The following is a 72,089-nucleotide window of genomic DNA, read 5'->3' as shown; positions in this document are numbered from 1 at the left end:
TAAAGAGACTTGATCAAATCATGCAAAACTATAGTTCAATTGTTCTTAGATTTGTTCACGATGCCAACTGTTCAGGGGTGAATCCATTTTATAACCCATCAGATGAAGACGAGCCGATGCAAATCTCTAAGGATAATAATTTGATTTTACCAGAAGAAGAGCAAGTTGCTACTCACCTTATTGAACTGGGAAATGTGCCTGTTGAAGAAAAACGCCTTATGGCTCAGCCTAGTATTGATCAGACTCAGGATTTCGTTCAACCTGACTTAATCATGGAAGAAGAGGAGAATAATATTGTATTAATTCAACCGCCTGTTCTAAAGGAATCAGAAGCATTAGAAACCCATGGTTTAAAGGCAGAAAAATCTCTAGAGAAAGAGATAGAGGCTGATCAGCCTATTGAAGAATAATCTAAGGGGAACCCTCGAAAGAATACGAATCTGATAAGAGTTTTTCAGTTGAAAGGGAACAAGAAAACAATGATAATTTGTCACAAGGTCTTTCATTATCATAATGCTTCATTCTCGGCTCACCATCTCCTCGATCCTCTCCTGAAATAACAGTTGCGAATATTTTCGAGAAAGTTGTTGATCTACATCTTCACTCCGAAGGACCTTCTAAATAGATTAGCAAGGTTTGTGAAGACATTCTCATAGATCAAGAGAAGTCCGGGGATGAATCTAAGATAGATGAACTAGAGCACTCTATGTAGGCTCATAGTCATGTCGGTCCTATTAGAACTACTCCAGCTAACTCTCTAGAGATGTCATCTGTTGAAGAAACTCCTCGTGAAAGTGGAAAGTTGTTAGTATCTATGGCGGAAATGATGTATTCACTTCAAAAGAATATGTTGGACGTGCAGTCTAACGGATACGTAGTTAGACGTGCCGTCTAACTCCATTAGACTTGGTGGTCTAATGGATCTCTCTATTAGACGTGGGCGTCTAACTTCCTTAGACTTGCAGTCTAATGGAGCACGTCTAATGCCTCGCTTCAGCAGCTACTTGAAGTTATTATCCGTCTATCCACGATCAAATAGTTGTTCGCTACTCCTGCTCCACTCATCCGTGTAGTCCAGTACGCCAGCTATCTGTACCCAATGAATGAACGCCACGTACGCGAATATTCTCCACTACTTGTTCAGTAAAGGACATATACAAAAGAATATCCGACGCACTACTAGTTCGGTACGGCCACGATCCTTGTGCATAAAGCCTGTTGTACTCTTGTACTATGGAGGCTCTTCAATGGGTGCTTGCCACGTGTCCATCTAGAAGATTCGACTATTGGCGTCTGTCTTTTATTTATAGAACCTCAAGGACAACGGTCGACATACACACATCGTACTAGAGAGAGCAACAAGTTTTTACAAGCGTATCAGACTTACTGATTTCATAAGCCTTACTTGCTATCAATCTCATACTCTTTCACTTTCTGATCTATACATCTTTAAGTTCAAGAGAGAATCAAAATCTGTCTAGTTGAGTGATATTCTTAAACATATTGTAAGTTGAACAGAGCATGTTCTTTTCAACAGTTAGCTAGCTAGTAAACTGTATTTAATTCAAAAAAGTATAGTGAATCCTTCCGGTGGTTGGAAGAAGGGGTGACATAGGAGAGTTTGCTCCGAACATCTATAAACAAATTGTTGAGTCATTACATTCTGTCTTTTCTTCTCTCATTGGTTCTTAGCTTCAAACCTAAACAAACGTTTCCGCACTTGAATCGCTTCAAGAGTTTGCAAGGTTTGTGAAGAATAGAAAGTGATATTAATCCCTAACAGGATTTCTATCAAACCGTTTTCCAAAAGTTTTCATCAATAGTTAGATCAATGTCTCTATTGATTGCACTAATCCTATCAGTTAAGCACATAGTTCGCAAACACACTTAACATGACGAATTCGAACCCAAAACCTTTACATTTAATATTCATCTCTTGTTGCCGCTAGGCTAGAAGAGGGGATAAAAATGTGGGCACAAGGAGTTAAGCACATAGCCTACAAACACACTTAACAATTTAACCAGACGTAGAACTTACCGTCTGACGGCTCAAACCCATGACCTCTCAATAAAGCTGAGAATATCCCTTTTCTAGCAAAAAAAAATTAATAAATAAATTTAACAACCTTGTAATTTTTTAAATGACTTTAAAGATCCGTAAGAATAAGTGATAAAAAGAATAAGTTGAACGAACTAATCGAACATGTCAAAAAAATATCTACTAAATGAGTTGCAAATGATAATTGAACATCTATCATATATGATAAAAAAAAGTTGAAAAACTCATAAATAATTGGAGGATTTATGTAGTAGTGACTCAAACTGAACAATTATTTCAATAACTCTTTATTGAAAAAATAAAACAATTTTAAAGCTAGTAATTTCATCTCATTTGTTGTTAAAAAAGGATAGACACTAACTCGATAAATGATCACCAAGACGATCGGAGAGTATTTACCTTCTCTTATTCGACTAGCTATACTTTTGATAGGGCCGCATACCACATAGTATTAAGACCGAGATCAATTCTATCTCTAGAATGGCACTATCTAGAGAGAAGGATCAGACATACTTATAGAGTGAATTTAACTCATAAAAGAAATTGTTAGAACTATCCGAATTAGATCTTAATTTAAATTGTGAGAAATTAAAATCTGAATGCGTCAGCATACCTTAATTATAATCATGAATGTTCTCTATCTTTATAATGGAAATGTTTTTTAATCTTCTCTTTCCTTATACTTTTCCATAAATGGAATGACATATAAAGAATTATTTCATAAAATTAAAAATATCACTTAACGTATCCTCACTTTATATTCATTATAAATACACTGATAAACTATAAACTTAATTTCACATTAGATCACATTATTTGGCTTATATTAAATATAGCATTTGCACAATTATTTATTATACTAGTGACCACATAAATTCCAACAGTCTTCCATTAGGTCACATATGTACAAATAATAAATGTATCAATAATAAGGCACCCAAATTTTTGTGTCATCTCAATCATATGTTGTATAAATAATTTTATCAATTAATTGTATCAATATAGGACCAAAGAGCTCGTCGTTGTATTTAAGAACAATTAGACTCGACAATGATCACATAAATTAATACAATTAATTGACAAATCATATTATGAATATGAGGAATGAAAATTCCATACAAGGTAATCTTTTCATATCAATTTTCAACTAGTCCGTTGCAATAGTGAATGAATTCGTAAGTGTTTGCTTGACACTTCTTAAAGAAATGACTAAACTAGCTAGCAAAAAAATAACTCAAAGTGGATTTCATATTATTTTGGTGCATCCCGTAAGATCGGAGTGAGAATACCCAATGAATTCAAGACTATATGACCTCCTATATGTGAACAATTAATTCTTAGTTCTTTTAAAATATCTCATAATTATTGGGCTACTTAATGTCAAGAAAATTTTTTGGCAACAAAATGCTACCCACATATAAAATTATAAATATGTGTTTACTTTCATTGAACTTGTGATACACAAATCATCGATTAAATTCACCTCGAAACCAAAAGGGAAAATTATATTGTGAAATTTATGATACCACTGACGAGCCGCTTCTTTAAGTCCATAAATAAAATTTCTTTAATTTGAAAACTATATTAATTTGGTCTCTCGACAAAAAGTTTTCTCGTTGCACCAAATAAGTTCTCAATGTCTCTATTGAAAAAATCATTAACATCTATTTTGGTGAAGCTCCATATCAAAATATGCAACGAGTGCCGTATAATCCTTAAAGTCGTAAAGACGCTTGATTTTGAGATTATTGAGTTTGTACTTAATGAATTTGATCAACACTATCTTGTTGCTCTTAATTTATGAACTTTATCATCAAAATAGGAAAAAATCTTATCAATGTAAAAAACATTTGAGATATAAATCAAATCTTTCTCAATATGAATTATTTATCTAAATCATTTTCAAAGACAATGTCATATTATTGTATATATAACTCAAATCGATACAATCCAAATGATGAACATTAATATCATTAATTTAAATTTAAATGTCATATTATTGTATACATAACTCAAATCAATAATATATAATTTACCAAATAAACATATAATTTATTTACTATAAAAAAAATTATACCGTAAGCCAAATCTTACTTCTTGAACTTTGAAATTTGTAATGTTTCGTATTAATTAAATTAAATTAAATATTAAATCTTCAAGATTTATTTGACCAAATTTAAAATATATTCTTATGGCCTAAACTTGTTACTTAAGTTTCTTTTTTAATTCCACTTAAATCTTCAAATAAAAGGTATATTATAATACAATTATTCATTAATTTATTAATAATCATTAACTTTAATCTTTTTTTAATCAAGATGATAAATAAATTTTTATTCATCTAAATTTATATAAATATATATATATATATATAATTATTTATATATATTGTTCATTAATTCTCTTAATAATTTATAATATATATTATATAGAATCTAAATATTCATAATTACTTAATCAAAAAATAAAATTTATTTAACAAATAACATCATAAATCTTTATATTCTCCTACTCAATTATTTGAAATTTTCAAAAAAAAATCAGTATATATATATATATATAATATGACATCATAAATCCTTATATTACTCCATTATTTGAAATTATCACAATATATATATATATATATATATATATATATATATAATTCAAATATCTCTTACTCAATCTTCATATTCATGATAGATAATATCAGAATTTAACAGAATATATATATATATATATATATATATATATATATATATATATATATATATATATATATATATATTATTGAAAGATATATATATTCCCAATTTCAAATTTCAAATCTAAAATATATATTTTTAGTAATATTATCAAAATGAATATATATATATCTTAACGAGAAATTTGAGAGAGGGAAATCCATGCATATATATCTGAAAAAATATCAAAATTTCTCTCTCTTCTAAAAAAAACAAAATTTCTCTCTCTTCTCTCTCCTCATCTTTTATGGTTTTTGCAACCAGTATAGTGACACATCATTCCCTCCCTTTATCACTCCTCTATTTAGGGGTGTTCAATATTTGGTATCAACCGAATATCCGACCGAATTCGAATTCACCAAATTCAAATCAACCGAATTCGAATTTTATTTTCGGTTTTCGAATCGAATTTCAAACCGATTCGAATTCAAATACGGTTTTCGAATTGGTTTTCGAGTTTGAGTTTCAACTCGAAAACCAAACTGAAAACCGAATTCATTTTTTATTATTTATTCTTCCAAACTTAACTTAAGAATAAGTTCAAAATAATCAAACTAGAATATTTTGAATTAAAATTTATAATAAAAGAAAAAACAAAAACAAAAACACTAGTGGTCTAGTGGTAGAATAGTACCCTACTATGGTATAGACCCCAGATTCAATTCTTGGTTGATACATTTTATTTTGAATTTAAAATAAAAGAAAATTGAATCGGTTTGAATTCGAATTATTCGAAGTTCAAACCGAATATAAAATTCGAATTCGGTTCAGTTTAATTAGAATTTATTCGAATTCGGTTCGGTTTTCGAATTGACGAAAAAAACAAAAAATTCGAAAAAACCGAATTGAGGAACTCGAATAACCCAAAACCGAACTGATGAACACCCCTACCTCTATCTTAACCCAAATGATATATATTCTCACAACATTAAATTAGACGACCATGATACCAATTGTTAAAATTATCCGAATTTTATTGAGATAAGTAATATTAATTTGTTATTTATAATTTTATACTAACTAATTTGTGAGTTAATTTGTGCAGAATATAAAGTTTAAAGATAATTTGTTAGTATAATAAGTTCAATACCTTACTTAAATATAGAGTAATATTTTGAGGACTATTGTATTATTTGTTGTAACTGAAAGAACAATCGGGGCAAATGACCCTTGCTATGTATCAAACATTGGTGTTAATCACCGACTACTTTTTCATCAATAATATTTCAGACTTTCTACTTCTTGATATTGATTCATCAAATCTATGATTCTTCAAGTCTTAATATGGTATCAGAGCACAAGGGGAAACAATCTACAAAAGATTTACCAGTCTACAATCCGTTCGATTACGATAACGACGATCTTCTAGACGAACCGAAAGAAGATCTAAGCCATAATTCTAAGGTACACCACTTAACTATTAAAGAATCTGATTCAAGAATTCATCAAGACTCAAGTGTCGACGAACAACTAGTGGAGGATCAAAACCCTAACACAACTGTAGAAGAAATTATTCAAGATCCATCTCCTCTACGCTTTCAAATGGCAGAAAAAAAGCGTGATCGTACTGATCCTCTATATCTACATGGTGGAGAATCCTCTTCAACCGTTTTTACATCGACTGTTCTTACAAGGCTCAACTACTTTGAGTGGAGCACGAGCGTTCAACTAGGACTTCTAGCCAAGATGAAGACAGGTTTTATAGATGATTCTTGTAAGATGCCGAGTGATAACAAAGAAGCTATACTTTGGAGGATGGTCGACGCAATTGTAAGAACTTGGATTATGAATACTATTGATAAGAAGAATAAAGTCCATTTTCAAAGCACTCTTACATCATAACAATTATGGAACGAAATCAAAGCACGCTATGAAGGAAACAACGGGCCAACACAGTATCAATTGAGGAAGAACATCTACACAATTCAACAAGGTAACTTAGACCTAGAAGAGTACTATTCGAAAACTAGGCTTTACTGGGATGAACTTCTACATTTACAACCACACAGAAACTGCACTTGTGATAGAAGTAACATACACACATGTGTTGGATGTAAACTAGAAAAACAAGTGATAATGGATTATGAAAAGAGCAATTTATACTTGTTTTTATTAGGCCTTGATGATTCTTTTGAGAACATCAAGGATTCTATACTCATGATGGACCCTTTACCAAATGTTTACAAAGCCTTCACCATGCTACTCAATGTTGAGAAGAAAAGACAGATTAATATTCAAAATCATGATCATCATTCGGCCATGTTCGTGAATTCAAATGGAGGACCTATGAAGAAGAAAAGGAGACCTGATGATGGAAGGCAGAATAACAAGAACATAGTGTGTAATCACTGTAGGATGAGAGGGCATACTAAAGATCAATGTTTCAGAATTCTGGGCTATCCTGAATGGTGGAAAAATCCAAAGAAAAGAAATGCAGTATATGCAGCAAACACTCCATTTTCTGATGATGAAGATGCACCAGCTGAAATCTCTCAAGGAGAATTTAAAGCAATTCAGAGGTTGCTTAAAGAAATGAGGATGGATGTAAATGGAGCAGGAGCTTCAAATGGAGGAGGAACTTCAAATGGAGCAGGAAAAGGAAAGAGCATAAACTTTGAAGCAAGTAAGTCTACTAACTCTTATGTTTTTACAGCTATTGAATTAAGCATGAGCCTAAATTATTTAGAGAAAGGAAAAAATATGTGGCTGATAGACTCAGGTGCTAGTAGTCACATATGCAATAATAGGAATTTTTTTACACAAATACATAAGTTGGAGCAAAACAAATCTTTATACTTTGCAGATGGATCTTCCAAATCCATTAGTGAAGTTGGATATTTAAGGTTAAATGAAAACTTTAACCTGAAAGAAGTACTTATTGCACCAGATTTCAAATATAACCTCATTTCAGTAGCAAAATTAATACAAGATAATAAGAAGATAACCTGCACTTTTTCTGAAAATAATTGTGTGTTGCAGGACCATGATCAAAATGCAATCTATGAAATTGGAAAGAGAGTTGGGAATCTTTTTTTCTTTTCTTCTTTAAATGATTTCAATAAAGAAACAATACACATTGTTTCTGAAAATTCTTTCAATGTTAGTGAGTTTGCGATGGTGCACCAAAGATGTGGGCATCCATCTAATAAAGTCTTGAAAATAATATTTCCTTCTTTAGCAAATAAAATGTCTCATTGTTCAACTTGTCCATTTACAAAGTTTCATAGAATGCCTTTTCAAAACAGTTTGTCTCTTTCAAAAGAAAGATTTGATCTTATACACATTGATTTATGGGGTCCTTATAAAGAAGAGTCTTTGACAAACACAGCTTATATGCTTACAATAGTAGATGATTTTTCAAGATGCACATGGACTTTTCTCCTTAAAGAAAAAACACTTGTTTTTGATAAGATTAAAAATTTTATTCTCATGGTTGGAAATCATTTTAATAATAGTGTTAAAACAATCAGAAGTGACAATGGAACAAAATTTGTTAATGCTAAATGTTCTGAATTTTTTAATAGTATGGGAATAATTCATCAAAAGACTTGTGTTTATACTCCACAACAAAATGGAGTTGTGAAGCGTAAACACAGACATTTAACACAGGTTGCAAGATCCTTACTGAAACATTCTAGTGTGCCAATTAGTTTTTGGTCATTATCTCTATTTACTTCTACATATTTAATAAACAGAATGCCTACATATGTTTTAAAATGGAAAACACCTTTTTATATGCTCACTCAAACTGAATTTGACTATAACAATTTAAAAGTTTTTGATAGTATTTGTTATATTGCAAATCCTCTACTAATTAAGTCAAAATTTCAAGATAGAGGCATAAAGTGTGTTTTTATTGGATATCCTTCAAACCAAAAAGGATATCTTGTTTATCAACTTGATTCGGGAGAAATCACAACATCTCGAGATGTTACTTTTCATGAAGACATTTTTCCTTTTCAAAAGAAACCAATAATTTTAAATAATATACCTCTAAATGAAGATCAAATGTCTATCTCCTCATCAGAAGATGAATCTGAAAAACTAAATCACACACTAGATAATGAAAATATTTCTGAATTACCTTCACATGAACACATCTCTAAAGTAGATCATAATAATTTTCAAACAGAAATTGGACAAAATCAGAATGTTTCTAAACTAAATTGTAGAAGAATTCATCGACACAAACACACTCCAACTTGGATGAATGATTTTGTAGTTAATCAAGTTGAGACTTCACACAAACAATCTAGTAAATATACACCAAACACTTATCCTTTTCATTATTTTTTGAAAGATGATGAATACACTAATTTTTTATCAAACATTGATCATACTTCAACACTTCAAACTTATTTAGAAGCCTCACAAAATCCAGATTGGGTGAAAGCTATGCATAATGAATTAGAAGCTTTAAGAGTTAATAGAACTTGGGAATTAACAGAATTACCTAAAGGAAAGAAAGCAATTTAATGTATGTGGGTTTTTAAACTAAACTGAATGTTAATGACACATTAAACAAGTGCAAAGCAAGACTTGTAGCTAAAGGCTAGAATCAAAAGAGTGGAATTGATTTTAATCAATGTTTTGCACCGGTTGCCAAAAATGTTACTGTTAGACTCATTATTGCTTTAACAGCTTCTAAAAGATGGTTTTTACACCAAATTGATGTTGATAATGCTTTTCTTCATGGATCACTTGAAGAAGAAATTTATATGAAAATTCTAGATGGTCTTCAATCTGAATCTATAAACATTGTTTGTAAGCTAAATAAGAGTCTGTATGGACTCAAACAAGCTTCTAGACAATGACATTCAGAAATATCCTTTATGTTGAATCAAATGGGTTTTAAAAAATCAGAATATGATCATTGCTTATACATTAAACATTGTGATTAGTATATTATTGCCCTACTTATCTATGTCGACGATATATTGATAGCTGGAAATGATATTGATCAAATTTCTATGCTTAAAAAATCAATTAATTCAAAATTCAAAATTAAAGATCTTGGAATTGCAAAAAAAAATTTCTTGGTCTAGAAATCATACATGTTGCCAATGGCATTCATGTGAATCAAAGAAAGTATATATTAGATCTAATAAATGATGTTGGTCTAATTGGCTGTAAACCAGCTAAAACCCCATGATTAGGGGTATCAAATTGCATGAAGAATTGCATAAATCTATACCTAAACCAAGCAGGTTTAGGAGACTGGTCGGGAGATTGCTTTATTTAAATTATACTCGACCTGATATTGCATATGTTGTGCAACAACTATCTCAGTTCATGAATGAACCGTCTATTTTTCATTGGGAAGCAGCTCTTCATGTGGTAAGATACTTAAAAGGTACTGCTTCTATTGGGACATTTTATCCATTTAACAATGAAATTAAATTACATGCTTATGCAGATTCAGATTGGGGATCTTGTCCTCTTACTAGAACGTCACTCACATGTTACTGTATTTTTCTTGGGAATTCTATTATCTCTTGGAAAACAAAAAAACAGTCAACGGTCTCTAGATCATCAGCTGAGGCTGAGTATCGTTGTTTGGCGGCTACGTCTTGTGAAATTAAATGGATTTCATATATGTTTACAGATTTTCAAATTGAAATGCCAATTCCAGTTACATTATATTGTGATAATCAAGCTGCAATTCATATTTCTGAAAATGCAGTATTTCATGAACGTACAAAGCATCTTGACGTTGACTGTCATATTGTTAGAAATCAATATTTGGCTGGTTTTATTAAACTGACATATGTTTCTACCAAGAATCAAATTGCAGATATATTATCTAAAGCTTTGGATTTTCCGATGTTTAATTATCTTCAATCCAAGCTATTTCTCCAAGATGTTCATCTTGAAGGGGGAGTATTGAGATAAGTAATATTAATTTGTTATTTATAATTTTATACTAATTAATTTGTGAGTTAATTTGTGCAGAATATAAAGTTTAAAGATAATTTGTTAGTATAATAAGTTCAATACCTTACTTAAATATAGAGTAATATTTTGAGGACTATTGTATTATTTGTTGTAACTGAAAGAACAATCGGGGCAAATGACCCTTGCTATGTATCAAACATTGATGTTAATCACCGACTACTTTTTCATCAATAATATTTCAGACTTTCTACTTCTTAATCTTGATTCATCAAATCCATGATTCTTCAAGTCTTAATAAATTTAGTTCGTAATTTAAATTGTGAGAAATTAAAATCTACAGAAGCATACCTTAATTGTAATCATAAATCTTCTCTTTCTTTAGAATGGAAATAAAAATGGTTCTTCCAATTTAATGAGTATGTCAATTGTTTTCTTTCTCTTGTTGTTGAATGGGATGCATAGGAGAAAATGATTGTACTTGAAATGAGGGCATTAATTACTGTTACAAATAACCAACATTATGTTAGTTATTATGGTTTAAATAATTTTAATTTAGCCCTTAATGAAATTAGGAATATCAATTAAGGTATCATCACTTTATATTCATGACAAATACACTCATAAGATATAAACTTAATTTTACATTAGATATGTTAAATATGATATTTGCACAATTATTTATTATACTAGTGATTCCATAAATTCCAACAATTGGCACCCTTTTATTATTTCTAAGTGTCTTGAAGTAGTTAGGAAAGAGACAAAGAACACTAGACATGAACATACACTTATTTAATTTAAACCTTCTAAAACTAAAAAAAGTTTACTAACTCTTCTATTCTAGTCTCCTCAAGGACCACGGGTGACAACACGCACAATTAGGTGTTACAGCTCCGCCCGTAGTGCTTGCTACATCGTTTATAAACTCTTTATGCGCTCTATGGTAGCTTAACCTAATTGTTGACTTAAGATAGAACAAAGACTTTCCTCAGGCTAATTTCTTTATATTTCGACTAGTAAGACTTTCTATAGTTGACATGTTGGGTTCTCTAGTCTTAATGTTAGTACCCATCTATGATATAGTCATAACCCTTATAGACAGTTCTATTTCACCAACTAGCTTCACCAACTAGCTTTTGAAATTTCATTACGTAAGAAATCCAAGAATCATTCTTCACCTCAATTTTGACCATCTCTGCCTCTCATCTCCTAAATACCACGACATTGTGAAATGGTCAGTCAACACCTTATGAAAACTTAGAAAGTTTATATGATCTGAAATAATAATGGAAAAATATGGAAAACTAATCAAGTATGGTAAACACTACCTCCATTGATAGAGGCTTGAAGTTCCTTAGATATTTCTTTCCAAAAGTTTAAATTCTCAAGTCTCCATTCTCCTCTCACTTCTACATGAAGTTGAGGAAGCCCGCGTCAAATCATGGGAATTTGTTTTAATTGATCACTTTATGGGGAGAGTCCAGAATCCCTTTAAAATTATACAAGATGCACTTTTGAAGCAATGAGAGTGAATAGGACTTGAGAATATATTGTTGAATGATGTTGGTTATTACTATAAGATGTTTTGTAAAAAGTTATGCTCAAAAAGTATGTGCCACCATATACAAATACAGCAACAACCCCTTCTAGCCTAGCGACAATAAGAAGTAGATATTTATAGCCTCTCTAAGGTCATGGGTTTGAGCCTGTTAGGTAACAAGTTTCATTCGCCTATTTAATTGGTTAAGTGTGTTTGTGGACTATGTGTTTAACCCATGGGGATTAATCGCACTTCAAAATATTAATGACAGCATCATTTTGATAAATTAAATTTTTACATAAGAAATCGTTAAGATCCCCAATTCATTTCATAATTTTTTTACATAAGAAATTATAATGATGTCAACAATAATGATTAATGTCATTTTGACAAATCAGATTTTTTATAAAAAAATTGTTACAAATATCATTCATGTCATAATTTTTACACAAGAAATTAGAATGATTTTCACATCAATGACTCAAGTCATTTTAAGGAGTCTGATTTCTATAAAGAAATTATTTACTACCCCATTCATCTCCAACATCAATGGATAGAATCATTTTAAGGAGTCTGATATCTATAAAGAAATCATTGACTACCCCATTTATCTCCAACATCAATGACTAAAATAATTTTAACTAGTTAGATTTATATCAAGAAATCATTGACTATCCATTCATCTCATAATTTTGTACACAAGAAATTGGAATAGTTTCAACATCAATAATGACCAAAGTCATTTTTAACTAGTCTGATTTCTATCAAGAAATCACTAACTATCCATTCATTTCATAATTTCTACACAAGAAATTCGAATGGTTCCAACATTAAATGGTCATTTTATAACACATCAGAGATTTGAACTGGGGACCTTCCAAATTACAACCCGCATCCGAACTTCGAACCACTGCGCCAACGCACTCTTTCTTTGTTATACGACTTTTATGACCTTTTGTTTCCTTTATTAAGAAAAATATATTATTCTTCACTCTGTCAACAAACAAATATATTACATTTAAAATGATATCTTAATATCATAAAAAAGTAATATATAAGACAATCTAAATTTATAATTAGATTTTATTTTCTCCTTAATTATAAATAAACACCATATCACATTTTTATTAAACTGAAACTGTATGTTTCAATTATAATTATAATTAATTTTAATGAATATTAATATATTATAATCATCATTAATTTCTTGAAAATAGAAAGCTAACTTTTCAATTCTTTCTTATACCAATTAAATTATATATATATATATATATATATATATATATATTATCTTAACATTATATATAAAGAAGATAGTGGCGATACTGCCCTTTTAGCCCTTTTAGCGTTATTCAACAATAACTATTGACCACTCCTTTTGAAGGATTCAGAACTTCATCCTTCAAGCAACAATCACCGTCTATTTTGTAACATTATAGCTCGTATTTTTGAAACATCAAAGACAACAAATTTCGATAGAGCAAACTACTAAATAGTTTAACTCAATGGGACTGCTTTTAGATTGCTAAAAATCTTGTCTTGAAATAACATAAATATATAAAAATAAAATATTACAAATAAATAAAAATAAAATAAGATATACGAAGAATAATATCACCGAATTTGATGGTTGATTCGAGGCATATGTTAGACACATTTCTCTTAAAACGGTTTCAGCGTCTTCCATTTGTGCTAGAGCTTATCGCAGATGGTTGTCTCCCAGGTTACAACAAATCTAGTAGTGATGCTGCACTTAAATTACTACTCATCGAACTTGACTAGTGTACCAGCTGAACTATTACCGGGTTTCAACGGAAAATGTCAAGCAAATAACTCGAAGATTACTCACAAAATAAGGAGAGTATTTTTGGAATTCTAAGGTGAGAAATAATAAGATGATGTGTAGTTTGAGATTAGAGATGAGGAGTTTTATATTGTTGAAAAGATAAACTTTCATAAAATAAAATATTTATTAATCTTTTATCCAACGATTGACATTGATTGCCTCTTCATTTCCCATTGTATTTTCTCTTCATTAGAATATACATGTTACATTATTTTCTAAATTGCTAATAAATTAATAGCAATAATATCATTAAGGTTACAATGACGATTAACAAAATTAAATAATTTAATTTGATAATTATTCTTCAATGATGATTAACAAAATTAAATATATTTAATTTGATAATTATTCTTCAAGCCATTAAATGTTAATTAAATAATTAACAAATTAATTATGATAATTTAATTATTTGGATCAAATTTTACTTTAATTCACATTTGAATTTCGTGTGAATTTAGTTTGAATTTCATTTGACTTTATTTACCCAAATTCTCATTTCCATTCATTAATGGAATTTATGAATATATATATATAATAATGCTTAAATTCAACAATCACCACATTAATTAACGTTTCATCAGATATATAATCCATGTTAGTTATTTTCTCTCTCATCTCTCATATTCTCTCTTTCTTAATTAAATTTTTGTTTTTCATTATCATATAAATATTATATATATTTTATTAGACTTGGTCTAAAGGGAAACGTAGATAAACGTGGTAGTCTAACTTCTTTAGACTTGGTCTAAAGGGAAAGGTAGTTAGACGTGGTAGTCTAACTTCATTAGACTTGGTCTAAAGGCAAACATAGTTAGACGAGGACGTCTAACTCCTTTAGACTTGGTCTAAAGGGATGCGTAGTTAAACAAGGATGTATAACTCCTTTAGACTTGGTCTAAAGGGATGTGTAGTTAGACGAGGACATTTAACTCCTTTAGACTTGGTCTAAAAGGATGCGTAGTTAGACGAGGTCATCTAACTCCTTTAGACGAGATCTAAAGGGACGCGTAGTTAGACGAGGATGTCTAAATCCTTTAGACTTGGTCCAAAAGGAAACGTAGTTAGACGAGGATGTCTAACTCCTTTAGACTTGGTCTAAAGGGATTCGTAGTTGGACGTGGTAGTCTAACTCCTTTAGACGAGGTCTAAAAGGATGCATAGTTTGACGAGGACGTCTAACTCCTTTAGACGAGGTCTAAAGGGATGCGTAGTTAGACGGTGACATCTAACTCCTTTAGACTTGGTCGGGATGCATAGTTAGACGAGGTCGTCTAACTCTTTTAGACGAGGTCTAAAAGGATGCGTAGTTAGACATGATAGTCTAACTTCTTTAGACGAGATCTAAAGGAATGCGTAGTTAGACGAGGACGCATAACTCCTTTAGACGAGGTCTAAAGGAATGCGTAGTTAGACGAGGACGTCTAACTCCTTTAGACTTGGCCTAAAGGGATGCGTAGTTAGACGAAGACTTCTAACTCCTTTAGACTTGGTCTAAAGGGATGCATAGTTAGATGAGGTCATTTAGATCCTTTAGACGAGGTCTAAAGGGACACGTAGTTAGACGAGGACGTCTAACTCCTTTAGATGAGGTCTAACAGAGCACATCTAATGCCTTGCTTTAGAAGTTGTCTGAAGAAAAACATATGTCTAACCACGATCAACTAGCTGTCTACTACTCCTACTCCACTCACTTGTGTGCATTCTGACAAGCCAGCTAATTGTATCAAATGAACGAATGCCGCGTACACAAATATCCTTCCAATTACATGTTTAGTACAAGACAACTTCAGAGGATATTCGGCGCACTACCAGTTCGGTACGACCATGATCCATTTGCTTAGAGTCTGTTGTATTCTAGTACTATGGGTGGCCTTCCAACGGACACTTGTTACGTGTCCACAAAGAAGATTCGATCATTGGTATCCTTTTACTACAAATAGATGCTCAAGGACAACAAACGAATCATCGGATTACCTAACATTACTGAAGTTACTTACTTACTCATTCACTCTTGTTCTTACTGATTTCTATCATCATTCAAGCTCAAGAAATAAAATTAATTATTGTCTAGCTGTGAGAATATTGTTGAGAATATTGTAAGTTGAATAGAGGTTGTTCTGTTCAATAGAGAGTTAGCTAGCTCAGTAAGTTGTATTTGTTTCAAAGTATTTAGTAGATATCCTTTCGGTTGTGGAAGAAGGGGTGACGTAGGAGTTTTATCTCCGAACATTCATAAAACTCCATGTGTTCTTTACTTTCTGCCATTTATCTTCCATCGGTTCAAAACTTCAAATCCAATGAACACTTCCACACTTGAATCTGTTTCAAGAGTTTGAAGAATTTGTGAAGAATAAAAATATATATTAATCCCTCGCAGGATTATTATTGAATCGTTTATCATAAGCTGTTATCAATAGTCAGACCCTAGTCTCTATTGATAGCATCGATCCTAACATATTTATATTAATACTAATTCAAAATATAAACAAAAAAATTGTTATAAATGCACCTACCTTCATAATTTTTATATTTATTTTATTTATATATGTATGTATATATAATATTTTTTTATACATGCACATACCTTCATAAATTTATATTATTTGTTATCTTATATATATATATATTATATTATTTTTCATCATTAATTTTATATAAATACATTTATCTTTTTTCATATATATATATATATATAATATTTTCTTTATGAATATAAATAATTTTTATGTTAATATAAAAATTAACTAATTAGTAATAAATAAATATATATATATACACAAAATAATAAAATTATTTCAACAAGCATAAGTGGTCTAATGATTTAAGTGTTCACATTTCATGCTGGAGACCAGAATTCGAATCCCAAAACATGCAAATTTATATTTTGAAGGTGGCATAACTTTTAAACAAATATAGGCATCTGAAAGTGTGAGGTCGGAATTATTAGTTGGTTTGACGAGTATTTAAAAGTTTGAGGTCACGAGATAGAGGTCGAGTGGTGGGTGATTTATCGAGTGTGAGGTCGGAATTAGTGGTTGGTATGACGAGCATTTGAAAGTGTGAGGTCATGAGATGGAGGTCGGGGATAGTGGGTGGTTTGTCGAGTGTGAGGTCGGAATTAGTGGTTAGTTTGGCTAGCATTTGAAAGTGTGAGGTCACGAGATGGAGGTCGGGTGGTGGGTGGTTTGTCGAGATGGAGGTCGGGTGGTGGGTGGTTTGTTGAGTGTGAAGTTGGAATTATTAGTTGGTTTGATAAGCATTTGAAAGTGTAAGGTCACGGGATAGAGGTCGGGTGGTGGGTGGTTTATCGAGTGTGAGGTTGGAATTAATGGTCGATTTGATGAGCATTTGAAAGTGTGAGGTCACGAGATGAATGTCGGGTGGTGGTTAGTGGTTGGTTTGATGTTGGATAAGAGGTCTGTGATCAATTGGGATTGGTTGTTAATTTGTTGAAGTGGGAGTAAAAGGGATGTTGGCTAAGATTGGTGAGTGGTTTGTCGAGAGATGTATGCATATGAAAAAGTGTGAGTCACAAGATTATGGTCAGTGGGTGGTTTGCCAAGGGGATAAAAAGGCATATGATAATGTGAGTCACAAGATGAGGGTCAATTGGAGGGTTAGTGATTGAGTTTGACGAGATATAGGAGGTATTGTCGTCAATTAAGGTCAACTAAGATTGGTGGATGGTTTGCCGAAGGGATAAAAAAATGTATATGAAAAAGTGTGAGTCACAAGATGAGGGTCAATTGAGGGATTAAGTTAGTGCCGAATGGATAAAATATATGTTAATATTAAGCTTAAGATTAAACTTAATTTTATCTAAAATATTTATAAATAAATAATATTTTATATATATTCTTATTCGTATAAATGCAAGAAATTCATACTAGTTAGTTTAAAATTCCAACATCATCTTCCTAACGTTTACCTATGGACGGTGTACCTTCCTTGTTTGAGCTTTTATACTCGTCTACAGGTACTATTATTTTTATTTAACTTAAAATATAAAATGATACAAAACTAGACATGTTTATGTTTGGATTTATCTTTAAACACTTGCCCTATGATTGGATAAATATAGTAGAATAATATTTTTTTAAATGGAAAAAAGTTAGTGAAATGTGACAAACACGTGAAACATGGCGCGGGAGCCTTTTTCACGTGTAACCAAGTACCAAACCAAAAACATAATCTCTAAAATACGTTTGAAGATATAAATTGTTTTTCTTTCATAATTTCTCGAGTAATAAATTATGTGGTTACTCTAAAAAAAGTCAAAACTACTCTAAATCAATGTTTATAAATGCACTCTAATCAAGTTACTCTTTTGGTTACATGTCTTACTCGAGACTCGAGATGAATGTAAGTTATGTGACACAACTATTGAGTAACAAAAACTCCTTCTCAAAAATGGTCAATTTTTTACGTTAAAATAATTTCGTTACAATAATTTAAAATTAAAAAACTTGGTCAACATAATGTCAATTTTTAGTTATGTCTCTTAAATATATGTGAATTTTTATAAATATAAATAGTAAGATTGTTAATTAATAGTTAACTATACTCCTGTTATCTTGAAATTATTATTATTATTATTATTATTATTATTATATATATATATATATAATTTTATGTATAAATAAAACTAATTTAAAAAAATAACAAATATTATATATTTTTTTTTGTTTATATAGATATAAATATTAATGATATGAAAGAAAATATAAATATAAATATATATGATAAAATAAAATAATATATATATAAATAAATAAATTATATAATATATATATATATATATAAATCCTAAATATTATCTCCTTATAATTACATATATAAATTTTTTAATTTATATATATATATATATATATTTATGAAAATATATAAATTATCTCTTCATTAATTTATAGTGTAGAGATATAAATATAAAAACTAATTTGAAAAATAATAATTTATAAAAAAAAATTATTATATATATAAGTATAATTTCTTGAAATTATTATTACATATAATTTTTTATGTATAAATTAAAATAATTAAAAAATAATATATATTTTTTGTGTAAATATAAATATTAATATTTATGATATTGAGAGAAAATATAATTATATACATTGAAATACAATTTTATATAGGGAGAGATAAATAAATAAAAAAATACATTTGATGCTTGGGTTAGTAATGAGATTTATAAAATAAAACTTTAACATATATTATATAATTTTTATTTATAATGAAAATAAGTGGAAAAAGTTTAAGAAAATATGTATATAAAAAATCATTTCATTAGGATTATTACTCGTTAGACAAAATTAAAATTTAAAGACTCTTATTATATAATAAAATATTATTTTTTAAAATCTAACATCATTTTTAGAGATTATTAAAATTTTTATTAAAAAATTTTAGTTACAAAATTTTTAGTTAATAAAAATATATATATATATATAAGTATAATTTTCAAAGACAAGAGTTCTAACACTGGTTTGCAATAAAATTTGTATTTAATAATATTTTTATAAGTTGATAATACATTCCAAATTTATAAGGAATTTTGATTTGAAATTGTTCATATTATCTTTTGGGTTGGTGTGGACTCTTGTGTTTCAAATTTCGTTATGTTTTGTATTTTAGATGATTTGACCACGTATTAAACTTTATTCATGAGTCTAATTATGAAAGAAAAAAAGAAACAATCAATAATAAAATCAAATTAATTTCATATATAAAGATTACCTATATTAAATAATATTAAAGTATAACTATATTTTAATTTGATTTTTAAATATTATGTTTTTTATAATTATTAACATCAAATTTATTTAGGAAGAAAATAAAGTTGTAAAAATTAGAAATAATACTCTAAAAATTTATAGAAAATTTATTAAGATTAGTTAATTTGTTAATCACAGTTTGATCTTGCTAAAAATTTTATAATTACACTAATTTTTAAAATAGAAACTAAAGTAAAAAATATTTATAATTTTATTAATTATTATATATTTACTTATAATAATTATTATTATATATATATTTATAAAATAATATTTCATATATACTAATTTACTAAAATTTTAAAAATCTCATATTTTTATTGTGATAGGATCGGTGTAATCAATAGAGACGGGGTCTAACTGTTGATGACAACTTCTGGAAAACGGTTTGATAGAAATTCTATGAGGAATTAATATCTATTTCTATTCTTCACAAACCCTTGCAAACTCTTGAAGCGATTCAAGTGCGGAAACGTTTACTCAGGTTTGAAGCTATGAACTAATGAGAGAAGGAAAGACAGAATGAAAATGATACAACAAGTTGTTTATGGATGTTCGGAGCAAACTCTCCTACGTCACCCCTTCTTCCAACCACCAGAAGGATTCACTATACTTCTTTGAATCAAATACAGGTTACTGGCTAGCTAATTGTTGAGCAGAACAAGTTTTTTTCAACTTACAATATGTTTAAGAATATCACTCAGCTAGACAATGTTTTTGATTCTATCTCTCTCTTGAAGATGATGTAGAAAATCAGTAAGCAAGTGAACAAGAAGACAACAATTTGTGAGGCAGTGCAAAAAAACTAGCAGCTCGTCTGTTGTCCTTTGGGATTTTTATATAGAAGACAGGCACCAATGGTCGAATATTCTACATTGACACATAGAGAGCATCCATTGGAAAGCCGCCCATAGTACAATAGTACAATAGGCTCAGTGCACTATAATCATGGTCGTACTAAACTGGTAGAGCGTCGGATATTCTTCTAGAACTATCCTGCATAGAACAATTAGTGGAAAGAATATTTAATTACGTGGTATTCATTCATTGGATGCAACTGGCTGTCGTACTGAACTACACAGATGAGTGGAGCAGAAGTAGCGTACAATTAGTTGATTGTGGGTAGACGGATGCTAACATCAAGCAGCTGCTGAAGCGAGGCATTAGACGTGCTCCATTAGACTGCCAAGTCTAAGGAAGTTTGACGTCAACGTCTAATAGCGAGATCCATTAGACCACCAAGTATAATGGAGTTAGACGGTACGTCTAACTATGTTTCACTTCAGACTTGTCTGAATGAGTTAGACGCCAGCGTCTAACTTTCATTTGTTAGACTGCACGTCTAACTATGTATCGATTAGACTGCACGTCTAACTACGTATCTGTTAGACTGCACGTCTAACTACGTATCTGTTAGACTGCACGTCTAACTACGTATCTGTTAGACTGCACGTCTAACTACGTATCTGTTAGACTGTACGTCTAACTACTTATCTGTTAGACTGCACGTCTAACTACGTATTTATTAGACTACACGTCTAACTACGTATCTGTTAGACTACACGTCTAACTATGTATCACGTCTAATTAATCTGTTTTAAACCAAGTCTAACTTAGCATATTTTTGATGCACTTGCACAAAAACAATTAGACGGCTTAGCTTCATTCTTAATCAAAGTTTTACTAATACATCATTAAAATAACGTTAGTCAAAATAATTTGACCCAACAATTTCCCCCTTTTGATGATGTTAAAACTTTAAATAAAAGATTAAGAATGTATATGCAAATTCGATAATCATCACGCAGTTAAAAACAAAATATCATATATTGATATTTTCAGAGGACACATAGCATGATCGATTATAAAGAGATTTTAAAAAATAGTAAAAGATGAGCAAAAGATTGTCCAAGGCCAATCTTTTCCCTTTTCCCCCTTTTTAACATCATTGGGAGATGGAATCCTAATATGCCCTTTCAACCAAGTAGGCTGTCCGATTTCGTCTCTTCAACCTGAGCCTACCTACCCGTAGAACATAGTTGAGAACCATTTGGTTATTCAAGACTCTAGATGGATTGAAGTGAACACCGTGTCCAGCTTTAGAGAGGAGACAACAAAGGAACGTGCTGAGAGGAGCATCATATCCATAGAGTTTCTTTGGAGAAGAAATCATGTTTACCAGATTATTGAAAAGAAATTTCGACCAATTGATGGATACACTCCTTGTGATGGCTACCATTATTTCAAAGACTTTGTTGCATTAGATGTAGGAAGAATTCTTAGCAAGAATAAATTTTGAAATGATGTCGTTGAGTAGGGAAAACTCAACTTTCAGACAGGAACTCTTTCTGCGAGAGGCAACAGGAAAGAGATGCCCTTCAAATGATTGATCCGAGAAAACGAGTTTCATCTCGGACAAAATTTCATTAGAGGAAGGAGGGAACTCATAGATCCCTTTAGTTGGTAGCCTGAAGAACATGGCGAATGTTTCCTCTAAGAAACAAACATTTTTGCAAAGAATGTCGCACGAATATACTTGTTATGATAAAATCTGGCAGTTTCAAAGAATTCACGAACCGCCTGTTCGTGAAAGATGCAATGGGTACGCAGACACTTCTTTAGCCCAGAAGTTTCTAGAGATTGAAACATTATAACCATTTCTAGAATCACCAAGGAGGAGACAAATTCAAAATCTATTTGAAGAGATTTTGCAGTGAGAGAAGATATTTCAATAAGATGAAAGAAAAAGCTTAAGGATTCAAAAGCTACAAGAAGGACATCTTAGAGAGAGAATCGAGGATTCAGGAAGGAGATGCTCAAGTCTTTGAGTATGACCGTTTCTTAAATATAAAAGAGCTGACGTGTGACCATTAAATTAATGATTATATAAACCGTTAAAAGCCTAAGAAACCTATTCCCAAGAAACGCAACAATCATTTAAGATTAATCATGAAAGAGTGCTATTAATGTTAGACGTGTAGTGAAAAGTCATCATAAATTTTAGTCACTCTTTAAACATTGAAAGACACGTGTCTTCAAACTATTGAAGAGATGACTGTTTATTTTTGGCGAGAAAGGTACATGGACAGATACAATGGAAGTGGATAGCTGTCCCAATAGCCAAAAGATGAATAGTCTAATTACATAAGTAGTTAGACATATAATTTACTTTCCACATTCTTTACCTCTAATTTGGATATGCGTCTATTAGACGTCAACGTCTAATCACACTTGTCTTATAGACGGTCAAAAGTCTATTAGACTTTGAACGTCTAATTACGCATTCACACCACGTGCTAGACGTGTGTTTGGTTAGACGTGAGCTTCCAATTGCTTTTGTCTTATAAACGTCTATTAGACGTTGACGTCTAACCGCACAGGTTATTAATCAAGACATATATCCAAAAGGAGGTATAAATTGTTTGAGCAAACTCACGTCTAAGTAGTTGTGCTTCTTAGACTACTGATCCATTGGACGTATTGAGACATATGTCTACTTGTCTGTTCAGTGAATATTCCCCCTTAGTATATGAATATAAGAAAATCAATTTAGATCAACAAGTCCTAAGATATTTTTAAAGTGATAAAACTTAGTCTTGGGTAGAGGCTTCGTGAAGATGTCTGTCGTTGTTGATCTGTTGGGACGTATTCAAGGCGAATATGTTTTTGACTGACATGCTCTTAGATGAAATGATGTCTGATTTTGATGTGCTTTGTCCGAGAGTGTAGAACCAGATTGTAGGTGATGACTATTGCACTTGTGTTGTCGTAGAAAATTGGAGATTCTTCTGTCTCAATCCCATAGTTCCTTAGCTGTTATTGAACCCACAAGAGCTGAGAGCAGCAGCTTCTTGTAGCAAGGTACCCTGCTTCGGCTATAGACGTGGCAACCGACGTCTGCTTCTTGCTAAACCATGAGATTAGACGATCTCCAAGGAACTAACATGTTCCACTCGTGTTTTTCCTATCTATTTTGCACCCTGTGTAGTCTGTATCTAAGAAACTTGTTAAATTGAAATTAGAATCATTCGGATACCACAGTCCCACATTTTGAGTTCCCTTCAAATATTTCATAATACTTTTAGCAGTAGTAAAGTGAGAGAGTTTAGGATTAGCCTAAAATCTTCCACAAACACCAATAGCAAATTGAATGTTTGGCCTACTGGCAGTGAGATAAAGCAAGAATCCGATGAGACCTCTATAGGCAGTGATGTCTACACCCTATCCACCATCATCTTTGTCTAACTTACTAGAGGAGCTCATTGGAGTAGCTGTAGCAGAGCAGTTCTCCATCCTGAACTTCTTCAGCAGCTCTTTGGTGTATTTAGCTTGATTGATGATTGTTCCTTTCTCCAACTAACGAACTTGAAGGCCGAGAAAGAAAGTTAGTTCTCCCATAATGCATTTCAAACCTATCCTGCATCAGCTTGGCAAATTTCTCACACAATTTAGGATTAGTTGATCCAAATGTAATGTCATTAACATATACTTGTACAAGTAGAATGTGAGTATCTTTAATCAATCTAAACAGTGTTTTATTAACAGTTCCAATAACGAAATCATGATCAAAAAAAATTTAGTCAATGTATCATACCAAGCTCTTGGAGCTTGTTTCAAACCATATAAAGCTTTGTCAAGTTTAAAAACATGATTTGGTAAAGTATGATCTAGAAAATCAAGGGGTTGTTCAACATAAACATCTTCATTTAGTTTACCATTTAAAAATGCATTTTTCACATCCATTTGAAAAACTTTAAAATTCTTAAATGATGCATAAGCTAGGAAGATTTTAATTACCTCAAGTCTAGCTAAAAGTGCAAATGACTCATCAAAGTCGATGTCTTCCTCATGTCTGTATCCTTGGGCAACCAACCGAACTTTGTTTCTTATAACTAAGCCATCTTCACTAAGCTTGTTTTTAAATACCCATCTAGTTCCAATGACCGATTGATCAGTCGGTCTTGGAGTTAGATGCCACACTTTATTTCTCACAAATTGGTTTAACTCCTTTTGCATAGCGTTGATCCAATCTGGATCAAGTACTGCTTAACCAATTTTCTTGGGTTCAATTTGAGAGATAAAGGCGGAGTTGGTCATTTCATCCATTAATTGACGTCTTGTCCTATGAGGAGAGTTAGGATTACCGATTATCAATTATAGTGGATGATTCTTGTTCCATCTGAAGTTGGGTCCTAAAGGATTAGTCGTCTGAGTAGATGGCTCTGCGATGTCCAAACTCTCAACATCTTGTTGAAAAGGAGTTTGAACGTCTGGTTGGTTCTCAACCAGATCAGCCACAGGATCAAACAATGGAATCTGTTTAGCTAGAGCTTCATCCTCACACACAAATTCAAGACTTGTCGCTTCTAATCTGCTAGCAAGGTCGATGGGATCAATGAGATTACTTTCGACAGACTCATCACAAACAATATGTAGGGATTCCTCAACAGTTTGTGTTTTGTTGTTGTATACTCTGTAAGCCTTACTTACTGAGGAGTAACCCAACATGATTTCAGCATCTGCTTTAGCATCAAAAGTTGTCAGATAATCCTTCCCGTTGTTATGAATAAAACATTTACACCCAAATACTTTAAAGTAAGATACTGTATGGATTCTCCCGTAAAAAAGTTCATAGGGTGTTTTGTCTAAACGTTTGTTGATTATCGACCGATTTTGTGTGTAACATGATGTGTTTATGGCTTCTGCCCAGAACTTCTAAGGAACACCTGATTCAGCTAGCATAGATCTCGGTGCTTCCTTTAGTTTTTTTACTCTTCTCTCAGCAATGTCATTTTGCTGTAGAGTTCTGGAACTAGACAACTCGTGTCTAATACCAGACTCTTCGAGATAAGAAGTTAGGCTTCTGTTGGTGAATTTAGTCCCCCGATCACATCGAATAGAAATAATACTTAACGATTTCTGGTTTTGAATTCTTCTAAGGACCTTAATCAAATTTTCAGCAGTTTGATCCTTAGACTGCAAAAATACTACCCATGTAAATCGTGAAAAATCATCAATAACTACTAGGGTAAATCTCATTCCTCTTAAGCTCTTTACAGGAATTGGACCAAATAGATCCATGTGTAAAAGTTCTAAGCAACGGCTGGACTGAGATTTCCCTTTACTTTTGAACGATGATCTGCCCTGTTTTCCTAACTGGAAAGCAGGACACACCTTGTCCCTAGAAAATTGTAATTTAGGTAAACTGAACACTAAATTGTGTGAGCAAATGTTGTTGATGGTTTTAAAGTTTAGATGGTTTAATCTTTTATGCCATAACCATTTTTGGTCATTTTTGGCAATCATGCACATAAGGTCAAATGTCTTATTTTGCCAGTTCATTTTATAAGAGTTTCCTATCTTGCTTCCGGTCAGTAAGGTATTACCCTGCTGATTCTTAACTAGGCATTCATGAGTTTGGAAATCAACAGTCAAACCATTATCACATAATTGACTAATATTAATAAGGTTATAACACAGATTGTCAACAAGTAAAACATCACTAATGGTTAGATTACCATGGATAATCTTACCCTTACCCATAGTCTTACCCTCTTGTTGTCACCAAAGGTGATCTTAGGACCTGAGCAGTCTGTTATATCAGTTAGAATCCGTCTATTTCCTGTTATGTGTCTGGAACAACCGTTGTCCAGATACCAAATAGAGTCCTCCAGGCAATCATTCAGAAGTACCTACACAAAACAATATTTACATACGTTTGGTACCCACATTCACTTGGGTCCTCGATCAATGAGTCCCTTAGGAATCCATATTTGATTTATTTTGATGGATTTTCCATTTTGTTTTGTGATTAATGCATATGATTTTGACTTAGTAGGCGTCTTTCTACTAGCCACTGATCCCTTAGCTTTAGAGGATGATTTTCTTTTAAAACTCCTTGACTTTGAGTCAGGTTTTAGATAGCCAGACTTGCTATTTGCATCTAACTTATTTTTCAGCCAGCTAACAGTCGGTGGAACATAAGTTATTTCATCTTTTAAAGTTAACTCCTCATGGATTGAATCAGTTTCAGTGTCAGTTAGACTCCCTTTGACAAAGCTTATTGGCTTAAGCTTGTCAGTTGCTGAGTTTAACTTTTTATAAGATTGGTCTGGGTCATTGCTATCAAATCCTAAACCGGATTTGAATCCAGCAGGTTTCAACACACTAATCTGATATTTGACAGCCTCTCTAGACCTTGTCCAAGCGCTAACAATATAGTTTAACCTTTTGTTTTCAAAAGAAAGAGTTTGAATCTGTTCTTTGAGCATCTCATTCTTAGATGAGAGTTCAACCACTTTATTTTCAGAAACATTTGGTTCAGATATTTGAGATGAAGAGGAGATATTGGTCTCATATTTCGCTTTCAATTCATTAAAAGAATCTGATAACTTCTTGTACTCAATGGCAATGTCATTGAGTGCAATAGTTAACTCTTCGTTGGTAAACTCTTATGAGGAAAGATTATTTACCTTGGATTGATCATCTGCCATCAAGCATGTGACGGCTTCTATTTCACTTTCACTAGGTGAGTCCTCTAAGTCGCTATCGGCCCATTTGGACGTGTTTTCAGCACATATAAGAACCTTCTGATCTTTCTAGTTCTTCTTAGTTTGAAAGTTACGGCCATAGATCTGAATCAGCTTTTCCCAAATATCTTTAGCAGAGGAACAGGACTTGATCTCGCAGAATATATTCATGTTGATTGATTGATATAGGATATCTTTGGCAGCGTTGTCCAAGTTGTTAGTCATCTTATCTTCAGTTGTCCACTCACATCTTGGCTTTACAATCTTTATGGGATCATCGGTAATGACACTCCACATATCGCAATCAAGAGCAGCCAAGTGAGCTTGCATTCTCATCATCCAATAATCGTAGTTTTTTTTCGAAAATAGAGGGATCTCGTTGATGATAGACATGATTTATGTTCTTGATGCTTGAGAATAGAAAGCAGGGCTCTGATACCAATTGATAGGATCGGTGTAATCAATATAGACGGGGATTTAACTATTGATGACAACTTCTGGAAAACGATTTGATAGAAATTCTGTGAGGGATTAATATCTCTTTCTATTCTTCACAAACCCTTACAAACTCTTGAAGCTATTCAAGTGCGGAAACGTTTGCTCAGGTTTCAAGCTACAAACCAATGAGAGAAGGAAAGACATAATGAAAAAGACACAGCAAGTTGTTTATGGATGTTCGAAGCAAATTCTCCTATGTCACCCCTTCTTCCAACCACCGGAAGGATTCACTATACTTCTTTGAATCAAATATAGTTTACTGGCTAGCTAACTGTTGAACAGAACAGGCTCTGTTTAACTTACAATGTTTAAGAATATCACTCATGTAGACAATGTTTTTGATTCTATCTCTCTCTTGAAGATGATGTATAAAATCAGTAAGGAAGTGAGCAAGCAGACAACAATTCGTGAGACAGTGCAAAAAAAACTAGCAGCTCGTCCGTTGTCCTTTGGGATCTTTATATAGAAGACAGGCACCAACGGTCGAATCTTCTGCATTGACACGTGGCGAGCATCCATTGGAAAGCCTCCCATAGTATAATAGTACAGCAGGCTCTGTGCACTAGAATCGTGGTCGTACCGAACTGGTAGAGCGTCGGATATTCTTTTGGACTGGCCTGCATAGAACAATTAGTGGAAAGAATATTTACTTATGTGAAATTCATTCATTGGATGCAACTGGCTGTCGTACTGAACTGCACGGATGAGTGGGGCATGAATAACGTACAGCTAGTTGATCGTGAGTAGACGGATACTAACTTCAAACAGCTGCTAAAGCGAGGCATTAGACGTGCTCCATTAGACTGCCAAGTCTAAGGAAGTTTGACGTCAACGTCTAATAGCGAGATCCATTAGACCACCAAGTCTAATGGAGTTAGACGGTACGTCTAACTATGTTTCACTTCAGACTTGTCTAAAGGAGTTAGATGCCAACGTCCAACTTTCATCTGTTAGACTACACGTCTAACTACGTATCTGTTAGACTGCACGTCTAACTACGTATCACGTCTAATTAGCCTGTTTCAAATCAAGTCTAACTTAGCATATTTTTGATGCACATGCATAAAAACAATTAGACGGTTTAGTTTCATTCTTAATCAAAGTTTTATTAATACATCATTAAAATAACGTTAGTCAAAATAATTTCACCCAACATATTGTACTGATAATTTTGATATCAATATCATACCTTATCATTTTTTTTTTGGTATATAAACAAATTCAATATTTTTAATATTTTGTAATATATTATTTTTGATATAAAAAAAATATGAATAATTCTATAAGAAAAATGTAAAAAACCATAATATTGGATAGGCTCAAAGAAAAGAAAAAGGGAAATTTATTCTACGGTCTTGTTTTTTACTTATATAAATGACTCAATCAAAAAATTCTTAAGAGACTAAACATTTGATTTCACTTAAAACATCTTAAGTAAAGATAGAGGTCGTAACTACTAATGTTGTTCTAACTTTCTATATAATAAAAATACAATTATATTTCAAAATAAAAAAAAAATTATTATACTTAATATCTTTAATTTGATCTTTATTTATTTTACAATAAAATTAAATTCCTGAATGTCCCAACTCGTTTGTCAAATTAATTATCAAAATACACATAATTCAAAACAATACTTAGTCATTGATTGAAACATACCATTTATTTCTTAAATTTTTTGAAATTTAGAAAAATTTCCCACACAATCCTAATCAATTAACTTATTCTTTTCATCAATAGTTTATTTTTATATTATTATTAATTATTTTTTAAAATATATAACTCCTCATTAGATTTAATGAGAAATAATCTCTAAAAAAAATGTAATTAATTAGTAAATTATTAATTAGGTAATAAGATATTTAAAAATAATATATAATCAAAGTCTTTAATATCTTGCACACGTATGCAAGTACGTGCGTGCCGCGTCAGTCGCATATCTTTCTTTTCGAAGTGGGAAGCAGTTTTACAAATTGTATAGATTCCTTCCGTGTCTGTGAACCTTTTATGTCGCCATGGACCCGCGCCGTAATTCCCGACTGAACGATCCGAAGGTACGCCAGGTAGGGTTCTTCGCCCATGGCGGGTTGCCACTGCCACATCAATTGCCCTACAGGACGCAGTCTGATCCACCGGTTCCTTTGTCATCGGCACCGCCGCCTGTTTCCGACGTTTCCCCGTCGGGAAATTCTATTTCCCCTGTTATGATACCTCCACCTGACCACGCTTCTGATAACCTTTCAGCCGCTTTAGAGACCTCCAATCAGCAAACCAAGTCCTTGCGAAACACCGTCGCCCTTCCCATGCCGGAGACCTCTGCTCTTAGGCGACATTCAGACGATAGTAATGCCGCTTCCGGTAGCAACTCCCTGTCTGGTTCTCCATTTGGAGCTTCTCCGTCATCCTGGTCGAGCAGGATGGACGATGGGGAGTTCTCCCAGGATTCAGCGAATTGGATTATTAAACGAAGCAAATCGGGTAAATTGGCGTCATCTTTGCCAACCAGCGGATTTGAATCGTCTGCAGCTCCCGGAATTGACAAGTTTCAAGAAGCACCTGGTAGGCACCTTTTTCATTTGTCCATTGTTTGCTGCTGATCCAATATGTTTTTCAATTATAGCAGCTCATTTTGTTGGTAGAATTATTGAGTAATATCTTCTGACAATCAAAGAGGACTATGTAAGGAATTGTCTTTATGTTTAGAGTTACCGTTATGCTGAAGCTAAGATTAGATGGTACTCTTCTCTAGATGATAGCGTCAAACTTAATGGATAAAATCTTTAATAAACATAAGGGCGCATCACTCTATATACTAAGCTCTCAAGGTCAGAAAATAATACCACTTTCCAAAGTGGTCTGCTCAGACTGTTGCTCAACTGTTAGTTTTAGTGTTAAGTTGCAATCCTAGACCTTTACACTCAGAAAGAGAAAGAAAGGCAATGAATTTGTTATTTTCTTGAGAGACTATGTTATCTCTTACAGAAAGAAGATTCTTCACTCTAGTAATTATTATTTAATAACTGTATGCTAACGCCAAAAGGAAAAGATGATAATTAGGCTACAACTATACATACATGCAACATATTGATCTTCAGATTATGTATCTTATGTTTTTCGAACTGGAACTTGTAATTTATGATGTGGGTTAAAGAAGATGTCAGTTAATTTATTCAATAATATAATCTGGCTGAATTATACTTTCTGAAACATGCTTTATCTTGTGGTCCGACACACTAGATAGCTAATTGAGTATCGGAAGTTCTGTACATATTGCTTTCTACATAAAACGATTAAAACATGGCGACTAAGCATTTTTACCTGAATTGTTTACTCTGTCCATTCCAGAAAAAATCATTAGCATTTTTCTTTATCATTTTTGACCTACAGTGTCTAAGGAAAAAGGCCATGTTGAACAGAGTATAGGAACCAATTTAGTGTCATCAAATGAGTTTCCTTCAAGCTCAGAACCAGTTAAAAAGAAGACAACAAAAGCTGAAAGGCGTGCCCTTCAGGAGTCCCAACGAGCAGCAAAAGCTACAGCAAAAGGTGAAAATTAATTATTGTTTTGTTTTCATCTTTTGTATCCACTGCAACTAGAGATCAGTGTTTCTATTTTCTAGTGCAGAGTAGTTTGGACGACGTGATCATATCTGTGCTTTATTTTTGTATTCTCAGTTCATTTTCTTTCCAAGTGTGTCTTCCATATGTTGAGCCTGATAGGTTAATCTCTTGTAAATTGTTTAGGTTCTCATTTCTTTATTTGCAGCCATGTCCATTATTGTTAGAGTCCTATAAGAAGTTGGACAAATTTGTTGCTGTCTTTCTTTGATTCAGCTGACAAATTCTGTTAGAGATCCTATACTGAAGAAAATCTGAAATTAATTTCAAAAATTCCACTCTCCAGAAGATTCCACCAAGTTTTCTTTAATCCTAGGCATAAAATCAGTTTCCCTCTCTCATCTGTTTGAAAAAAGTGGAAAAATATAAATTGTTTATAATATAACACAATCCAATAATCTTCATACTTTATATATTTGTTTCCAAGAGTCGGTCAGTTTATTTTGTAGACAAGGAAATGTTCCCTCCTGTATAACTTGTGTACATATTTTGTAACAACAGAAAATGCAATATATACCTGTGATAATGGTGGGTGGGTTTTAGTATCAATGATTGGGTAAAGTAAGGATCAAACCTTGTTCAATCTACCCTGAGTGGTAGCTCAAATGGTAAGAGTCTTGAAATAAAGAGATTGAGGTGGGTAGCTTAAGCGGTAAGAGTCTTGAACTTAATAGATTGTGTTATCAAGTTTGATTCCAACAAAACCCACCTTGATTGAAGCGGGGGATCATGGCTGTTAGATGTTGTGCTAGCCTCCTCCAAGGAAAAACACTTGTTCTCAAAAGAAAGGAAAAATAAACATTGTTCAATCTATAAAGAATTGTCCAATTATTTTTTCTTTTTATATTTTTTATGTCGGGCCTGTATGTGACACAATTGAGAATCTGGAATGGAAGGAAAAAATTTCATGGATTTTGGGACTATTTTGTGAATATTCAAAGAACATTGAAATCTTTATGCAATTAGTGAAATATTATATTCCTGTCAGACCGTTAATGAACAGTGATCACAAAATTTGTGGTAGATATGGCTTCATGTGTGTGCTGGTAGCATAAAAAAGGAAGTATACAAATAATAGAATGGGTGGTAAACAAACCTTTTTTAAACTGAGAATAATAGGTTACTAATTAATATTAATAGGAAAATTGGTTATCAGAATGAGGAGAAATGCTTGAGAATTTTTTACTTTGAACCAACTGGTTTGACTGCTCACTTTAAAAATAGTGTGTTTGTCATTAACATCTAGCCCTTGTTTGATCTAGGGTTATTTGAATAACCAGGCGGTTATTCCAAATAACCTTATTCGTAGGTTATTGGAAATTATGTTATTTGGATAAAACACTTTAGGAGTATAAATATATAATGAAGGATATAAAAAAAATATTAAAATAAAAAGAGAGGGCATTTTGGTTGTTTATTTGATTGATGTGATGATTGCTGATGAGAAATTGAGTTATTTGGGATCATAAAACAAGTCCCTTTATGTGCCCAATGCTCGAAGTCTACTCTCTTAGCTATCTTAAAATGCATTGTGCTTTACCCCTGATCAAACATCTCTTCCATTTATTGATCTAGGGGTTGACACCTTCTTTTAGAGCAGAACACATTAAAGAACCTACAGAGAGAGAAGGAGAGAGTTCAAGACTAACTTATTAGTTTCAATGAAACATGATCAGGAACAGTTTTAGTGCAAGGCTAATTTGTTAAAAATTGTCAAAGTCCATAAGCACTATGCTCTTTAAATAGTGGAAGAGCTTATTTTCTTTCTTTGAAAATCTTCTCAGCTTATTTGATGTCTTCCCTTTTTTATGTCCTTGCAGTGAATTCAATGTGGTACATCCATTGTTTATCCTTATCTAACACTTTTTCATGTTTTGTAGATATTGATATGATTTATGTACTAATGCTTTTTTGTTGCCATTTTTAGATTCAAAAAGGACTCCTCCCATTCCTAGAGAAACTTCTGAACAAGTAGGTAAAACTGCAAAGCCACTGCACTCATCTCAGAAACAAGATTGTCCTCCTGTGACATCAGGGATAACTGAGAAGAAAACAAATGAAAAAACAACTGAGAAAGACAAGAAGAAAGATGTACCTCCTCCACGTATGCAATTCGATGATCAAAACCGTGTGGAGAAAGCAAAAAAGAATGCAGTAGTGAAGAAAACTGAATCTAAAAACAGAGTGGAACTATTTCGACATTTACCTCAATATGAACACGGCACTCAGTTTCATGATCTGGTAGTAAAGTTTTTCCAATTCGATCCAGTGCATCCTTCTGTTTACGAGGTACTATTTTTTTAGTATTAGCTGCCTATAAACTTTTATACTTCCCCTTTTTATATCTTTATTTTCTATTTTTTAGTTTTGAAACAAATCGTGTTTTTTGCTATCAAGTTTTTACATGTTGATCATAATCTGGAAAAATTTACATCTATTATGTTATCCTAAAAGCTTAATGATCTAGAAAATAAGATCATGGTTAAAAATTTACAATGGTTTAGAAAATAATCTGGTCATGATCTAAAAACAATATTTATACAAAGTGAAGCAAAAAGAAAAACCATGAAGTTAGCCCAGTGGTAAGAGTCGGCGTAAGAGACTAAAAAGTCACGGGTTCAATTGTTTTGAGTTGAAGCGGTGGTCATGGCTGTGGGGTGTTATACTAGTTCTCCTTAATTCAAAAAAAAAAAAAGTGAAGCAAAAATATAAAATACACTATAATTTGGAAACTAATCTAGAAAAATCTTTGTATAAAAATGAGCCACAAAAATCACACTATAGATCATGACCAAAAAATAATTTAGATCTTATACCAAATGAGATTATTTTTTCAAATTTTGGTTTTGAAACAAATCATCAGTGGATCCTTTATTAAATAAATGAAAAGTGGCATAATATCCTGAACACTATCCAGTATGTAATCTTATTTTCCTGGGATTTTGTTCATATAGTTTACACCCTACTTGTGCATCTTCCTTTTTGGAATCTCTGCTTAAAATCACAATGCTTGTGTTATGGTTCATTCAATTTTCCAATTGCCTTCTTTGGCATAGGAACTTCTAGTGGTCATAATTATGATTTGGGGTCAAGAAAATTGTGTTGGTTAAGAGCAATTGGTGTTGAGGCTGACAATCAGGCCAATGAAAATTTAAAAAGCCTATTTGCAAAATGGTATTTTGTCCTGATTATGATTCTATTGAAAAATAACCAGTTAAAATTGAAAATGATATTTTGGTTAGTTTGATATAAGATTTTTTCAAGATCATGATCTAACTAGTGTGATTTTTGTTATGTCATCTAGTATACAAAATACTTTTTATAGAATGATTGATCCAAAAAAGTATAGTTTTGCTTTATTTGGTATAATTTTGTCTGACATAATAACTGTCTAAAAGTTTTATCTCTCTTGTTTGGAATTGGTGCATGTTGTTTGCACTCATGTAATCACAATATAATATTATCAAACTTTCATTCTCAAAAGCTCTATCTTCTACATGGTATTTGAGCGTTCTTGAACTCTTTCTCGGTAGTTTCGTCACTTCAAAAACTGGACTTCATATCTCGGTAGAATCTGTCTCCGTGCCTCCTCAGATTTCTTCCAACATAATTTGTCCAAAAATCATCACTTTCGCTTCAGAAAGCTACACTCCAACATTCAAAGCCACTCGCTGAAGTGAAAAATGCTATCAACATTTCATCATCTCGGCAGCATCTTCTCCGCTCTCATAGCTGCCCAAGGCTCTTCCCCTTCCTCTGTCCCTGTCGCCGCTGCTCTCTTGTTATCGCGGCTGGAAGCCTGCCTTGTCTGATGTCCTGCTGGAAGCACTACGACAACTTCTCGCTATTAATCCCAAGCTGCGGCAACGCACCTCTAAAATTAGCGGTAACAGCCCCACTGCCGCAACGCCCTTCAGCAGCACAATCAACTCCAGCTGCCCCCAAAGCTTTTAACACTCATTTAGATACATCTAACGAGAAAAATTGGATTGTCGATTTAAGGGCATCAGAGCACATGGCAAGAACCTATCTCTGCCACAGATTTTCATATACGTCATTTGTCCACCGTTCGCGTGGCTAACGGTGCATTCGCAGGAGTTCTAGGAACCGGATCGGCTTACGTAATGTCTAACATTTGCTTAAAAAATGTTCTCTATATTCTAAATTTTGATTACAATCTATTGTCAATTAGAAAGCTTTTTCTTGTTTTAAAATGTCTTATCAAATTCTATCCGGGTGGTTTTGAATTTCAGTACACAAGAATGGGGAGGACAATTGTAAATGTTAACTTGTGTTCGAGACTCTACATCTTGCAACCTAGCCTACCTATAGAGAATTTTTCAGTTTTTTCAAGTACTTTTTCAAACAAACGTGCCAAAATAACATTGTGACATCGTTGACTTATTTCCCAGTTTATTTTATTTGGCTAAACTACTTCCAAATATATAATCGAACTACTACTTCTTTTCATTGTGACACTTGCCAATTTGCAAAACACACTTGATCCTCCTACCCAAGATACAAACCCTCTGAACCATGTCATTAATAAATAGCGACGCGTTCTTAAGAGACCAAAGGTCACAAGTTAGATTCTCATTTAGAACACCTTAAGTTGAAGTGGATGTTATGATTGTGGGTTTATGCTAGCCTCCTACATTAAAAAAAAATCAATTCATAGCGATGTGGGGATCCGCCCACACTAAATCTTTAAATGGTAAACAATGATCTTTATCGACGATTACACTCGTCTTACTTGATTCTGTTGAATGAAGGAAATATTTGAAGTTTGTCGAATCTTCACAGACTTCTTCATCTTAATCCAAAATCAATATCAACCTCCATCCAAACCTTCGAAACTGATATCAACGTACACTGTTCTTAATCGAAAGGCAATGATAGTTAACACATGTTTACCTCTGTTACCTACACCTCGACCCTTTCAATCCATTTCTACGCCATTTTCGCAATCTTCATCATTCTCTTAACAATAACTGACGGCTTGGTTCGAAAATTTCTCAATCTCCATCATCGAGAACGGTTTCTCTCAATGCCAAGCCGATCACACTATGTTTGTCATGATTGCTTCAAATAAAAAGACCACAATCTCATTGTCTACGTTGATGACATTGTTATAATTGGGGGCGATAAAGAAGAGAATTGAAACTTGAAAGAGTTTATTATCAGCTGATTCGATACCAAAAATTTCGGACCCTTCAAGTTCTTCAAAGTAATGGAACTTTGCCTAATTAAATAAAGTGATCTCCTTGTCCCAAAGGAAGTACACCATAGGAAGTACACCATAGATCTTGAAAGGAAGTCGACATGCTTGGATGGCCTGCTGACACCCCAAGGAGTCAGTCCACAAACATGGAAATAAAAAGGACGATTCTCCAACGGACAAAGGTAGATACCAACGAATCATGGGGCGTCTTCTGTACTTATCTCATACTTGTCACGATATTGGCTTCGTAGTGATTTTCTTTAGCTAATTCATGAATTGTGCCTTAGAACATCATAAGAACACATTTCAGGATACAGAGACCTAAAAGGCTCCCCAGGAAAAGGTCTCATATTCACAAATAAAGACGACAAGTCTATATGTGTGTTCACCAATGCCGATTGAGTCGGGACATTACCACATAAATCCATCTCCAAATATTGTTTGTTTGTATGGGGCAAACTCATCACGAGAAGCAACAAACAATTTGTTGTCGCTCGTAGCAGTGCCAACGCCGAGTATGGTTTTCTTGCACTCGAAATCTGTGAATGAATTTGGATATGACGTATCCTTAAAAAGTTAGAATTGTCTCATGATGGACCTATTCATATGATGTGTGACAACCAAACCGCAATTAGTATTGCAAATAATCTGGTTCATCATCGTAGAACCAAACATGTTGAAATTTATCCATCACTTCATTTCTGAGAATGGTCTATTTTACCCTTCTACGTTATATCACGCAATCATGTGGCTGACATACTTACCAAAGCTCTCAAGTCAAATTTCGAAGAACTATGTGGCAAGTTGGGCACTTTCAATATCTATTACCCAACTTGAGGGAAGTGTAGAATTATCTATATCCTCCTTGAAATTGGTGCATCTTACTTATACTCAAACATTGCTTTATTTATACTGAAAGTGTTGCTTGTTGTCATTGCTTTACTTTTATTGTACTCAAATGTACTTTATATGCCACACATTACTCATATAATCACAAGTTCATATCATTCAATAATATTATCACATTTTCACTCTCAAAAGCTCAATCTTCTACATGTTCGTATAGTTTACACCCTACTTGTGCATCTTCCTTTTTGGAATCTCTACTTAAAATCACAGTTCATGTGTTTTGCTTCATTCAATTTTCCAACTGCCTTATTCGGCGTAGGTGCTTTTAGTGGGCATAGTTATGATTTGGGGTTAAGAGCAACTGGTGTTGAGGCTGACAATCAAGCCCAATTTAAAGAGCTTATTTGTAAACTGATATTTTGTCCCGATTACGATCCCATTGAAAATCACCATTACTAATTTTGAAAATGATATTTTGGTTAGTTTGATATAATAATTTTTCAAGATCATGATCTAGATTATAGTGTGATTTTTGTTAATTCATTTGGTATAAAAATATTTTCTAGATAATGTACTATTCAAAAAATTATATTATAAAATTTTTCTTCATTTGGTATATTTTTGTCTGAATTTCTCCTTGGTTAATGATAATAGACACAATGCAAATAGCTTATGCAGCTGGTCAGCATAATTTATTAACTATCCAAATTATTTTCTCAATTTTTGGCAAAAGCATGGAGATTTTTTTTAATCATAATCAATATAAAAAATTGATAAGAAAACAACCCAAAAATTGTCCCACAACTCAAATGCCAAGCTAGACCTATATTACCGGTTGCTCTTTTTTTGCAGGAATAATCCATATTAAAATCTGGAGTATATGATTGATTTTTGTTTTCAGGTTGGATTAAAGTATTTGGCTGGTGATATAGTTGGGAGTAATGCTCGATGTGTTGCAATGCTCAATTCCTTCAGCGAAGCCATCAGAGACTACTCCACGCCACCAGAAAAAATTCTTGTTAGAGATTTGACAGCAAAGATCAATAGTTACATTTCATTCTTCATTGAATGCAGACCACTCTCAATTAGCATGGGGAATGCCATTAGGTTCCTAAAAGGTCGAATAGCTAAATTACCATTCAATTTATCCGAATCAGAAGCAAAAAACATTCTCTGTTCAGATATAAAACGGTTTATGAATGAAAAGATAGTTCTAGCAGACAAGGTGATAGTCGAATATGCTGTGACAAAGATAAGGGATGGGGATGTTATTCTTACTTACGGTTCATCAACAGTAGTTGAAATGATTCTTCTATACGCACACGAGCTAGGGAGAAATTTCCGAGTTGTGGTTGTGGATTCAAGGCCGAGACATGGTGGCCGAGAATTGATGCATAGGCTGGTGTTGAAGGGTCTATTATGTACTTACACATGTATAAATGCTGTTTCACATATCATGCATGAAATCACCAAAGTATTCTTGGGGGCAGCCTCGGTTTTGTCCAATGGAACTATTTACTCTGGAGTTGGGACTGCTTGTGTTGCTATGGTGGCACATGCATTTGATGTTCGGGTTTTAGTTTGCTGTGAGGCATATAAGTTTGTTGAAAGGGTACAACTTGACTCTATTTGTTATAACGAGCTTGGTAAGTAGTATTTGTTATATTCAAGGCATCTTTCGAAAAGTAGGTTATTTAGGTAAAAAGTCAATAGGAGCAAAATAAATAATGAACAAATATTTGTTTTACAAAAGAAATAGATGATATTTTGGTTGATGATTTGAATAATGTGTTTCATGTTTTGATATTAAATTAGTGATTAAATTCAAATGACTCAGATTGAGTGAGGCCCAAACCTTCTCTTCTGAAACCTTGTCTTCTTGCGCTTTAATATGTTTTGCATGATTTGCAGGAGATCCGGATGTTATTTCTAAGGTTCCTGGAAGAAGGGATGTAAATTTTCTGGATGGTTGGGCCAATAAGCAGAATTTGCAACTTCTGAATTTACTGTAAGCTTTTGAGGAGTTTATATATATATGCAAAGTTTATGTGTATATATATTTTCTTTCCATGTTAGGTTTACTTGAATATTGTTATTTTGTATTGAATCTATAACAGATATGATGCAACTCCTTCGGATTATATCTCTATGATCATCACAGAATACGGCATGGTAAGTCTACCAGTTTCTTCTACTTTTGTATGGTGGCATTGATGTCTCATACTCAGTATGTTTTACTACCAGCTTTTATTTTGGCACATGCTTTTAAATGATTTCGAAAAAGTTACCTTTGTTTATGTTATGCTTGCCAGAAATAATAAGTTTTAGAAATTAATCTGGATAATGATACCAATTGAAGGAAAAAATTATACTTAATCTGGATCATAATTTAGAAAAAATCTTTTAACAAGCAAAATTACTTTTAATTTTAACTATTTTTCAATGCAATTGTGACAAAACATAAGTAACTGTGAGTCTGTGATAAAGTATATTTATTTTTGTGCATCATAGGGTTTTTGCCTAGTTAATACTGCGATTTATTTGCTGCAGGTTCCACCTACCAGTGTGCCTGTTATTGTGCGGGAATATGGAAGGGAGCATTTGCTGATATGACATAGTTTAAACTATTTTAACTTACAAAGAAAAATATTAATTTTGGATGATAATTACACATGCATAACTAGCCAAATTTTTTTTACAGTGCATATGTTTTTCTTCAACTTTAAATCAGGTGGTGATTGGGCTCGCATAAAACACTAGGAGCTTGTGTGATCTTGGCTTATTTGGGAAATTTTTGGATTATTTGAACATATTTGTTTATTGTAAAAATATAGTTTATTTGGATGATTTGAATAAGATGTTCAAAATACTGTTTGTATTTAATATTTAAAATATATATTATATATGATTTGAGTGAATATTTAAAGACAGTCTCAAATAATTAAATAAATTAATATCTTAATTTGTTTCTTTGGGATAAGTGGTATTTTTTAATGTAAAAAAATGAGAATAACTCACTAGGTAACTTATCTAAGGTGAAAAATGGGTGTTTAAGAATACTAAAAGTTATGAATTCGATCTATGTTTTATGTTGTGAAAAAAAAAATTATGTAGGTAAAAAACATTCAAATATTTAAATTGTATAAATGTCTGTGTAACACTTATTTTTTATCTTGAATTTATAATTTTTAAATAATTTTGATTTAACTAATTATTTTAAAAAATATTTCTTGCATGGGATTAAAATAAATAATTAGTTTTAAAATAAAAAATATTATCAATTAAATTCCAAATTAATTAAATTTAGAATTATTTTAAACAAACTTAAATAGAATAAATAAATAAATAAGTAAACTAAATGAAAATTAAACCTAAAATTAATCGAAAAAAAGAATGAGCCTAAAAAATGTCAAATACAAGAAATTAAAGGATCAATAACTCCTTTATTTGCAAACCAAAACAATGGTAAATTCTTTCTCATTTCTTTTGACCTCTCTTTTTTAATTAAATATTTTTTCTTTACCATGTATATATAATATATTTTGTTACCGAATAGAATATATATATAAATATAAAACATAAAAAATTATTTAATATTTTTTAAAAAGAAATTTAGTTAGGAAAAAAATTATATAAATAAACATTATATAATTATTATATATTAAAAAATAAATTAGATGAAAAATATTTTTAATTAGAATAATATATATATATATATAAGGAAAAAAATAAAAATAAATTTATTTTTATTAATATATTTATATAATATATTGAGAAAAATTAGGATAATAAATTTAATAATTTTTATTATATATAATGTTATATCATTAATATTATTAATATAAAAATTTGTATTTAATATTAGTATAAGAGATACAATTATTTTTATTATATTTTTTGATGTGTATGAAATATTTACATAATTATTTAAAATCTAATTTACAAAATATATATATACACAAAAATAAAATTATTTCAATAATTATGAGTGGTCTATCGCTTAAAATGCTGATTTTTTTTTACTGGAGATAGGGTTCGAATCTCTCCAAAAGAAGTAATTATCATATGTGAGTGCACAGACATTGATAGTTGAAACGAAATCGAGAATGTTAGCTTCAGTAACGCAAACATTGGTGAAAAAAATCTAACGGTTCGTCTATAGAGGAAATGTTGGCTTGAGTAATGCAAAACATTGGTGATAAAATCTAAGGGTTCATTTATGGAGGAAATGTCAGCTTAGAGTAAATAAAACATTGGAAAGAAACCCCTGAAGGTTCGTCCACCGAGGGTGATTTAGGATTTAGGATCATGACCAAGAAAAACTTAAGGGTTCGTTCATGGAGGGAATTCCGAATTGGCTTAGAGTAAAGAAAACATTTGAGAAAAACCCATAAGAGTTCGTCCACAAAAGGTGATTTAGAGCTTAGGATCATGCCCAATAAATAATCAAAATCATTATAAATATAAAAATTAAATGAATTGGTTAGTTAATTTTTTTAATATTTTTTTTAAAATAAATATATAATAACAAGTAATATTAGACCCAATAAATAATTTATATAATTATTCAAAATCTAATTTACAAAATATATATACATACACAAAATTATAAAATTATTTCAATAATTATATAAGTGGTATAGCGACTAAAATGTTAACATTTTATATTAAATAGCCTCTAAAATAAGTAATTATTACATTGGTGAAAAAATTTGATTATTAAATAATCAAAATCAGATATAAAAAATATAAAAACTTAAATAAATCGGTTAAATGATTTATTTAATATTCTTATTTTTTAAATATAATATTAAACCTCAAATTTAATCTAAAATTCAATATTTTAAGATTTGTTTTATCTAAAACTACTCTTATTTCCACGTACTGAATATTTTCAATTTATATGGTTTTAGGTAGGCTTAAAAAATAATAAAATAATTTTAAATAAAACGAGTAAAGAAAGATAAATTTGTTATACTGTTTAATAATTAGATAAAAGAAATATTGAATTAAATTATAAAATCACACTTTTAACGTAATTACAGTAACTAGCATGTATCCCGTGCATTTGCATGAGTAATAATATACAAAATCGTGAAAAAATATTACGGTAAAAATGTGATATCATTTTTAATTTTACTTTTAACCGTTTTAAATTTATGGGCGGGTCAACCCACAATCCGACCCAAATATCAATTAGCTCTCGACCCGGCAATCCGGACACTTTAAAAATTAAGCATCATTATATGTATATATATATTAGTTATTTAAAAAGTTGAACTTATATTGTTAAAATGTCCCGCGTTCATCAAATTTAGTGTTACATTTAGAATATAAAGTATTATTAGTCAAGTTGGTTAAAATGTTATACTTGTTTTTGTTAGATTGTAAGTTCGAACCATACCTATAACATTTTTAATTTTATTTTTAACCGTTATAAGTTTACGAGCGGTCAACCCACAATCCGACCTAAGTATCCATTTACTCTCACATATATATCCAAATTAACCACAGCTCTAAATACGACAATCCGGACACTTTAAAAATTAAGTATCATTATATATATATAAATTATACGTGCAATTGCACGACTTACATGTTAGTTACATTAATGTAGGGATTAAAAACTAAAAGTAACTGAAAAATTAATATAATATTTATTCTCTTTATTATTAAATCAAACAAACATTCACCTAAACTGAAAATCAACATTTCAGTTTATTTTACCGATTTCAATCAATCCCATCTTTTTCCTTAACTTCTCAAATACTTTCAATCTTAGTGGCTTTGTCATAATGTCTATTATTTGTTCAGTAGGACAATGTACTAATTTAATATTACCACCTATAATTCTTGAATTCGAACCATCTCAAATCACTCTAAGAGCATCCCCATCCTTGTACCCATACATAGGTACAAATATGGGCCACATCAGCAGGCACATCACAAATAAATTATACCTCTCAATTTATACCTCTATTCCCCAACCATCTCAAGTACAATTGTGGTCCCACCATCCACATCATCTAATTCATACAATATTTTTTAATTTAATAATTCAAGTAATCTTATTTTATTTTTTATTATATTAATTTGACTTTTTCTCATTTGTACCCAGTAGCAAAACTTTGCTACTCAATTTTCTCTCTCCTGATTTGTACCCATCTCCCCATTAGTGTACCTAGGTACAAATTTTGTCCACATCAGATTTGTACCTACCGATGGGGATGCTCTAAGAGCTTGTTTGAGAGTGATTTTTTGAGTTTTATTTCGATTTTGTAAAAAAAAAAACTTTATTTAATTAAAAATAGGAAAATTTTGATTTTTATTTATTTTTTATCAAATTATTCTTTATCTTTCTAAGTTTTTATTTTAATAATTAATTTATATTAAAAAAAGTAAGAATAATTTTAATTTTTTAAGAAATAAATAGATTAATTAGATTAAGAATGTAATGGTTGGGTTGTGAAATAAAAACTGAATTTTATCTTAATAACCGTTCATATAAAAAGACAAATTTTGTGGATTAATTAGAAGCCTCCATTCATAATGATCACCAAGATTAGTTTATGAAATCTTCATCTTCAACAAAAATTTTTTTTTTTAGAAACAAATATGGGTCAATTCTAATAGTTTCAACGAACTAATTAGTGAAGTTGTAGTTAAGAATGACAATTTGAAACCGCCTCGCGGTAACCGAACCGAATTTGTGTCCCCGCTCCGATCACACCTCAATTTTGTCTCAAATACTATTAACATAATTAAATATATAAAATCACCAATGTATTTATTTATTCATTATCTTTTATAAGAGTTTTAAGTTTATTTCTTTATAATAATATAAATTATCAATATATTATAATATATATTATATTAATAAATCCGTTAATAATATATATATATAAATTTTTAGAAAATAAGATATAAACGGTGTCTCGTGGGGATTCCTAAAACCGAACGGGACGAGGATGGTAAATACATTCCCGTCCCGAACTGCCCCATTGCCATCCATAATTGTAGTTCTCTAATCAACTAACATTCGTCAATGATACCAAAAATTTAGTAGGTTGTAAACACAGGTAACTTAATTAAATTTTTTTTAACATTTGGGGTAAAATGTCTATTTTCTAAAATACATGTACAAATAGGCATGGCATTTTAGGCCCGATGGGTCGGGTATTATTTTTGTTTTTCGGTTCTGGGTAATTTTGGGTCGGAACCGATCGGTTCCAATTTAGTTCAGGGTCGGTTTCGGGTACCCGAGAAAAAATTCTGAAATTCAATCATCCTGTTCTAATAAAATATGTCTATATTTTTTTTTTTTATTTCAATTCGGTTCTAATTTTATTTTTATGTTTTTATAACTATGTCTATTTATTTTTATTATGGAATGAGTGTGGTAAAATAATAGAAAAAATGGAATTAAGAGAGAAGAAGAAGAGATGAAAAAGGTGAGAGGAGGTGAAAAAATAAAAAAAATTTGAGAGAGAATTAGTTTTATTTATATAATATAATATAAGGCTGTTTTTATTTTAATTAATATAATATTTTATATTTTTTTATCAAATAATTTTGTAAAGCTTAATAATTATTTATTATTAAATGCTTTAAAATTAAATTAAAAAGTTTAAATTTTTTAAAATTATTTAAATTATATTTAACAAATAAAATAGGTTAAAAATGTAAAATTATATGTTAAGTTAAAGTTTTTGATAAATTCTCAGTGTATAAATAAAATTGAATCGTGTCATTAATTTTGTAGGATCAAAGTGAAGAAAATCGAAACCGAAAAGTTGTCCGGTAGTTGATCAAATTCGGTATTTGATCAACTTTGGTATTATGTGAAAAACGTAACCGCTATTTTATAAGAAATCAGTTTTATATCAACTTCGGTATTATGTGAAGAAGCGTAACCAATATTTTATAAGAAATCGATTTTACATCAACTTCGGTATTATGTGAAGAAGCGTAACCGGTATTATATGAGATCGGTATTTTATCAAGATGCGTCCGATTTTATATGAGTTTGGTAGTATGTAATATCACTTCCGGTTTTATATAATTCTAGTATTTTAATGACTTCGGTATTATATCAAAGGAACGCGTCCAATATATTATCAAATCGGTTTTATGTTGAAACTCGTCCGGTATATTATTGAATTCGGTTTTGAAGAGGCGCTTCCGGTTTTATATCAAATTCGGTATTTTGGAAGCGCGCTCGATGTTATGCCCATTAGTTGATCAAATCGGTATTTGATCAACTTTGGTATTTTATATGGAGCGCTTCCGGTTTTATGTGCCTTCGGCATTTTAGAAGTGCGTCTGGTATTATGTTGACTTTGGTTTAATATGTCTTTCGGTATTTTATATGAATGCTTCCGGTAATTTACTAGTTTGGTACTATATCAGGACACTTCCAGTATTTACAAGAGATCAACTTTATAAAGCGTTTCCTATTTGATCAAACGTCTGTCTTTGGCAGTCTGTCACAGCAGCTGAGCTGAGCTAAACCTATTGAAAACTACCACATGCCAAAGCATTTCAAATTCCATGTATTGTACGTTTCCAGTACACCACGACCCTATTAATGATATTTGGCACACTATATGAATCCAATACAGACAAGATCAAAAGCGCATATCCTCTGATGATTCTCTGATGTACTATTCTGGACCTCATCCAATCGAACTAGGACAAGTGTCCTCTAAAATAAATGTGTCGGTTGCATCTTACCTATTTGAGGAGAAGTTGGAGGAAAATTTACGAACAAGTTACTTTAACGATTACTTATGTATCTCAAGCTTTCTAAATCAATCTCTCAAGCGCTCAAGCTCTCAAGTTTTAAGAGTTCTAAAGTTTGTTAGATTGTTTAAGTTGTATTACATATTGTTTATTCTGTGTGAGTTTTCAGTATTGTAAGTTGACATAATCTGTTTCTGTCAATAGAGTGTTGTGTGCTAGGAGTTTGGAAACATGCATTATCTAAGTCCTGGTTGTCCGATTGGGTTTGTGTACGCGTTGTAATTAAACCAAATCTTCTAGTGGATATCCTTCTTAAGGTTGAGAAGAAGTGGTGATGTAGGAGAGTTTGCTCCGAACATCCATAAACATTCATTGTGTCTTGTGTTCTTTCATCTATTGCTTAAAGTCCAAATAAACAGTTTTGCACTTAAACGTTGTTCAAGAGTTTGTGACGACTTGCGTAGAATAGAAACTGATATTAACTTCTAACAGAGTTAATAACGAACAAACTATAAGCGTCCAACATAGTCAGACCCCGTCTCTATTGTTGTACCCGATCCTAATATTATATTAAATTAGTTAAATAAGTGAAAAAAATAGTTAAGAAAAAACTGGGTCCGATTCGAGTCGGGTACCCATCGGTTCCAAACCGATATTTCGGGTAATTTAAGTACCCAATTTTTTGGGGCAAATTCGGGTTCGGTTCAGGTCCGATTCGGGTCCAATTCGGTTCCCCGAAACCTGAAAATTTGCCATGCCTAAATACAAAGTGTCTTTATCATTTTATATTTACTAAATAAAGATTAAGGAAAAGATTAGCCGGAAATACAATGAAATCATCAAGAGCTTTAGGAAACATTTGGTTTATTTTGATTTTCAGAGCTCATTTAGCAAAAGAAGGGTCAATTTAATATTCTACACAAGGGAAATTTGATGAGATGACACTGAGATGCCCTTAATTGAAAAAAATGCCAGCGTTAAAAAAAAAAAAAAAAAAAGCGTGGTGACACTTTTATTTTTTTTGGGACGAAAATGCCCCCGTTGCGAGACGTAACTGACATTCGCGTGACGAATTTTTGTTTCTTTTTTAAAAAAAAATCGTTTCGCGAATGCCAATTGCGTCTCGCGAATGCTGGTAGCGTCTCGCAATTTTGGAGGTCTCGCGACATCGACAATTTCGTCAAAAATAAAATAAAAATAAAAGTGTCTCAACACTTTTTTTTACATTTTAATTTTTTAGGCGCTCGCACTTTTTACCATTAAGGGCATCTTCAATTTCATCTCATCAAATTTCCGGGCAGATTACGGATTTTCGGCGCTGAAACCTTAGACAATAAAAAGTGAGAGTTCCCTCAGGGCCCGCCCCTTCACCTACGATACCGCCTATCATTGATCGAACCCTGTCTGAGCTTCAAATTGAATTTTCTGAGTTCACCCATCACCGACCGATAGCAGATGGACAATGACGAAGAAGATTATGTATTTTATGGAACACCAATTGAGCGGGAAGAAGACCTCACTAGTCGCAAAAAGAAAGCCACCGCAGAAGCCTCCGGTCAATTGCGAACGCTTGTGCCCTGGAAACAAGAAGTAAGCCATCTATCGATCAATTAATCTATCATCATTTGTTCATGTTCATATGAATCTATATGTATACCACTTCACGTACCTCTTTCTTCAAACTGTGACGCTACTTTAAAATTGTATATGCGGGATATGCCGTTTTCTATTGTTGGGCGTGATAATACATCTTTGACATTCATTCTTTTTGTTATTTCCAGTGATGATTGGTCTTAAATGTAAAATTATTTTGTTCAATTTACACACCGTAGCAAATGCAATGTTTTATGCTACTCTCAGCAATTCGGGCTCGTAAAGTGTTTGCATTTACTTATGTTTCACTTTGTGCTATCGTTTTCTGCATCTCCTGTATGCCATTTTATCTTAATTTTGCTTTAGTTAGTTCATCTTTGTTAATTAACAATACTGTATAAGCTTCAACCATTAAAATATAAACCAGTTTCCAACAGTTTATCAAAGGAATATTTTGGACATGAATTGCTGCATATTTCTCTTAGTTTGTGGGATATCTTAAAATTTAACTCGTCTTTAGGACTCAGAGTCTGCCTATCCAGGATATCTTACGTATCAACTTTCTATTTATCATTGTGTTTTAGAGAAAAATGGGGTTGTCTCTCAGTCAACTATCTAGATGTTTGATCTGACTTGATTCTGTATTCCAATATTATTTAAGAATCATATTTTCATTTTTCAGGTTAGAGATGAAGAAGGAAGGAGGCGATTCCATGGTGCTTTTACTGGAGGATATTCTGCTGGTTATTACAACACTGTTGGCTCTAAGGAGGGTAAAATTGTCTTCTGAACGACGCTTCTGTTAATGCTTGCATTATGTGATGTAGCATCTCTTAACTGTTTTCTTATATAAACAGGATGGACTCCACAAACGTTCACCTCTTCAAGGAATAATAGAGCTCAAGTTGCACAACAGAACATCTTAAATTTTATGGATGACGAAGAAAAAGCTGTATGTTACTTTATCTGATATATCTCCTGATACCTATAGCTTTTACAGTGAATGTATGAATTTGTCCCGGTAAGTAACAAGTTAGCTTTTAAGAACATTTAGAGCTAGACTAATCTAATATAAAGGTAAAGTGAAGGCTTAGTGCTTTACTTCATTGATTACCTAAGGGTACTTGCATTTACAGTTGGTCCTAAAGTCATGACAAATCCTCCATTATCTTAAAAACAAACTATCTATGTTGTAGGCACACTTTTTTTTTTTTATGTTTTAAGAGTAATATATTGAGATGGGAGTTGGATTGAGAACGAAAGAAATGACTAAGAAGACATTGTAAGATGGGAATTTGGCTGGATTCTTTTGATTGTGAAATTAACAACCAATAGATATGCATCAAATATCACTAATTTAGGCTTGCCAAATTTTTTCGTTGTCAATACATATTACTATCTGAATTTACTCTTGGGATGTGACTTGAACCCAATGATGTCTTAGATGCATCAAATTAGAAAATCTGGACGAGAACCATTTTGGACAAGTGACACATGGATCCTTTGCTTGATGTTGAAAGTTGAGCCTATGATACCAAAATAATATCATATCTTAGGCTATTTTGCTTGAGATAATGTTGGGTGAGGTTGATTGTCAATGTTGTAATATTAGGGAGCTTGAATTTGAGAAAAAAGTACTAGATATTATCTTGGCATATACATATATATAAATTCAAAATTTCTTAATGCAATTGAGATAAGGATGTTTCCTATAGGCCTTTGATGTTATTAAAGTTTAAATTGTTTTTATTATTCTTATACTTTGGACCTTAGGAATTGGATGGCAACGCTCTTGGAACATCTATGCAGTTTGACACTTTCGGATTTACAGCTGCTGAATTTGCACGAAAACAATCTGAGAAGGAACAACAAAAGAGGTTTTCTTTTTGCCATTATTTCTTATGGTTGGATTTGTTTATAAGAACTAGTTAATATGCACATATGTTGCATAATATTGGCCTTTTTTTTGAAGGAAGTGCTATACTTGTTTTCTTTTTGCCATTATTTCTTATGGTTGGATTTGTTTATAAGAACTAGTTAATATGCACATATGTTGCATAATATTGGCCTTTTTTTTGAAGGAAGTGCTATACTTGTTTTCTTCTACTGATATTGATTTTGATATGACTTAGGGCTCTAATACACGTGAACATCAAGAATCATTGGAGTAGCAACTCTTATGGCACTTTCAAATTCGCAAATTGTAATTTTATTTGTATGATAATATGTTGCTAACTTTATTTAGAGAGGGTGGCTCAATTGTTTCTCTCTCCAAGAAACTATTTGACATACTATTTAGTTGTGTCTAATATGTATAATCACACATATGCATATCCATATCTTAGTTGTATGTATATGTATTATGTTAATGTAAGTAGCTCTATATGTCCAGCAAAAAAAAGAAGTAGCTCTATACAGTTTCTCGTAGTCCCCTTTCTCTAGAACACTTAGTTAGCTGTATTACTTCTTCATAAACCATTAATGATTTTTTGTTAATTGTTATTAACTGTTAGTTACTCATTATGTGCATATCATACCATGCAAAGATATTCTCTCTTTATTTATATCTACCTCTGTTTTATTTTCTCTTAAGTTTTCTAGAGAAAGAAAGGAAGAAGAACCTCTCTTAAGTTTGTAAATAACTACTATTAAAAGCCATGCGAATATATTCTCTCTTTATCCATATCTACCTCTGTTTTATTTTTTCTTAAGTTTTCTAGAGAAAGAAAGGAAGAAGAACCTCTCTTAAGTTTGTAAATAACTACTATTAAAAAGCTAAAGCTGGGCACCTGAAAGTTGCCACCTTTCTTTCTCCATCTCTCAATAATAATAATCTCCTTGTTCCTTATTTTTATCTTGATTCAGTTTTTCCTTGATTCAATGTTTTTGTTCAAACTAGAACTTTCATCCTTTATTACTTTTTGGTTTACTCCTTAATGTTATCAGTTAATATCCACTTTTAAAAGCACTATTTTTGAGGAATAATGAAATCAATATGATGAAACTTTTCATCTTAAAAGTCGACAAAAGCCATATAAAATGGACTTCTGAATATGCTTTATTTTCTTTTATGCCTTTTAGGCCATCCATTATTCCTGGACCTGCCCCTGATGAGTTAGTTGTTCCAACTAATAATGCTATTGGTAAGTGCCAGTCAAGAAGTACAATGTCTTATTTTCAAATAAGTTTAACTAACTTGTTATCCTATTTTATGCTGTATTAGGTGTGAAGTTGCTCAAGAAGATGGGATGGAGACATGGTCGTGCAATAAGGGATTCATTATCCAAATCATCATATGGTGGTTGGTCTTCTCTCTCAACTCTGTTTCCATCTTGAATATCAGATGAATTTATATCCTTGTGGCAAGACGATCTTACTTGTACATGATCATCTCTTATCCTATGGCTATGTTTCATTTGAGCCATTTTGGGACCAAATCTGGTGGAAAGTTTGTAATGTTTATTTTTAGTTCAACATCTTTCTACTCCAAAGGTTCACTTAAAATAAATATTATGTTCATATATTTGCTTGCATGGAATTGGGTTCTTAGAGCCATGGATGTTCTTTTGCTATGATGATTACAGGTGGTAATGGAGTATCATTTGTACGGTACATCCAATGAATCATATATGGAAAATTTTATATATTGATCTTAATGGCCTAAGACCTTTAACTATGCATGGGTTTTCGTAAGTTGAATTGGGTCCATTCTCAGTTCAAATCTTTCAAAAATCTTTGCTGATCCTTCTCCTATTACATATTTTGTCTCTTATATTGCGTAACGAGCACAACCGTCTTAGTGCTCATGATTTCATTTTTGTGCTGGAATTACTCTTTGATTTTGGTATGAGAAAAATTGGGACTATGCCGGAGGGACTTTATAAAGCATCTCCATTATTTGTTTCATATTTGGATTTTAAACTTTTAATTACTTTATTACTGGATGGTTCTATTGCATCACCCACTTATACTGAAAAAGAAAATATGTTTTCCCCGTTTGTTTATCAGGACAATAGTAATTGGTCATAATGTTCTATCAAGACATTTACAGAAGTTCTTTAATAATTTACATTATTTCTTATGATTGCACTTGCTTGATGCAAATGTTTTAAATCCCCTTTCTCACAGAAAGATATATTGCCTTTCTAAACAGATGCACTTGGTGAAGCACGAGATTCTTTTATGTCGATTTCACCCAAAAGCACACCAAAGCAACTTGATGGCATGTATTCTTCATCAGATCAATCGGAAAAGCTTATTAATAAGCCTCTTGATAGTGATGATCTGAACCCACAAAGTACACCGGTATGCACAATGCAACCTGAATAACATGACAACAAAAGAGTAATCATTGTTGAAAGTGTATGCCTTTCATTGATCAAATAGATTATGAGTAACAATGAGAATTAACAATTTGAGTTGTCACAATGGTAATTATGAATACTTGAACCAATATAACATGCATAGGCTACTGGTCATACAGTAGACCACAAAAGGTAATTTGTATACATGCATGGCATAAAGCTTGCAATTTATAGTATTAACCAAAAGAACATTTAGTATCTCAACTAAACTAAAACATATTTTCCCATTTAATTTGGGTTCAATACATGAATCCTATGTTTCCATTGTGCCGTCACAAGCCATTTCTATATTATTCTAGTAGTTTTGAGTTAAATTGTTTAAAAATAATACGGTTTTACTTTCTAGGCTAGAGTCTACCTCTTGCAACCGGCTAGAATATATCATCAAAGATATCCTTTTTCTTTGTTTTCTCTTTCTGTCTTTGTTCAATTCTCTCCTTTGAAACTCTAGTTCTTGAATTGAGTTGTATCAGACTGTTGCAACTTTGAGCTTGGGGAAAGCTCCAACAATGGCCAAGAGGTTGACTTTTTGGGGAAATTCAAGGGATAATTCAGAAAACTCTCAAGATATAGAAAAACAGACCAACCGAACTCAGGCTGAAGAAGGATGCTGCCTGGAGGAGGGCTGTGATAGGTGAGCTAGGGTTAGGTTATGAGCCAATTGGGCTGGTTGATAAGTTGGGCCTGGGCTTCTTTTATGATATCAGTTTAGTTCGAATTAGTATAAATAGTAGTAACCAGACAAGTTGTTGATGAATTCTATTTTCCCTCATAAGACTTCCTATCCCCTCTCATCTCAAATTGTAATTCTTACTATAGCAGTCGGGGTTTTGTTTTCTCATCTAATTCTATGAAATATATTATTTTCTCACCTAATTCTACATCTCCCTGTATCAGTCTGTACAGTCAGGGTTTTCTTTTCTCTTCTAATTCTATGAAATATATTCTTTTGTCATCTAATTCTACATCTCCCTGTATCATGTATCAGACTGTACAAAAAATTACCTTGAGATCTTTGTTTATCAAAGGACCCGGTTTTTTAAATTTAGAGCATTCATAGACACCAAACTATTCCAGCAAAGTCAACACACCTTGATCATATGGAAGAGAATGAAAGCCTTGATAAGAAGGTGCGCTTAATCAGTATTAAAATCGAACTCAAGATTACATTAACACTTTATCAACAATTGGAGGAAGGGAAAATTTTAGATGAAGAGGACACATAACAAAGTTGTCTGAAGTAAGTGATGAACACTCACAAATAAAAAACTATGATATTTTAGCCAAGTGGAAGTGAATGATAGTGAGGAGGAGGAGCATTTGACCAAGTTGAAACTTGAACTCAAACAATAAGGTAAGCTCATCATATTGAAGATTTTTGTACTATTTTTGGAGTGAATATAAACATTAGTCAAGAAGACGAAATGAGGGTTGTCTAACAATCTATTAAATTGTTGAAGAAAAATAATAAAAAGAATTGTAAAAAGAATAACTAGATCAATTGTGAAAATCTCTTTCTCTACGGAATCCAGGGACAGTTTCGCCTTGAAGGGATCCTCTAAATTCCAATCGAGTTACATTTATAACCTCCCCAGGAGTTGATGAGCACTATCCTTGGAAGGAGCTTTGGAAGCCAAAGATTCCCTCCAATTTTTTTTTTTTGCCTGGGAGGCTATTCACAGAGGTATTTGTTTTTCCCTTGCTAATAGATGCAGTCTCTGCCTTTAAGCCGAAAAAACGGCCAATCATATTCTTCTTCATTGTCCTGCCTCTTCCATTTGGACCCTTCTTCAAGTCATCAATCATCCATTTGGACTCATTGGATCAACAAGTGGACAAATGCTTGGAGTTGAACCAAGAAAGTGAATTTTGAGTTCAAGATTGTCGTTGATAACTGCATTAGGAGATATCCTGCATAGGAGATACCTTGTTGCTACAAGATAACTTGTTGTAGTCTATTTATTTGAGTTTCCAATGTTGCTCTTAATGCTCTTTTACTTGTATATGTTTAGCTTACTTATAATGACTGAGAAATCACAAAATCAGGAACACTTGTTCTTTATTATCTACAAGATATCAAGGCAATCTTCATCAAGAAGATACATTCTCTGCTAAATTATGTTACGAGGCAAAATGGTTAGGGCTAATGTCCTAGGGTTGAATAGCGGTTAATGGAGGGTACAAATAAATTAGTAGCGGTTATTTTGTAGTTAAGAAATGAATTAGTTGAATACTTTTGTTATTTTTTATCTCTATCATCCTAATTGTATTCTCCATAACATCTAGGGTTCTATCTTTCCCATTAATTATTCTCCTCTCATCTCAATACAATTCTCTTTGATTCAATGTATTGATAATGTATGTGTCAAACTACAAATATTCAACATGCAATACCCAACTTGAGGGTAGTGTGGATGATAACTTGTTTTAGGAGATTACTTTTGTAGGAGCTAATTTGTTGTAGTTTCTTTATTTGTGTTTCCCATGATGCTCATTTAATGCCTTTTTACTTGTATATATTTAAATTACTCTTGGGGAGCCTCTTTCATTTCTCTCTCTTTCTCTCTATATAGATTATATATATATATATATATATATATATATATATATATATATATATGTATATTTCTACCTCTAGTAGCTTTGTGTTATGATCGATGATACAAAACAATGCCAATAATGCAAGGTACAAAACACAAACACAAACACAAACACGAGGAACTTCAAAGAATCAAAAGAACACCAACACCAAGGTTAGGGTAGTTCAGACCAAAATGTTCCACTTGCCAAGTCTAGACTATAGCTTCTCCACTATGATCACAAGCTTACGATGATTGTCTTACAAGAATGTTCAATGCTTTTCCTCTCACCAACTTACACACAAGATATTTCCATTCGGAAATTCTATCTAAGAGCTTTCTCTTGTGTTGAGTGCTAGAATGATATGTATTGTGGATTCTCTAATGAATGCCTACTTTTTCTTATAGACTATAGGGAGTTAGACAACAATAGAAAATTTTAGACATAAAGGCCGATTACAAAGATAACATATCAATTAGCTTCCCAAGTCTTCATGTCTTCTTCTTCAAATGAAACCACTTTGTGGAAATATCCATCTAGGCCTTAATCCAAACAACAAATGTGTCTTCGAAAATATTTTTTATGCCTATCCATGAAGTTCTTTATTTAATTAATCTCCTTTATTTTCCTATAAATTGTAGTTCCATTTGTAACAGTTTAGTATTCCAAATCAATCACATATCTTATCTCTTCATTTTTTTACATGGCATCAGTGCTTTATGTTACTTTACGCTGTCTCTGCCAATGCCAATGGCTGATGTAGTAAATGGAAGAGTGGGCTTCTACTCTTTTCTCATGAGGCACTAAAACAAGGGTGGTTGTGTTTTGCGTGTTCCTGTTTTCTGCGACGGGGCATGCTACAAAGTTGTTGCTTGCATTTGGGCTTGGCTGATTATTCGGTTTCCATTTTTCTAAATAAAAAAATAGAACAGTTTGTTGAATCTTGTTTCACGTAGCTCCGGAAGAGGAAGAGTAAATCGTGTCGTTTGTTGCTGTTTCATTATTTTGTTTCAACCGACTTCTTTTTGGCTCCTCTTCGCATATATTCAAGTGTTGTGCAACTTGCATATTTTTGCCCCGTCTTGGCAATCCAGTTGCTGCCATTCTACAGCCTTTCCTCGACTCAACTAAGTGACCTCTTTACATCATCCCTTTGTTCTGCGTTTGTCTCCAATGACACCTATTTTTGTTGAATCAAGATCTTCGGAGCCTCATCATTTATGAATTTTCCGTCTAGTTTGAGGGGAGTGTGGAAATATCAAATTAGGACTTATTCCAAACAACAAATTTGTCTTTTCAAGAGTCATGAACTTCAAGTGGTTGGAGTTGTCTTCCCAACAAAATATTCATTTCTGCCTATCTTGGAAGTTGTTCTTTATGTAATCAGTCTCTTTTATTTTTCATAAATTGTAGTTATATTGTAATAGTTTAGTATTCTAAATCAATCACAAAAATATATCGATCTATCATATCTCTTCATTTTTCTACACACTTGATTTCCAAAGAAATTATAAAGCATATCCTGCATTTTGAATTTGCAACCTTAGTGACCAATTATATAAATTTGACCTTTTCAATAATGAGTTTATCATCAAACAAAAGATATATAAATTGTAGTGGCAAGGCTAGTGAAGTACTCTGTTATTTTTTAATGTGGGCAGTAGTAATTTAAAAAGAAATCCAACTACAATATAATAGAATCATATGTCTCCTGGCTTGATTACTTCAGTTGGTCACTATATGCTGCGACAATAAAGTGTTCTTTTGGTACTAGCACTGTTTCTAATTCCTCATACTGGATACAAATCCTGCAAACCCTTTTCAATGTAACAATGTTTAAATAATATTTTTTATTGTTTGATTCACCATGAAATAAGCTGCCTTCTTTAGTAGGATTATGTCCCTCTGCCTACAACATCTATTGTCATTAGATGCCAAGAGCTCTATTGGCTCTTTCAAATATCGGTTCTAGTTGTTCTTTTGTAAAGTAAAATGGGTGACTGGGAAACTTTCTATGTTGATTTGTTTTCGGTGCCATGTAGATAAAGTTTTCTTTGTTTCCCTTGATCATTTAATCTTTTAGTCAAAACCTATGAAATGATCTTCTGCAATAATGGTGTATTAATGATTTCTTAATTTTTATGTTTTCTATTAGATGTATACGTTCCATTTGAAGCAGGACCAGTATGGTCTCGGTTATGATCCCTACAAGTCTGCTCCAGAATTTAGGGGTATGTCATTGCTGACATAAGCAAGTAACAACTACTAACTAGATGACTAGTGCCTATGGATACATAATATACTTGATCCTTTTTGCAGAGATGAAAAGGTCACGTTTATCTGGAATAAAAGAGTCGGGCAACAAGAAAATACAATCTCTGAGCCACAGTATCTTTGCTTCAAGATGTAAGACAATTTGTCTTTTGATTGATATCATTTTTTATAGTTTGATATATTGGTTCAAGGTTCATTCATCTTCCTCTCTTTGTGTGCTTCAGCGGAAAGGATAGGTCCTGGATTTGGAATTGGAGCACTAGAAGAACTTGATGCTGAAGATGAGGATGTATATACATCTGGTTAGTACCCTTCTGATCATGCAAATTTCTAGTTCACTTAAAACCTTATGTTAGTTGATAATATTAACATGATGTGATTGGAGGATAATTGGATTTAATTAGGATATTAATTATTACCTTATGATAGAGGTATTGTAGATGATCTTTATTATTTAAGTGATAAACATTCTCAATAATATAACTTTTCTTTAGTTTCTTAAAACATTGTGTATCATAATATTATTATATGTTACAATTTTAATGTCTTTTACTGCCTGTGTCAATGGCTGGCGTACCTTGATGAGGTCATCAATGGTTCAATTAGTTTGTTTCTTACACCTTATTTCTTTGTTTTTTTTTTTTGGAAAACGGTTAAAACCATTTCATTAAAATCTCAAAAGTGGGAGGGTCATAAATCAAAGCTAGACAAATCCTAGCTATGATTAAAGATGACAATCAAAAGACCCTAAAAAAATTGATTAGTAGCATTCATACATTCTAAAAAAATGGAGATTACAAACAGAAAAGACTATATTCAAACCTAACTATCCCAGCCTGGGATTTTCGCATGCCATCTATTTCTTTGGTTATTATCAATTCTAAATTACTTTATGGAGATTTCAAATTTCTGTCCACCCATTGAGTGATAAATAGGCACAACAAGCCAAGATGAAGATGTATTCATTGATATATAGCAATAAACCCAAAGATAAAGCCTTAAGAGTGGAAGGCGAAGCCTAAAGAGGCATAATAAGAGCAAGTAATGAAAGCTTTACTACTGTTAAAGCCTAGAAAACATTGCAAGTCCCTGTTAATGGTAGAACTTAATAACTTGGATGTGAGTGAAATGTTGAAACATTACATATTATCTTACATCATAAGATTAAAATAATATATATTACTTCGATATGATTGAAGATAATTATAATTTACTAGGATTATGTGAGAAGTATTGTATGCTATATTCTCTATTATGTAAGTGAATTATATCCTCAATAATATAAATTCTCTATAATTTATTACACTACATGAAATTAGTTTTATTTATCTGTTCCGTTTCAAGCACACTAGGAGTTTTGATGACAAAAGTCTAAGTGATTAGTATTTAAATCTGTTTCATCTTTTCAAATGCAAATGTATGCACAGAGGTGCACTAGTTCATTTTCTCCTTGCTGAATATGTTTTCTGTTTATGGATGAGAGAAGTTAATGGGCTAGATTTGTTATTTTGAAATGATAAGTTGGATTTAAAGCATCATCACTGAATATGTTTTCTTCCTTTGGATGATAATTTAATGGCTAGATTTTGTATTTTAATTGATTAGTTGGATTCAGTGTATTATCTCTGAATATCCGATTTTCCTTGCCCTTAATTTAGCAGGTTATAATTTTGAAGAAACCTACATCCAAGAAATTGAAGAGCCAACTTCACAGCTAAAACTAGAATATAAGAAAGAGAGCAAAAAGGAGATGGATACACTCCCTGGTTTTAAGATGTCATCAACATCCAACTATAAGCAAGAGAGGTACTTGGTATCTTATTTTTTTTCCCTTTTATATGACATTCCAATTTCTAAGTCCTGATAAAATTTTAGTCTTGAATCACCTGATGATGTAAAAAAAATTCCCTATGATGAATGGATATGATAGGAACTTAACTTATATGATAAAATTTCCTCTAAATTTGTGTCAATGTTCTTATTCTCTGAGACCATGGATATCACAAGGTAATAGTAGCCTAATCAAATCTAGTCGAATACGAATATTACCAAGTTATCATAATTATCTTATATTATGAGATTATTATAATATCATAATTCTAGGATATATCATATATTATATTTCATTACTCATCTTCAAATCGAAATATATATATGATTAACTTTAATTCAGACATAATTTTAAGCTTTAACAACATCAACGTCTTAACAAAAAAAATAAACATAAACTTTTTCTCCCACTTTCTACACTGTCTATAGCTTTTAAATCTTTGTTTCTAGTTCTACTTGTTTGAAATGAATTCCTACAAGAGGAGTTCGCAGCTAGCAGTTAATTCTGTTATTAAGTGGTTACTATAAATAAGGCATGCATGATGATGCCGAAGAAAGTTAGTGAATTGTGTAGTGGAATTTTTATCTCTCATAAAAAAAGAACGGAAATAAAAAAAATATATTAAGGGTAAAATGGTCAAATTTTTTGAAAAAAGGTTAGTTTTGCAAAATGTTTTTGGGCTAGGTTATTTTTAAAATAAGACCCCTTTTCAGGGTCATTTGATCAAATTTTCCGTCAATTGTTCTCTTAACATGACAATTTAAATTATGAGTTAATTTTCCAATGGCCAATAAATTGCAATCAAGATTGGAGGCATACAAATAAGAATGTTTTTATTCAACTGACAATATTTTATGGCCATTGATGACAGCTACTTCCCGTGTTCAAATGATGCGGTGCTATTTAAAGTGTGAAGTATTCAAAATAGAAAGTTACCCTTTGGTTAACATAAGATTGGCTATGACTCAATGGTTATTTACTCCATTATACAAGACATAAAAACAAAACATACTCTAATACATATTCTGAATACAAGAGGTAACAACAAAACATACTCTAATACATATTCTGACTTAGATAGTTTGGTTGCTTTAGAGATTGAAAAAGTATTTTGAACTGCTTCTATGAGTTGATGTAATTCTTAACATGTTTTCTGCTGATACAGTTTCTTTATTAATTGCTTTTAGGTTTGAAGCTCCAGCTGTTCCACGGAATTTTGCATCGCACCATATATTTCCAAGTCCTCTTGATGTTAGCATCAAAACTATCGGCCCCCCTCCTCCTGAAATTTCTCCTCCCCAGGATGATAATTTAAGAATTCTAATTGACGGGGTAGCTACTTTAGTAGCTCGTTGCGGTAAATTGTTCGAGGACCTCTCTCGAGAAAAGAATCAGTCCAATCCATTATTTGCTTTCCTCTCTGGCGGTGATGGTTTTGATTATTATTCAAGAAAACTCTGGGAAGAGCGACATAAGTGCATTGATCAAAACAAGCAACCATTTGCTGGAAAAACTGCCATTGTTGCTCAAAAGATGACAGCAGAACACCGTGGAAGAATCTTAGGCGAAAAACCACTTGAAAGAAGTTCCAAAGACACTAGCTTACCCCTAGCCGGGGCAGATATTCAGCTCGGTTTAAATCTTACAGATACATTTATTAAACCTAGATCAATGGTGAGTACCTTCAGCTTTTTATGATCCAATCTTGGTATAAATCTTACAGATACATTTTATTACAGATTTATTACCTGTTTTGTGATGGCCAAATTACGAATAGCTGTTGCATTCCTAGACGGTCATCCTCATTCATATCCTTTTTTCTTTTCTTTTTAATTTTAATATTAAGTTTTAACTTGGACTCCAGAATGAGGTCTCTGATGTTTCAAAACCATTTGGGGATGAACCAGCTAAACAAGAAAGGTTTGAGCAGTTCTTCAAGGACAAGTACCAGGGAGGGATTCGTACTAAGGATTCGGGTGGATCAAGCAACATGTCAGAAGCTGCTCGAGCACGAGAAAGATTGGAGTTTGAGACTGCAGCAGAGGCCATCCAGAAAGGGAAAAGTGGAAAGGAATTTGAGGGTTCTAATCAGAACCTCCTGCCATATTTAGGATCTGTGCAATTTACCTCTGGTGGGCAAGAGGTTTGTATCTTACTAATTTTATCTCTTTTTAGATTCAAATAGTTCTTTTATTATTATTTGATTAATATAGCAGATAGAAGCTGGTCAATCTATGGAGAATATAATGAAGAAACTATATCCTCGACGTGAAGAGTTTCAGTGGAGGCCTGCAGCTATCCTGTGCAAGCGTTTTGATCTGATTGATCCTTATATGGGAAAGGTGATATTTATGCTTCCTCTGTTTTACAAGCTGTCATTTATGTTTTGTATACTAATTGTCCTTTGTATTGTATGTGATTATATTTAATATTTGATTCACTCATTCCGTTTTAAGTTGATAGACAATGGAACACAATAAAACAGTTCATCAAAAGACTCGTACCTTCTCAATTTATTTTATTTTATTATTTTGTATTCCATATGAGTTCTAAAGAAGGATACCATAAAAGTGTTGAAATGGTCCGTACAAGTATGATCTATAAGAACAATTGAGTTCAAACAAAAATGGAATAAACATTTTTTTTATAGTAATTTAATTGATGGTTATTGTCCTTTTGTGACTACCTCATGCAGTTGTCATCAAGATTATGGACTAGTGATTCTCTCAAGTTTTGCTTACCCATCTTCTCCTTTTCCTTTGATTGAATTAAGTTGGAACAATACGTTTCGTCTTTAGGAAGTAAATTTAACCAATTCCACACTATGCTTTGATTAATTGGTGAGAACTTTGGAAGAGCTAGGTGGTGTTCTAAATTTAACCTATTCCACACTATGCTTTGATTAATTGGTGAGAACTTTGGAAGAGCTAGGTGGTGTTCTAAATTTAACCTATTCCACACTATGCTTGATTAATTGGTGAGTACTCTGGAAGAGCTAGGTGGAGTTCTAGTCTCGCAGTATCCTGCAAGTTCAATAAAACTGGAGTGCCTCCATTCAAGCCCATCACGTTTAAAACATGATATGATAAATGTCTTATAAACTTTACTTGATAATGTAGTTGGTTTATGAAATCACATCAAAACTATATTATCGTTTTAAGTTAGTTGGCATTTGTTCTTTTGGACAACTGTTGAAGAAATGCGAACTGTGTGATTTTGTAAACCCTCTGGTTTCTCATCTGGGTTGAACCCGTTTGGGCATATCTGGTTTCCACAGAAATACAAGCAACCCTGTTTTATTTAGTAAAAAAAACAATGAAGAGGTGAATATACCCAGCCTCCCGGAGGTCCTGTGTACGAGCCTGTTAGACGGCAAGTTCCATTCGCCTGGTTAAATTGGTTGAGTGTGTTTGCAGGCTATAAGATTAACCCTCGGAGATTAGTTGCACTCCGAAGGGAGTGCGGAACCCAGCTTTCTAAAAAAAAATAACCATGAAGAGTGCAAAAACAGAACTGGTCTCTGAAACTCTGTTCATTGCCTTACTGTTAACAGAATTTTATTTCTGATTGAATATGGGTTAGCAAATACTATATGATATTCTTACTTGTAAAAAAAATATACCTACTAAATATTATTAGGTGGAAGATAGATGAGAATCAGAAGGAGAATGGTGAGGAGATTGGCCTAAGCCCTTTAGATGAGAAGTACCAGATTCCATGACATTCATATTCAATATCGCATTGGTACTAGAAATATAATAAAACCGTAGCAACTAACTAATACTCATTATCATCTGAGCCCATTACATACACTGTTTTCACTCCTAATTTGTTATTTCCCCACATTTTCTAGATATGTAGTTCATTTGTTTATTGATGCTTGTATAGTTGCATTGCCTAGAAGTTTGTCATACTTTTTAATTTTGTTTTTTCTCTATCCATAGTTCTTCTTGACCATTATATGTAAATGCTATCTTCAGCCCCCGCCAGCTCCACGAACAAAAAGCAAGTTGGAATCTCTTCTTTTCATGCCAATTTCTGTTGAAGCGGAAAAATCAGACGTTGATGCTGTAGGTGATGATTCATTAACTGGTGACCAATCAGGTGTTGAGAAGCTTGGTAATGGAGAAGATGATGGCAGCAATGTCAATGTTCAAACTCAAAAAATTGACAGACCTGTTGATCTGTATAAGGTATAAAAACTCCGTAAAATTATAGATTACACTAGGTTTGGTGTTTCTCTATAGAGAAAGCATGCTTATCTCATAAATTGAACCGTTTGTTTTTTTATTCTTAGTAACCATGCTGGGCTGGCCCCATTTTCAAAACACCTAGATACAAATTCTGGATCCATAAACCTATCTTGAATAGATTATGGATAGATTAAAAAGTTTATTGGCTGTTATGTATCTGGATTCGGATACAGAAACAAAAAATGTGTTTCCAAATGCTTAAAACATTTATTTATTTTGTAGTAATACCTTCTTGAGTGTGGGATCCTAACATTTGGCCTTGTTTGGTGTGTGGGTTGTAAGATTAATTTCAAATATTTCACTATTCAAGCAAAAATCTAGTCATCAGTCACATCATTCCAATATTTCACTATATAAGTCATTGTATGTTTTATATCCTTAATGTCTTTTTACCCAAATTATCCAATTTTCAATAACCAACATCAAACAAGATTATTTAGAAACAACTTCTTAGTTATGGAAATAACAGTAGATCAAACAAGGCCTCGTTAAACCTTAGAATGGGTACTCTATTTGTACCTGACATTATGCTCCGTTTGGTTGAGGTAGTCTTTGTTGGCGCATCTGTATAATTTATGGTCTCTCATTATTTATTAAGCGGTGTTTTTTTGCATCTTTAATTTTAATTGGTTATGCTGTTGTCCTCCCTCCCCTTGCAGGCTATATTTTCTGATGATTCAGATGCTGAAGAAGAAAATTCTAATGTCAACCTAGTGGAAAATTCGGTAACAAATCCAGAGGCTGCAAATTCAACTTTAAACCGTCTAATTGCGGGTGACTTTTTGGAATCCCTTGGTAAAGAACTTGGACTGGTGGTTCCTCCTGATTTGCCTTTTCCAGAATCAAAATCAAGAACACAATCATCTACACAGAAGAAGACTGACATGGGAGATATGAATATGCCTTCTTATTATTCTTCTTCTTCAATAAACACTACACCTAAAGCAACACAAAATGAAACCGCCCAACCAAATGAAGGTAGAAGCAAGTCAAGTGGCAAAGGCAATAATAGTGAAACAAGAAATGTTGGTTTAGAAGTGGAAAAGAGGAAGCACAGGCTGCATCGAAGCAATAATACTTCGTCCGAAGATGAGAAGAAGAAAAAGAAGAGTAAGAAGAAACATTCTAGGAGGCGACATAGAAGTATAGATTATTCAGATAGTAGTAGTGCGGAGGATTCCTCCTCGGATGAGTATAGGCGTGGGGAGCATTCAAGATCTAAGAGAAGTAGTAAAGGTGGTAGTAGCAACAAGAGGACACACTCGAAGTCACATAAGCGTAGGAGAGACGATAACGATTCGCCTAGAAGCAGATCGTCACAGCACAGAGCTGAGAAAGGCTGGACGAGAGGCGAAGAAGAGAGGAAAAAACACTAAAATTTTATCCTGTGTTGCCTTTGTGTGATTGAAAAGGTCATATAAGGGATAATAGGGATCAAAACCTTTGAAATTGCAAGTTTATCTGTTGTAAACGCAGTAAACAGCTTTGCCTTTTATTTAGAGAAACAGTATGTATTTCATTAATCACTGTATGACTCATGGCTGTTGTTGGTACTTGTATTTTTAGCAGGTTTGAAGGATGAGATAATTTTTTGATTGATTGAACAACACAATAAATTGCATAAATACATGGTATGATATGATAACATTAAAAGGATATGAAACAGGTTGTTTATAAGTAACCTAGTTTTTGGTGGCCAAATTTGTAACCATAATGATTTATTTTACATAACAAAGGCAATTAGACAAAAATTCAAATTGTGAAACGTCCCAAAACAATACGCAAAAGTTAGACAAAGTTATATTTACTAGTAGTTATAAGTATGATTTTTTTATAACGTACTAAATTTTAAACTTCTATATACTTGAACTTTTATATTATGCATTTCAAATGGCAACAGTTTTTGTGTAATTGAAATTATTAAGATAAATGAAATTGTGGAATAAATAAGGCTGAAAGAGTTTTAGTTTAACTAAAATAGTTTTAAGAACAACGTATAAATATACCATTTATTTATTTTATTTATAATAATTATAATAATAATTTGGTTTAGGAAAAAAATAATTATCATTCATTCAAATAAAAAGTTAAATATAAAAAAATAATTTGTAAAATAACATCATCAAAATCAAAACAATTAAATTGAAATCTAAATATTAAACAATATAACTAATTTATTAAAATTAAAATATCTAGGCAAGTAAAACAAATCAATTCAAACATGTTGGAAATATCTCTCTACCAAATATTTGAGCGACAATAAAAATTGTCTTGAATGATTTTTATAAACAGCGCCAAAAATTGTTCTGTAAAGTAATAACTAATCTTTTACACATATGGTTAAAAAAAAGTGAGAAACTCATAAAATTAATATGAAGATACATGTAAGAGGGTTAAACAAGATAACACACCGAACAAAACACAAACTAAAATCTAAGTGTTGTAAGAATAATGAGGCACCCTACGATGTTAAAAAAATTATCGAACGGACCAAAAAAAGAAACGACTTTTTAACTTTTCTTTCAGAGTTTTTATTTTTAGAGAAAAAAAATCTTTGTGTGTCAGACCTTATATATAAATATTATTTTGAGTAGATTTGCGGACTATATACTTAACCCGCGAGGATTAGTCGCACACCGAAAGAAAAAGCGAAACCAGCGTTCTAATAAAACAAAATTAAATAAATAAATATAATTCATATATAGAATATCTGAATATAGTTAAATATATAATATAACTGAAAATTCAATTTTAAAATTATATATATTTATTTTTGTATAAACAGTATATTGTCCAATAAAAATGTTTGAAGGAACTCTCCATGTTTTGGCTTCTTTTGAATATCGAAGAGCAATTTGCTTGATATGAAAGCATTTGTTAAAGAAAAATAAGAGAATTTTCAACCTATTTCTAATCCTGAATCTTTAAGTTTAGAAAATATTTAAGAGATATGTGACCTTATCCACATTTTTAAAGGATCAATATTGAAGCTTTGTTTTAATGTTTTGTTTGGTTATTTCTAGTTTTTAATATGTTTCAATTTGATTATTTTTAGCAATTTCATATACCACTCACAATTAATGCGACATGTTCTTAGTACTATCTTAACTTGTAAAAAACATTATTTGAATGTATGTATGAACAGGTCAGCCTTGAGGTAAGTTCAGCAAGACATCGGGTTAAGGTAGCCCCTCGTAGGGCAGTTCATTTTTGTCCATCTACTAAAAAGTAATAAAATATTTAGTTAAAATTATTGTCTCTCTAGTACAAATGTCATCTAATTAGGAGAAAACTTTGAGACGATTGACGAGGGTCTTAGAGAGCACATTATAGAAACTTGTAATCAAATTAATAAGTCGAAAATGCTTCAGATCCCTTTCCCCTTTGATCTTATTAATGAGCACAGTACTATAGGTTGAATTCCAACTTTTTTTTGAAGGAATTTATGACGTAAAAGTGATTGAAAGAGACAAAATAGCTAGCATGGATAAATTACTAAAAATCTTTGATAAAATGAAGAGTGAAACCGTCTAAATCGAGAGTCTTGTCCTCGTCGCAACCATTGATCGCCTTCCTTAAGTCCTCCAATGTGAATGGTTGCTCGATCAAGGAGTTTTGATCACGTGTAATGCTCGTGATAGGGACCTAGTCAAGTGTGAGTTTCCTTAAGAAGTTCTTCGTAATATGTTATATAATATTTGATATAAGCCGAATCTTCCCCTCCCCCTATTTAGTCAAATGATTGAAAATTGATTTCATCTTTTTCGAGTGTTCAAGTAGTTGTGAAAAAACTACTATTGGAGTCGCCTCCTTGATCCATAGACATCTAAATGCTTGCCTTGTGTGGTTTTCTTCTCATTTGTAGAAAAAAATCAGCATTTTTATAAGAGTTTGTTTATGTTGAAATTTGGATTATGTAGATGTTTTTATTATATGAATGAAAATAAGATTGCAATAATACAATTGAATGGGTGAATCTCAATAATAAAATCAAAGCAGTGAATTTGTCCCACGTTGAAAAAATAACAAACTGTAATATGTTTATCATACATCGATCATATATAATATGTTTTTTTTTTTCTATTAGTTTCATATGAATCCAAACGAGCCTTAAATTGATTTGTAAAGTGCATTTAATTGGCATAAAAAATGATATATTTGAATATTTTTTAATTGAATGAGTCAATTAAATGGGGTATTAATACCTGTATGAGAAGTTATTTAATCAAATTTATTTATAATAAAAAAAAAAACTCACTTAAACGTATTACTTGTAGAACCAGCTCACTTAGATATATGTACTAATAAAATGTCATTTAAACTTACGTACTATCAATAATAGACTCATTTAGTCTCTTTTAGAAAACCATAACTAATTTTTATTTTGTAATCTATATATTTATTAATTAAATATCAATATATTTTCTCTCTTTTTTTTTATTAATAATTGAACTCTCTATTTTTTTTAATCTTTTTAATAATTTTTTTTATTATTTCTATATGAGTATTTGTTAATTATCTTATATATATATATATCATTAATTATTTTAATTTTATATTTCTTCTTCTTTTTAATTTATGATTTTTTTATATTAATATTGATTATTAATTATTTTAAAATTGTTTGGTCCAATGGTTAAATATAATAATGACTTATCCTTTCAACAATAAAAATCTTTCAACTAAAAGATAAATTAATTAATAATCAAGAAATGGATAATAATAGTAATTTATTCATCAAATAACAAAAGATTAATAATTTATTAGACAAAACAATGTTTTTACTATTACTATAAGTCCTGAATAAAAAATTAAACAAAAAATTAAATAAAAAATTATTAATTTTATTTTTGTTCATATTAAATTAAATAAGAAGAAACCTTCACAAAAATATTACAGTAAAACACAAAATTCATATATAAGTTACTAATTTTTTTTTCAAAATTAAGAATTTAAGAATTATTAGAAATAAAAACTGAAAAAAAGAAGATAAAATAAAAAAGAGAAATTAATATAAAAATAATAAAATTTTAAGGAATGAAATAAATTTAACTAGTTAAATTAATAAAAAAGGAGAGAGATAATATATTAATATTTAATTAATATATAAATTAAAAAAAAATTAATTATGATTTACTAAAAGAGTCTAAATGAGTCTATTTTTGATAGTATATATGTTTAAATAACCTTTTATTAGTATATACGTTTAAGTGAGATAGTTGTACAAGTACATACATCTAAACGAGCTTATTTCTATAATAAATGTATACATTGAAACATTTCAATGCAATTGATTACATTAAATGATTTTAATCATATGTTAAAATTAGTAATTATGATTGTAGACACTTAATTTTTACACCCCGAAATTAAAATAAATCTGGCCGGTTTATTATGATGATCATACTTGATTATTGGACCGGGGGAGAAAAAATATCAAAACTAATTTTAAAATTGTCTTAGAACGACTCTCGATTAGCGGTCCAAACGCCAATTTCCAAAAACACTCGAGCTTCATATGTTTTCATACTTTCATAATGACCAATTTGAAAAATTATGAACTCCGAGTATAATATTCCTGTTGGACAAAATGTACCAAACAACTAGTTTGTGGCTTGTTGTGTGTCCAAACATTATTTTTCATATAAAGATTGGGAGACCTAAAACACTCAAATTAACTTGTTTGTTTTTTTTTTGAATTTTGAGTATAATATTGTTGCTCGTAATTTTGTGCAAAAGGCCTTCAAAAGGGAAAAAAGGTCAAAAACTAAGCTAAGTCGGACGAGTCAACGGGTCAGACTGCACGCCTAAAGGAATTAAAAAAATGCGAACGCTGAGGCACATATTATTTGAAAAACGATCCAAATGTGTGTATTTGGCATTCTGTTTTGCTGAAGAAATCCTAAAGGGATCATAAACTTGGAAAATTTATTCAGGTCACTATACTCAACGAAATTACCTATTCTTGAATGATTGGTAAGCTTGAAGAGTCCTTTACAAGGTTCGTTTGTATCCAAAATGGAGTCTAAGATCTTAACCCCTCGGAATTAGTGATACAAGATAATGCGACCAAGACAGGATCAGACCGGACATGTTTGCGGTGTATAAATCATAAATAAAGTTATGGTGCTTCAAAATTGGATTGTGACCTACAGTTGGAAATCTAAGATGCAGCCCGTTGGAATGACACCTGTTCCGTGACTCCATTCGACGACTAAAGTGGTCAATTCAGCTCGACAACCCGATACAATTCACTCATTTCAGTCCTAGAGCAAACTAGAGAATGACGTGACTTTGAAAATTCATATATTTTGATTGGCTCCACCATTTGGATAAAATGAGATACCATTAGAAATTTCATTGAGTTAGATTTCTTTTAATACCAAGTATCACTAACGGTTCGACTTACAACACACACTAGGTCGCCCTCAAGAATTTCATAGATTTGCGGCTAGTCCTGATGGTTTTGTACAATACAAATGCTGTATCTTACAAGATCACCTTTCCAATGCACCTAGATCAACCTTAAAGGTGTCTTAAGTAAAAAGTTACGGTTGTTTGAAGTCTTGGTTGATCCATGTTGGCTAAAACCTAGAACTCAAAAAAAGCTTAACTTTGAAATTATGTAACTTAAGACACACTCCATCATTTGACCTGGTTAAAGTTGTAGAAAGAAGGTGGACGGGTTACCTACACATAGGGCTTAATCTCAACCAAAATGAGCCAGAATTCAGTCCGGGGTGACCCGTTGAGTGAGTTATTAATTGCCAACTCAAGAAAACTAAATGTCTCAATTACACCATTGCCTAAGGAGTATATATAGGCATTATCTCATTAAATTGATCACGGTTTATTCATTTAAAATGTTTTACACACACACTAGATAAAGATAAGGCTTGGAGAGAAAGTCACTAACTCAAGAACAAGTGGAAGACGATTTCGATGAGATTCAAAGCTTCTCCAGCGAGTTTGATTCTAACTTCGGTTCTTCTAGTTTTTCTGTCTTCTTTAGGTAGGCTTCTATGTTCTATGCTATTGTAATTCATTCAAGATGCCGGTTCTGTACATCGAATTCGACGTTGAATTGAATTTTTACAGTTTAATTAATTAATTTATGCTTTGTTAATTAATTGATGAATAATTGAATGCTTGATTAATCTAGCTGCTAGAGTCCCTAGGTTAGATTGAGTTTAGTTAGGAAGATTCTAGGTCTTGACTAGCCTTGTTTCTCAAAAATCCGATTGCCATAATCATAAAGTATTGGTCTTGGAGGAAGAACTGCCGATCTGTTCTTTAGAAGCGTTCCATGCCTCCTCCTCGATGCAACGAATGTGCAATTTGATCTCTAGACGAAGAGGAGCACTTGAGTGCTGTTCGTGGAGCCAATGCCTCGACGAACGACGAGTTATATGAGGTAACCGCCGTTCGTAGTACAAATCTATAGGGATATAAAATTTTGATTCCTCTATTCTTCATTTCCTTATGTCCAAATTATCGTCCAAGGTCTTCAATGCTCCAGCGAGCCTCCGTAGCGATGAGTTCTAGATGACCGAAGTAGTGGCAATGAAGAACAAAGCTCTATCGAAAGTCCAGATCAGGGAAGAGAAAGCATGCCTATATTCTTCAGCATTGGATTCCAGCAACCTCTAGATGAGCACTAGATGACAAGGATGAGATGATTCCGAGGCGACTACAGCTGTCCAACTCTCGGTTAGTGAAGCGGAAGCAAGGCGGGAGGAAGACGACCAAAGCTTTTCAACTTTTTCTAAAATTCATTTTTTCGAACCTTAAACTTTAACATCAACGTGTTGTTTTTGTCTACGTGTTTGCATGCTAGAAGAAATAGAAGTTTTTAGGACTAAAACTTGAGATTATTTTCTTGAAATAAAAAACTAACTAAAACCTTTTATTTTGCTAGGAAAATGTCTCAGTTACCTCAACTTGACGTGGATCGATATGTTCATTGCTTCTTCAACCACAAGGAGTTGTTTCCGTGTTTTAGTGCTAACGAGATTCTCTCGTTAACCCGTTCATCAGTGGATGCTGGCTTCGTTATGTTCATGCATATCAAATGGAATATAGAGACCAGGACATTCATCATAGGAGGGAGGCATATCTATGATACTATCGTAGACTTCTAGGCTATCATGATGTCTTCTAGTGACACTTCATTGTTTCTTGCTTCTCCACAAGCTTCGTCACCTCGTAACTTCTTGCGAACATACTTTGGTTTCACCACGTGAGATGTTGAGCATATATTGGTGAGTGGAGACATCAACTTGAAAAGGTGGACTGAGGTGATCATGCATGTTGAAGATGTGGAATAAGCAATTATCCACCACAAAATGACAATGATGATACTCCTTGCTCATTTCCTGTTGCGTCCATTAGAATCTCAATTCTTAAGGACCTTCAGCGTGACTCCTTGAGGTCGTTTTCTACATGGAGCACACTTCATTAGTTTAACGAGATTAGTTCTTGTTGAGACTCTTATAGGGGTCATTAATACTCCTCGTCTTTCCTATCATCTCTTCCAAAGGGGATCTCCCTTGGTGCTCTATATTTGGATTTTAGAGAAATTCAACTTTCTACTCAAAGTAGAGTATCCTTATTCTTCCTTTGCTGCTTTGCAAGCGCAAATGATATACGATGTCGATCCATTCTATCATATTAAGAATGATCACCCTATTGCGTACCTTGTATCATGGTATCATTTAAAAATGATAGTCCTTTTATCATCCTAATGGGGCTTGAAGAAGTCCCATCATATTATACCTTACCTCTCTTTTGTTAGTTTGGGAGGAGTAGAGAGATATCTTTGGTGAATACATTGGTTCACGATGATGGGAACATCTAGAATGCACTGTATGACGCATACATGGATATGTGGAGTAGAA

At 32.1% G+C, this 72,089-nt stretch overlaps 2 protein-coding genes across 5 annotated transcripts; both read left to right on the top strand.

Moving 5' to 3' along the window:
- Positions 1-29,840: 29,840 nt before the first annotated feature.
- Positions 29,841-40,483, top strand: LOC124919651 (translation initiation factor eIF-2B subunit delta-like). The gene is made up of 7 exons (XM_047459953.1): positions 29,841-30,426; positions 31,255-31,413; positions 33,413-33,774; positions 38,457-39,201; positions 39,467-39,563; positions 39,673-39,727; positions 40,106-40,483. The coding sequence occupies exons 1-7, from the start codon at positions 29,883-29,885 to the stop codon at positions 40,166-40,168; spliced, it is 2,025 nt and encodes a 674-aa protein (XP_047315909.1). The 5' UTR covers positions 29,841-29,882; the 3' UTR covers positions 40,169-40,483.
- Positions 40,484-47,585: 7,102 nt separating this feature from the next.
- LOC124919649 (G patch domain-containing protein TGH) lies at positions 47,586-64,774 on the top strand. Of its 4 annotated transcripts, none has more exons than XM_047459952.1 (16): positions 47,586-47,887; positions 48,573-48,663; positions 48,748-48,842; positions 49,664-49,767; positions 50,972-51,033; positions 51,114-51,188; positions 52,044-52,195; positions 56,990-57,065; positions 57,154-57,240; positions 57,333-57,410; positions 58,767-58,914; positions 60,127-60,613; positions 60,804-61,082; positions 61,153-61,281; positions 62,920-63,132; positions 63,852-64,774. In XM_047459952.1, the coding sequence occupies exons 1-16, from the start codon at positions 47,753-47,755 to the stop codon at positions 64,566-64,568; spliced, it is 2,928 nt and encodes a 975-aa protein (XP_047315908.1). In that variant the 5' UTR covers positions 47,586-47,752; the 3' UTR covers positions 64,569-64,774. The 4 variants fall into 4 exon arrangements, with proteins under 4 accessions (XP_047315908.1, XP_047315906.1, XP_047315907.1 ...); XM_047459950.1 differs by having other exon boundaries at positions 51,114-51,191; positions 58,770-58,914; XM_047459951.1 differs by having other exon boundaries at positions 51,114-51,191; positions 61,156-61,281.
- Positions 64,775-72,089: the final 7,315 nt, after the last annotated feature.

The sequence above is a fragment of the Impatiens glandulifera genome, chromosome 1 (assembly GCF_907164915.1).
Source record: "Impatiens glandulifera chromosome 1, dImpGla2.1, whole genome shotgun sequence".
NCBI lineage: Eukaryota > Viridiplantae > Streptophyta > Magnoliopsida > Ericales > Balsaminaceae > Impatiens > Impatiens glandulifera.
Note: the sequence above shows the minus strand (reverse complement) of the source record. Positions and strands in the feature narration are given on the sequence as shown.

Coding starts and splice junctions, on each gene's coding strand:
- LOC124919651 (XM_047459953.1), top strand. CDS start 29,883: ATGGACCCGCGCCGTAATTCCCGACTGAACGATCCGAAGGTACGCCAG. Junction 30,427..31,254: donor CAAGTTTCAAGAAGCACCTG/GTAGGCACCTTT, acceptor TTTGACCTACAG/TGTCTAAGGAAAAAGGCCAT. Junction 33,775..38,456: donor TGCATCCTTCTGTTTACGAG/GTACTATTTTTT, acceptor TTTTGTTTTCAG/GTTGGATTAAAGTATTTGGC.
- LOC124919649 (XM_047459949.1), top strand. CDS start 47,753: ATGGACAATGACGAAGAAGATTATGTATTTTATGGAACACCAATTGAG. Junction 51,034..51,113: donor TCCAACTAATAATGCTATTG/GTAAGTGCCAGT, acceptor ATGCTGTATTAG/GTGTGAAGTTGCTCAAGAAG. Junction 61,282..62,919: donor TTGATCCTTATATGGGAAAG/GTGATATTTATG, acceptor TGCTATCTTCAG/CCCCCGCCAGCTCCACGAAC.